At 46.5% G+C, this 63,515-nt stretch overlaps 1 protein-coding gene and 1 long non-coding RNA gene across 3 annotated transcripts; one reads left to right on the plus strand and one right to left on the minus strand.

Annotated features, from left to right (window-relative positions):
• The first annotated feature begins 2,516 nt into the window (after positions 1 to 2,516).
• LOC105996269 lies at positions 2,517 to 3,921 on the plus strand. Its single transcript, XR_001175601.1, has 4 exons — positions 2,517 to 2,543; positions 3,241 to 3,342; positions 3,532 to 3,563; positions 3,758 to 3,921. It is a non-coding gene; the product is annotated as an uncharacterized LOC105996269 (long non-coding RNA).
• Positions 3,922 to 18,042: 14,121 nt separating this feature from the next.
• On the minus strand, positions 18,043 to 58,960 carry Ano10 (anoctamin 10). Of its 2 annotated transcripts, none has more exons than XM_013030202.1 (12): positions 58,813 to 58,960; positions 56,449 to 56,646; positions 54,365 to 54,499; positions 48,552 to 48,671; positions 46,324 to 46,893; positions 45,637 to 45,692; positions 44,748 to 44,822; positions 43,303 to 43,485; positions 39,174 to 39,365; positions 36,801 to 36,929; positions 20,673 to 20,789; positions 18,043 to 18,192 (listed from the first exon to the last, which is right to left on the minus strand). In XM_013030202.1, exons 1-12 carry the CDS (start codon positions 58,949 to 58,951, stop codon positions 18,133 to 18,135), a joined length of 1,974 nt encoding a protein of 657 aa, XP_012885656.1. In that variant the 5' UTR covers positions 58,952 to 58,960; the 3' UTR covers positions 18,043 to 18,132. The 2 variants fall into 2 exon arrangements, with proteins under 2 accessions (XP_012885656.1, XP_012885655.1); XM_013030201.1 differs by having other exon boundaries at positions 18,043 to 18,195.
• Between the last annotated feature and the right edge of the window lie 4,555 nt (positions 58,961 to 63,515).

The raw sequence follows: 63,515 nt of genomic DNA on the forward strand, positions 1-63,515 counted from the left end.
TGTGACTTTGCCTGGGGAGCCTTTCATGCCTGCCTTGAATCCTGGCTCACTCTCCAGAAGCCATGATGGTGCTCCTGGGTGTCTGGGTCATGGAGACTCCGGGTTGGATGTCCCTGGAGAGAGGCAAGGCCTGGCCTCCTCTTCTCCCAAATCCAGATTGGCCTTGTGCTGGGCTGTGGGCGGGAGCAGAGGGGAGGAGGAACTGTGCCGGGCGGGGGGGTTCAGGCCCCACGACCGGACCAAAAAAAAAAAGGGGGGGGGGGGGGGGGTGGGAAGGAGAAAAAAGGCGCTGGCCTTGGGCAATGGGACCTTCGTCCTCCAGGTCACTGGCAGGTGGTGCACGTTGGCCATCGTAGCAAACAGATTGCAGAAGATTCAGGAAGACGGCCCCTTTCAAATCCTTGTCCGCTACATCGAGGCTCCTGAAGATGGAAGATCTATGACCGTCCAATTTTATAACAAGTGAGGAAAGCTTCCCTCTTCCACCCCCTCCTTCCCACCCTCAGAAGAGGGAGCCGAGCTCTGCCCTCACATTCGGGTCCAGAATCTTTCACACAACCATGTACATTTTTAGAAAATGCGGTGGTGACTGGTGTCCAGCCAGGAATGGATAGTGTGCACTCTGTGTCACAATCAGCACCTGAACCCTGGTGGATTCAGGTCTTACATGGGCAGCTCAGAAACAGAATGGACCCACACCCTGGGCTTTAGACCGAGGGGGAAACTTTGTGCCTATGGCCTTATGGAGGGCAGTGTCTGGCTTAATCTGGCACACAGTCCACATGTGTGGCAAATGTGTTCCCTGCTTGTAGATCGACACATGGCTTCCTGGAAAGGTACTCTACACCCATACCCTTACCTTGACAGGATGTGCATATTATTATTCATAATGAATACTATTATATAGTTAACAATAATTTTCCTATATATGACAGAATTATATACTAATTATCAAACACTGTCTATAAGATATCATATAATAATTATATAATAGGAGTATTTAATAATAATAATAATAAATTTGAGGTGGTAAGTTATTCAAAGAATCTCCCAGGTTGGTATCCTCTTCTGCTCAACCATTCTGGAACATGTTCCTGGGATGTATGGATTTTTGTGCTGCTATTTTTCAGGCAAACCGGAGTGTGCAAAAAATACACTGTTGTGGGCACGCGGCAGGACGATGGATCATACATAGCACCGTGTGAGTACCATGCGGTGTAGACAGAAGAGGGGACTAGAAGCATGGCCATGCACAGGATCCAGGGTGTGTGTTGCGGGGGGGGGGGAGCTTTTGATCTTCCATCTATGCCTCTGAAGTCTCCAAACTTCCAAGAGTAGAGTCGGAGATCATCTGGGAGAAATAGCTGAGCTTTCCAGGTGATGGCTTCAACCAAGAAAATTCAGGGATTATACAAGTTTGCCTTAAGGTCTTCAGGGTATTTGATTATTCCTTTTCAAATGATCTCAAAGTGGTTTCCCCCTAGATGTCACCATTTATGAAGGCGGTGGACGAACACATTAGGTCTTGCACAATCTCCTCAATTTAGCGGTTGGACACAACTCCTGATCCTTGGGTTTTATCTTCCTTCCTTTATTTTTCATCACAAGCAGTATGTATTTTATTAAAGAATTCATTTGAACACTGTACCCACAGAGGATACAGATGTGAAGGCAGCAGATGGCTAATCACAATTCCTGGTAATAAGCTTTCAGAACATGAATTATTGTCATAGTTTTTGACTCTCTTGAGTAAAAACTCTCTTGTGCACACAAAATGCCATTTGAAAAGGCCATTGATGGAGACAGCGCAGGTAGTTTATCAATAGCTTCAGGAAATTCCCAGGAATTCAATTGAGGGAAAATCCCATCTACTTTGTCAGGTGTTGCTGGCACCTTAGTCTCACTGGACAAAATGATTTAACAACCATATTCTCAACATTGATCGAGACATGCTGTATTCATAAACTGTTTGTTGAACGTCCACCTCTCTGCACAGTTGCTTAGGATCATTAATATGTATGTCCTAAGAAAGTCTGTTGGAGTTTGAAAGACCAATAATCAATTGGAAAGGGGCCTGATGTACTAAAATCTCTGATATCAAAGTCAAAATACCAATAGAAGAGCCAACCTGAACCTACTGAATTGTATCGGTTTCACTTAGGACAAGTGGGAGCACAGATTCCTGTTCATTCATGCTAGGATGGTTTGGAGAGGGTGGAGGATTCAGGCATTGGTCTCTGGGCTGTGTCTGGAGGAGGTGGAATTCTCCACTCAAGACCAGGGTGATTGAACTTCGAGGCAGCAACCAAGATGGATTAGGCGCCAAGTGACTCCCCGGGGGGAGAGGAGGAGAACAGTGTATTCCACAGAGAGCAGGCAACTTGCAATGCGGGCCTAGAATGTGAGTGAGCTGAGGATGACTGCTTTTGTCCTAGACCATGGCCTAAATAAGTTGGAGATTCTGAAGCAAAGCAGACATCTGATCTTCTACAATAAGAACACAGATGAAGAAGGACAGGTCACGTACATCATCCTGGTGGCAGGTGAGCACCCAGGGACGTCAGCCCACAGAGGGCTGGGGACTGAGCCTGGAGGGGGAAGCGCGGCCACTGCCCACATCCACTGGGGGGAATCATCGCCAAGCCCTGAGCTGCGGAGTGGAGGAGACAGAATGGTCTATTCCAAAAGACCTAGCTCTGTCGCACACTTGTTTATTCTACCGATTCCTAGAGAATCTCCCAGCAGCGGCCTGTCTCATTCCCACACTTCCAAGGGGCTTGTAGTGTAGGAACCCAAGGGGCAAATCCTCATTCAATTTGGTGGTGGAGTGAGCTCCTTTCCTTCCTGACCCCTCCTACCACATTCTCAAAGCATCCAAACAAATGTCACTTGCCTGGTAGAGCAACTCGTGTTGAGCTTCTGAGATGAAATGCTGTCAAACTCGACAATCATGAGCTCCAAAGAACCAGAAACAGCCCCCGAGGAAACATGCTAGCCTTGAACCCCAAAAGCTCAGGGACAGGCCCCAGGCCTCTAGTTCAGTCTCCAGGACTGGCACCAAAATAACCAAAAACAAACCAAACACGTAAATAAGCCCAGACAACACATCACACTAGAGACCCCATCTTCATTGCGGGAGCCTGTCGGCATGGGCATAGCCAATCTCTGGCCCAATGGTTCTCAGAGGAAGCCATTGTCATGTAGGCCGCCTCTTCCTGACTCCCTTTCCATGCCACACAGGGAAAGGAGAAAGGCTGACAGAGGAAGAGAGACAGAGGATGGAGGAGTTTGCCGAGAAGAAGGGTATCCCGATGTCCAGCATTCAGTATGTCCAGGAAACAGGTGAGTCCTGATGCTCTTCCTTCCAGCCGGCCACATACATATCACCACACAAACTCACTCCCCCGACATCCTTGCCCAAGATCGTCTCTGCACACAATCATGTGTTGCTTGCCTGGCAAGGAATCCGCTTGGTGGGATTGCACATCTCCCTTGATCCTGTTTCCTTTTCTTCCTTGCTTTTTTTCACAGATGATTGTCCTGAGAAGTAAAGACCTGCCTGGGTGAGTACACCCACACCCACCACACACACACACACACACACACACACACAATCCTGGGAAGTGAATCTGCCTTTAGCAGTTCATTTCTCATGTCCTACTTCTATGTCTTTCCTCTTTCCCATTTGCGATCTCCGCCATGAGGGCATTCCCAGGGTCTCAGGTTCGGGTCCCTCCTCTCTGCTCCGTCCTCACAGGTGATAACATGTTGATGAGGGCACCTGCCTCCATCTTCCCCATTCCAGCAGAATCGACTCTGGGAAGATGAGCCGTCCTCACGCGTCACCCATGTTTTCCTCTATCCTGCTACATCGGCATCCTGACTCATGCCTTTCCCACTTCTTCTCCCCTTCTCCTGAAATCTGTGCTGCCAATCCATCACTGAGTGGTTCAATAAACGTTTCCCAAGCATGTCCTTCTGACTTGGATGATCCACTCAATGGGGCTTTTCCCAGAAACAGCCACTCCAAAGGAGTGATTGAAAACCAAGTCTCTACTAGAACCATCGATTCTGTTTCTGTTATTCAGAATAACGCCAGCCTCATGCCTGCCCCGCTACCTGCTCAGCATGCTAAGATCTAAGTCTCATGGGTTGAAATCAGCCCAGGGCAGAAAAATCTGGGAGACTTCCTATCTCTAGTTAATCACCCCCAAACCCAGAAGCAGTGGTGTGGCTTGCCAGATTGAGTGCTAGCCTTGAACACAGAACCCAAAGGAGGATGCCCAGGTCCTGAGGACAAGCTCAGGGCCAGAAAACAGCAATGACAGAGTCCCTGAGCATTTAGCATTAGGAAAGGACACATCATCTTCAAGAGTGGGAGGATCCATGAAGAAGTTCTATCATGTTCCCGAAGATCCCACCAGAAATGCAAGGATTCAGCGCTCAAAGTCGGCTTCTCTTGGTTCTGCCTTCCCTGGGACTGGATTCAGGGAATCTGTCAAACACACAAAGAAAACTGTCTTTGGGACTTGAACACATGTCATCTCAGGCTAGGGGTTGGCTTTAGGCAGTGGAAAGTGCATGGACCCCATTGTGGGAAAGAGCATGCCTAAAATGCCAGGCCCGTTCTTGTCGCCATGTGGGGAATCCTGGAGGGGGAGTTGGAGAGGAGAAACCCTGGGTAGTGTGGTTTGCCCACCTGGGCCTGGTACATACATGCCCTGGATGCTGAGAGTCTCACCTTCTGCGGACATGCAGTAGCAGATGGGCACTGTCTCTCCCTGTTCTCAGCTCTAGGATTTCTGGCTGTATCCTGAGTTGCTGAGATTGAGAACCCCATTTCCTCCTGATTTCTACTTATCAAACCCCTCCATGCAATATGCCCTTGGTTTCATATTCTACAATCCCCTTAAGATGACACCAACCCATCAGAACCTATGAAGGCAGAGGTTGGGCTTAGACCTGAACCAGACCCATGGGTTTATTGGTTCTTTAGCCCAAGATGGGATTAGAATATTAATAATTAATTCATGTGGGAGTTGGGACAAATTACAGCCACGCCTTTACACATGCATCATACAGGAATCTCCTGATGTGACCTAGGCCACCCTCTCTTCCTAGGGTCCCCCTTGAATGAGCCGGTATTCAACACACGTCCCCAAGAGCATTGTTGTAGTCGACACAGTGGTAGAGTGTTGAACTCTGATTGCAGGGGTGGCACAAGAAGACCAGAGCCGGTGATGGCAGGGTTGGAGGAAGGAAAGCTCCACCAGGTCCAGGCGGAAGAGAGTTGATTTAGAAGAACCAAGCGAATAGCCTGGCCAGATGGAAGGGTGCGGAGGTGTGGAGAGTGAGCACATGGCAGACAGAGAGGATGTGGGGGATATCAGGCTGGAGGTATGGGTACAGGGGATGCAGAAGTGAGCACTGGAAATGGGGGACTGGTCACTGTAGGAAGCATGATCAGGCAGAGGAGGAAGTGACCTTAGAGGAAGTGGAAATGGTCTCAGGAGAGGAAGTGACCTCAGAGGATGGGAAGTGGCCTTAGAGCAGAAGTGACCTCAGTGTAAGAGGAAGTGGCCTCAGAGGAAGAGGAAGTGACCTTAGAGTCAGAGGGAGTGGCCTCAGAGGTTATTATGGTTCTATAGTAGAGCTTGAAATCTGGTATCACGATCCCTTCCCCATTGTTTCTTTTGCCTAGAATTGCTTTGGCTCTCCTAGGTCTTTTGTTGTTCCATAGGAATTTGTGGATTGTTTTCTCTATTCAATAAATGATGTCATTGGGATTTTGATGGGAATTGCATTGAATTTGTATATCAGCTTTGGCACTATGGCCATTTTCCTGATAGTAATTCTTCCTATCCAAGCACATGGAAGGTCTTTCCATTTCCTGGTGTCCTCTTTGATTCCTTTCTTTGGGCGTGTATAATTTTTACTAAATAGCTCCTTTATCTCTTTGGTTAGGTTAATTTGTAGATTTTTTTGAGGTTATTGTAAATGGCGTAGTTTCCCTAATTTTCCTTGTACATTGTTGGTGAACAGAAAGGCAGCTGATTTTTGTGGGTTAATTTTGTATCCTGCTACTTTGCTGGTTTGTAAGTTCTAGGAGTTTGGAAGTGGAGTTTTGGGGGTCGTTAAGGTATAATATCATGTCATCTGCAAATAAGGATAGTTCAATTTCTTCCTTTCCTGTGTGGATCCCTGTAATGTCCTTTTCTTACCTTATTGCTTTGGCTAAGGATTCTATATTGAAGAGGGTGGGCATCCTTGCCTTGTTCCTGATTTTAGGAGAATTGGTTGTAGTTTTTCCCCGTTAAGCATATTAGCTATTTGTCATCTATGACTTTTATTGTTTTAAGGAATGTTCCTTCTATTCCTATTCTCAGAGCTTTTAACATGAATGGGTGTCGTTATTTTATCAAAAACACTTTTGGCATCAATAGAGATAATCATGTGTTTCTTGACCTTGGATCTGTTGATGTGATGGATTACATTTATTTGTGTATGTTAAACCATCCCTGCATCTTTGGGATGAAGCCTACTTGATCATAATATATGATGTTTTTGATATGTTTCTGGATTCTGTTGGCTAAAATTTTATTGAGGAGCTCTGCATCTGTGTTCACCAAGATTAGTCTGTAGTTCTCTTTTTTCATTGGATCTTTGCCTGGTTTTGGGATGAGTGTGGCTTCATAGAATGAGTTTGGGATTGCTCCATTTCTATTTCTCATAGAGTCTAAGGAGTATGGGTATTGGTTCCTCTTTAAAGGTCTTACAGAATTCCATAGTGAATACATCTGGGCTGGGGATTTTCCTTATTGGAAGGCTTATGATTGTTTTACTCTATCTTATTGTAAGTTACTGGCTTATTTACTTGATTTATTTCTTCTTGGTTCAGTTTGGGCAATTTGTATTTTCTATAAATTCATCCATTTCTGTTAGGTTTTCCTTCCTTAGTGAGTGTAGACTCTGGAAATAGTTCTTTATGATTGTTTGGATGTCTTGGATGTTTGTTGTAATTTTTCCTGTGGAATTGTGATTCCTGGATCTTATTGATTTGGGTCTCTTTTTGGAGTTAGTCTTGCCTAAGGTCCATCTATTTTATTAATTTTTTCTAAAAATCATCTTTTTGTTTCATTAATTTTATAGTTGTTTTAGTTTCTATCTTGTTAATTTCAGCTCTTATTTTGGTTATCTCACTCTGTCTCGTAACTCTGAGTTCAATTTTTCTTGCTCTTCTAGCAGTTTTAGTTGCCACATTAGATTATTTACTTGGTTTGTCTCTATTTTCTTGATGCGTGCACTGAGAGCAATAAATTTGCCTCTTAGGACTACTTTTGCTGTGTCCCATAGATTTCTTTGTGATGTAAATTTATTTTCATTGTGTTGTAGGAAATTTTTAATATCTTCTTTAATTTCTTCTGTGACCCAGGTGTTGCTCAGAAGTGTGCCATTCAATTTCCATCCATGTATTTGAGTATTTTCTACAGTATGCTTGCTTATTTTGAACTAGCTTGATTCCACTATGGTCATATAGAACACAAGGGATCATGCAGATTCTCTTTGCTTAATTTCTTTGTATGAACTAATATATGATCTATTCTGAACGTTCCATGGGCTTCTGAGAATGTGTACTGAGTTGTTGGGTGGAAACCTCTGTAGATGTCAATTAAGCCCGTTTGAGATATGGTATCATTTAATTGAGGCTTCTTTGCTAATCCTCTGGTGGTAGACCTGTCCTTTGGTGAGAGTGGAGTATTAAAGTTTCCTAGTCTTATTGTATTTGGATTAAATTTTTCCCGTAAGTCTGAGAGTATTGGCTTAATGTATGATGTGGGTGCTCCAATGTTTGGAGAGTATAAACTGATAATGATGGTATCCTCTTCTTGGATTGTCCTCTGTATTAGCATGTAGCGACCTTCTTTGTCTTTTTGTATTGATTTTAATGAAATGTTTGTCAGGGATCAGGATGGCAATTCCTGCTTCTTATTGGGAGCATGGTAGATCTTCCTCCATCCCTTCACTTGGAGTTTGTTTTTATCTTTGGCTGTGAGATGGGTTTCTTGAGGGCAATAAATGGATGGATCTTGTTTTCTGATCCAATCTGCAGTTCTTCTTTTCATTGGTGAATTGACTCCATTAATATTTATGGTTATTATAGAGAGGTGCATTGTGTTTCCTGTCACGTTCCTGCTTTCCTAAGTTTTTCTTACTAAGCTGGTTGCCTGGTGATATCTTTCTGATGTGGATCCCTGATCTTGTTTTCTTCTGATTGTATTCCTTCTCTTAATTTTTTTATGGCAGCATTATTATTTTTTAATTGTGAAAATGCCGTACAGAAGGGTTACAATCACATGGGCAAGGTAATGAGTACATTTCTTATCAAGCATTGTTGCCTCCTTTGTTTCCCCTTCCAATCCCTTCCCATCTTCCCCCCCATCCTGGTCCCCTCTCCCCTCACCACCCCTTAATATTTTTTGTATGTTGGTTTATTGTTTATGAATTCGTTTAGTTTTTCTTTATTAAAATTTTTAGTTTCTCTGTCGAATGTGAATGCTAGCTTTGCTGGATATACCAGTCTGGGTTGGCAGTTATTGGCTCTTAGGGCTTCAATGGTACTTTTCCAGGCTCTCCTTGCATTCAGTGTCTGTCGAGAAAACTGCAGTGATTCTGATTTTCCCCCACTGTATCATAGCTCCTTCTTTGCTTTTGGTGCATGCAAGATTGTTGCTTTGTTACTCAGATCTAATGTTTTTACTATGTTGTGCCTAGAAGTGTTCCTCCTGGGATCCATCTTGTTAAGTGTTCTGAAAACCTCTGTTATGTAGGTAAGATTTTCACTTTTAAGATTGGGGAAATTTTCAGTGATAATTTTATTGAATAAACATTGCATTCCTTTATTCTGGTATTCCTCACCTTCGTCCACCCCAATTATACGAAGGTTAAATTTCTTGGCATTGTCTGCTTATTCTTGGACTTCCCTTTGGTGTATTCTGAGTGGTTTTTTTTCCATATCTGTGACTTTTTTTTCTAGTTGCTGCATTTTTCTTCAATACCTGATACCCTACTTTCCATTTCATTCACTTTATTAACCATGGATTCCATTGTGGTTTGCATGGAGGAAATTGAACCAGTTATGATTTCTTCATTGGTTCTCAAAGTGTTAATTTCATCTTTTAATGAGGTGTGTATTGCATCTATTCTTTTTTAATATTTTTAATTGAGATTAAGTGATTAAGTTTCACAACTTTCACAGCATTGTGAGATAGTGATAAAGTCACAAACACATTTTAACCTTCACAAGGCAAATTGTCATTATCATGGTCTATAATGTTTGTGAATTCTATGTACTGCATCTATTCTTGAGTGCATCTCTTTTTTGAAATCTTGGCTCTCTTTTGATTATTTGTTCTGTAAATTGCAGATCCATTTCTCACTTTAATTCTTGGGTCATTGCTTCTATCAATTCTTGCATGTAATGTTTGTCTTCCATTTCTTTTTTGTTTTTATTGGAGTTCTTCCCTGGCTTTTGGGATAGTTTGTTGTCTTGGCTGTTGATGAATCTTGTAATTTTTCACTGTGATTTTTGCATGAGGATTCAGGGGTTATTGGAGTTGAATCCTGAATTCTGACTGTTTTGGTCAATAGGTGGCTGCCTTCACTTGGTTCTGGGTTGGTTCCTGGGTCAATTGTTGAAGCCTGCTTGACCAGAAAAGTTCAATGGTGCACCCCAAAATGTTCACTTCCATAAACACCACCTTTCATTCCCTAAGAAACCCAGCTTGATCCTGAGTCCATGGTGGTAGAGGAGCTCATCAAGGAGAACAACATCCCATTTTTCCAACAATCACACACACACACACACACACACACACACACTCACACACACACACCTGGATCACTCACAGACACAAACCACACAAGAGGAACATGCCAGCAAAGTCCGTTCATGGGACCTCAGCCCACCGGACCTTTGGGCTAGCACAGGCCACACACAGACAGCAGAACGATGGGCAAAGCCTTCATCCTGGGTTTGCTGCTGCTTATCCCTGTGCTGCAGAAGCTCAGAGCAACTGGCTGTCATGAAGAGTATCGGAACCTACGGTCTCCTGTTATCAGATGTCTCGGCAGGCCTGATGCATAACGAACACACTGTTACAGGTCTGAAGGCCTTTTGTCTCCTCGAAGTGTGGTCAGACGTCCTGGGTTGTGGGAGATGAACGCTGTAGCTGATATCTTGTAGGGGTTCATGTGAAGGGGAAAGAAGATTGAGCTGAGTGACCCTCCTGCTGGTGTTGGAAACACAATGAAAGAATCTTGGGCCAAAGCCTGGAGTGGCTTTTCCCCTTCCATCTCCACTCACTGCAGGAGATGGGCTCCCGAGCCATATTTCCAGAGTTCCACCTCAATCTGTGTGGCAACTTATACTGAAGTCAAAGATGGCGGCCTGTGGCTAAAACGAATTACAAGTTGGTCCCAATGGAACAAATCGTTGGATTCAGGACTTCTGTCAGATTGCATTTCTGTTTAAGAAATAAGTTTTGGAGAAGACATCATAGCACCTCTTACCTTATACATATATATGTAGATAATATATATGTAATATAATATATATAAAAATACAGAAAGAAATGACCAGACTCAATACTGAGAAAACAATCCAATGCTTACGAACACCTAAGAGATACTTTTAAAAAGGTATATAATGGTAATAAAAATACATACCAATTGAATCATCAAACTCAATATTGACCAAACAAGCAACCAATACCTACAAGAAAACAAAACTTGAGTTACTTTAAAAAGATAATAAACACACCCACCCAACATATTCATGCTTCTATTTATTCAGAATTATAAATTAACATACGAATGCACTCCTAATATCTTTATTTTTACGGTGGGTAGAGAATATGACAAATCCTAGGGGCCAACAAATTTTAGAGGAAGGAAAACTCACATTGTGGTTTGGAATTGCCAGTTACGTAACAACTGGATGGGAAAGGAGTGAAAACAGCACATTTCCTCACAGGAGATGATGTATCCTTGTTCAAATTTCTTTACACCACTGAAGATGCACATACACTGTCCATCAACTTTAGGATGGATGAAAACATGAGATTCCCAGGAAATTCTGCAAATCAGACACTGGAGAAGAGCTCAGTAATAGTTTAGGTAATCTGGAGAACAAACCAACTGTATAAAAGGAGAGAGAAGAATGAAATCACAAGTATCATCATATGCAACTTTTACCCTCAAGATAAAAAGAACCATTTTCCTTTCAGAGACATGGGGCTTTTGATCTTGAAGCCACCATCTAAATTTGTAGAAAATAATAGTTTCCATGTATTATTAGCTATCTTGAGACTGCAGTGTCAGCAACAGCGTGTGAATGATCCTGTGTTCATTCCTCAACTAAGTAGCTCATAAGAGAATGGACCAAGACCACAGACACTCAATCAATGGGGACCCTGTGTGCCTATGGTGTTACTAATGCCGGCGTCTACTTCAATTCTTCACAAGCTTCATATGTGTGCTATATGAATTTGATGAAATTAGATTGCCAGAGCTTGCATGGAATGAGCTCCAGATGAATACTCTCGTCTTTATATGAGCATAAGAATATTCAGCCCACAGCTGGGCATCAGTAGCTCATGCCTGTCATCCTAGCTACTCAGGAGGCTGAGATCTGAGGATCACAGTTCAAAGCCAGCCTGGGCAGGAAAGTCCGTGAGACCCTTTTCTCTAATAAACTACTAGAAGACCGGAAGTGTTGCTGTGGCTCAAGTGGTAGAGTGCTAGTCTTGAGCTGAAGAGCTCAGGGACAGCACATAGGCCCAGAATTCAAGCCCCATGACCAATGGATGAATGGATGGACAGACAGACAGGTAGATAGACAGACCACAAATGTGTAGGGATTTTTGCAGTACTAAGTACTGATCTCAGGGCCTCACACTTGCTAGGCAGATGCTCCATCACTTGAACCACACACTCCTCTGCCTTCTGCCTTCTTTTTGGAGGTAAAGTTTCTTGGTCCTTGCCTGGGATTATTCTACCTTTGGTTCCTCATGTAGTTGGAAGCGAAAGGCTTATAACTCTGCACCTCCAAGAGCCAGGATAACAGGCAGGCATGGCTGTGCCATTCATTGACATGGAGTCCTCCATGAGTCAACATGGAGTCGACCTGGATTCAGCCATTAGTTGACATGGGGTTTGCCATTAGTTGACATGGAGTTTGCCATTAGTTGACATGGAGTTTGCCATTACTTGACATGGAGTTTGGCATTAGCCAACATGGAGTCTCAGAAACATGCATTCCTGGGCTGGCTTTGAACCATAATCCTCACAGCTCTGCCTTCCAAGAAGCTGGGATGATAATAGGCTTGATCCACTGTGCTTCATGGTGGAGATTTCAGGTGTTATTTTCACATTTTGCCTCACAGGCCTTAGTTGTGCTGTTACACGGTAATTCTATCCTGAGATACAGAGAAGCCGCACTTGCAGGGGTGCAGTTGGGAGTCTTTATGAACCTGCCCGGTGTCTGCGAGCAAACCCATGGCCCCAAAGATCTGTAGGCTTGAATGGTGGTAGTACAAAGCTCATGTAGGCCCAAACTACTAATGGTGTGAGGAATTGAACCTAACAGAAGTGTAAGGCCAGCCAGGTGAGGGACAATTAGGGGCTTACGTTGTAAGGTGAATTCCCCCCCCCCAACCACATTTAAGTAGATAGAATATTGGAGTCTTTATTACACAGTTAGCAGTCTTTAGGATGCCCACTATAATTCCTGCAGCCTCAAAATACACTTAACATGGTTAGGAACCAGGCCAGAGGAGGGAAGAAAGAACAAAAACAATCCCAACAAGCCAATAGAGAGCTGAATTGGGACACCCCAACAACCAGAGATAAGCCAGGAGATGAACACAGAAAAAGAATGATAGAAGCCGAGCACTGGTAGCTCACGCCTGTCATCCTAGCTACTCAGGAGGCTGAGATCTGAGGATCATGGTTCAAAATCAGCCTGTGAGACTTATCTCCAATAAACCAACAGAAAACCAGAAGAGGCGCTGTGGCTCAAGTGGTAGAGCGCTCGCCTTGAGCTGAAGAGCCCAGGGACGGCACCCAGGCCCAGAGTTCAAGCTCCACGACCAACAATAACAAAAAATGACAACCTATTTTGGAGATTGTAAGTGAAATTAGAAAATGTAGGACTTGTATAATATTAGCTTCCTAAAAGGAAGAGGCAGGAGATTTGGAGTTTAATGGTATCTGGAGCAAACATACCCACAGCTCACTTCCAATATATTTAATAAATAGGTAGCAAGTAATTAAGCCAATAAATAGTCAATAAATACTAAACAGTATATGTTGAGGGCTTGAATTCACAATTAGCTGGTCAGGGCTTCAATGATCAGCATGTCAAATAATTGAAGTCAGTGTTAAAAGCTTCCGGGCTGGGAAGGTGGCTCAGTGGTAGAGTGCTTGCCTTGCATGCATGAGGCCCTGGGTTTGATTCCTCAGCACCACATAAGCATAAAAAGCCAGAAGTGGTGCTGTGGCTCAAGTGGTAGAGCACTTGCCTTGAGCTGAAGAGCTGAGGGACAGTGCCCAGGCCCAGAGTTCAGGCCTCATGACCAAAAAAAAAAAAAAAAGCTTCAACTCTATATTTAATGTCCCTTATTTCAAGATAACATTCCTTTTGATACAAGTGGTTTTCTCTCACTCTTTTGCAATCAGAGCTGTTGGGTTTGTGTGTTATGTAAGACATGTTCTCCAAACCAAGATAAGTAGATTCCAAGTACCTTATGTGAAATCCTACATTTCACAAAGTAACTTATACTAATGAACAATGTAGATTTGCACATAAACCCCTACCTGCCATCCTGTGTTGACATCGTTTAATACTGTTTCATAATTGTATCTTCTCATTTTTGTTTCTATGGATGTGATTGCTTTTTGATATAGCTTAGGTTCAAAGGACAGCTTATAATTTGAAGGGTTTTTTTTCTGTTTTCATTGTGGACATCTATGCATCTAGAAAGTTTATCGAGAAGTGGTTGGATTTACATTGGACTTGTTACAAATCCTTCCTGTTCTCTTGTTATGAAGCCAAGAAGGTTTAACAAACTGAAAAGACTAATCATGAGTAATAATCCTCTACAATTCATACTCTTTGATTTATCCTTCAGGGGACAATTTCCTGGAATTACCACAGTGACTCGGGCAAACACGTTTGACTTTAGAGTTGGTGCTGACACCCTGGCTGATTTCCTGGTGGATGGAGGTGAAACCAGTTTCCTTCTTCCTTCGCCGTGGTCTTCCCTCTTGAAGAACCGCAAAGGAGAAACTCAAAGCTTCAGGACAAGATCGCTCTCCACGCTGCCTCCATCTCATTCCACTGCCATCTGCCCCCCAGGACTTCACTTTTTCTTCCGAGCAGATGAAGGAATCCAAGCTCTAAAGAAGCTGCGCCATTTCCCTTCAGCCAGAGTGGAGGAGACTTGGTTTCCCTTCCCAGGATTTCTGTCCCGTGAAAACCTGTCGGTCGGTTGAATTTCACCTTTGTTCCCTTTTTCCTTTCTTCCAGCCATGATGGGAGAGAGAATCCTGGTGAGGATGAAATAATCTTCACCACAGAGGCACAGTTAACGGTGGCAAAGGAGATGGGGTGGGAGAGGGGTCTTGAGCGGAGAGTTTTCCATGGCCTGTGTGTCTGCCGGTCATGGCCTTGATGTCAGGCTCTCTTCCAAGACCTCTGGGTGTGTTTTGCTGAGGATAAGTGGAGGGGAGATGTTGAGCCCCCGTGAGCCACACAAAAGCCATCCTGAGGGTCAAGGTTCAAAACTGACATCAGCCTCTTTATGACATAGATCATGACATCATACCAGCCCCCCAGTGGATGTCAAGTCTACACGCCGATTGTTCTGGAACTGTCCAACCTGTCCCCTTGGATCTCAGCAGGCCACATGGGCAAACACTGCGTTGGAAGCAGGCAGGGTGGCCCTTGTGTAACTCGTCTACACACACAGGTAACAGTTCATTTGGGAAAATGGACACCCACCCACCCCCAAAAAAGGGGGAACACATTTTCTTAGGAGTGCGGGGCTGTGGAGGATAAGGAGGTGGACGGATGTGCGTGCCTTGTCGCTGTGAGTTCTCCGGTGTATTGAGTGAATGCTGTGTGCGCATGCCTGGTTAAGCTCCGCTGGGAATTCATCAGCGTCCTGTCGCCCTTCTTACTGTCCTGACTTCTTCCGTGTCCCCAGCTTGGCACTTGGCAGGAGATTCTCGTTACTCAAGACAAGCGGAAACCAAGGGCATGCCTGGAATTGCAGCTATCTGGGGGAGTGAACATGTGGGAATCACAGTTCGAAGCCAGCCCAGGTAGGAAAGTCCTTGGGACCCCTTCAAACAGCTCACCACCCAAAGGCCAGATGTGGAGATGCGGCTCAAGCAGTAAGGTGTTAGAAGTGAGAAACATAATATCTAAGAGACAGCACCCAAGCCCTGAGTTCGAATCCCAGGGCACATACTCAATAAAAGGAACAGATTAAGTCAGTGTTTTTCTCTGTCCTTTGGAGGAAGGGTGACATTAGACATTCTGAAGGATCTGCCACATTCTCCAGTAACAATTTAAGGGAAATGCACCTGGGACATTAAAGTTGCAGCCATGGGGTGAAGATCACAGTCCACCCCAGGTAGCACAGGCTGTAGTCCATACCTACGGCCTTTATTGGCAGAAGTGGAGGCGCTGGTGGAGTGGACAGGAAGGGCATCATGCACACAATAGGATGGGAGCAATACAGGGTGCATTCTTCAGATCTAAGTCAGAGAAGAACAACGCCTCCTCTGTAGATGGATTCCAATCAACTACTCAGAAAAAAAGCCAGAAGTGGGGCGGTAGAGTGCTAGCACAAAGAGACTCAGGGACAAAGTCCAGACCCTGAGTTCAAGGCCCAAGACTGGCCACAAAAATAGTGTGAGGGAGAAGGGAATCTAGATGTTGATCATGGGACTGCTGGATTGATTCAGAGAAACAAGTCGAGGGGCCAAACTCTGGCTGTTATAAAAGATTAGAGCAGCAGACTGGATCAAAAAACAAGATCCACTCATTTGTTGTCTCTAATAAACTCATAGTCAAAGATCAATGCAAATCTGAGTGGAGGGGTGGAAAAGAATCTTCCATGCAATTATATCCTGTAAGAAAGGCAGGAGTCTCCACACTGTTATCTGATAAAAAGAGAGTTCATATGAGAATCAGAAGAGACAAGAAGGACATTACATCTAAATTAAGGGAATTATCTATGAAGAAGACATTACAGTCGTGAATATATATTCACCAAACACACAGCATTTAAATATAGTAAACACTCACAGATTTATAGAAGATGTTAGGCCCTAACACTCTCGTTCAGATTTCCCAAGCCTATTTGAAGCTCTACACCTCGACCTACAATTGTTACCTTAGTTTTATTTGTTGGAAAAGTAAAGGCCATTTTTTTTTCTTTTTTGGTCAGTCGTGGGGCTTGAACTCTGGGCCTGGGCGCTGTCCCTCAGCTCTTCAGCTCAAGGCGAGCTCTCTACCACTTGAGCTACAGCGCCACTTTCAATTTTCTGAGTGGCTTATTGGAGATGAGAGTCCCATAGACTTTCCTGCCTGGGCTGGCTTTGAACCCTGGTTCTCAGATCTCAGCTTCCTGAGTAGCTAGGATGACAGGTGTGAGCCACCAGCGCCCGGCTGGAGAGGTGATTTTCTCCAGGGCTAATTCAAAAATGTGACAGTCAGTCCTCAGCCTCCTGAGTCAGTAACTAGGAGCCACCAGTACCTAGTTTCATGACTGCAATGTTAAGCAACTTGAGAACTGTCACCCAAAGCGTAGAGGAGATTGAAATCTCCAGTCAGTCTTGGTCTCAACTCCTGCTGTGTGGAAAAATAGGGTTGTTGTTTGAACTGGTACCAAATAGAAATCCATTCCACACACCACCAGCCCTTTCCCTCCCCGAATTCCCTGGGCAAGAGGAAGGGCAAACCACCTTACATCAACTGGACAAAATTCCAAATACCATGACATCATGACACCATAAGAAAGGCTCCTGACATCTCTTCTGGTGAGTAAACCCCAAGTCCAGAAATGTCATTAACTACTGGTCCCCTAAGTGATGTGAAGAACTTCTTTAATCATTCTTCAATTAACAGTGATTTCCCCCCCCCCCGCCCCCAATTTCAGTCTTAGCCTCCAGGAGTATAGAGTAATGTGATTTTTTCAGGAGTAGTTAGGAAAATACAGACTTTTTCTGGAAGGAATCCGTCTAAGGAACTTCAGTGGGTACATATGCCTGCAATCTTCCATCTTCCAGAACCGGGGCGTGTGTGCCCTGATCCCCCCTTCTGATCCCCCCCATCCTTGCTGCTCAAGGCTGCAGGCCCTTAGCTCAGCACCCCAGCCAAGGGCAGGTAAGGGGTGCGGGCCTCTCATGCTGTGGGCTGACACTCCCCTCTTCTCCTTCCCCCCGAGAAGCTACGAGGGGGTGGGGGGAGATGGGAGCTGCTGGTGGGGGGTGAGCTTGGGCCAGGGAGGAGCTGGGGTTCCGTGTGCCCCCCACACTGAGGCTGACTGGGGTGGTGGTCCTGTGGGGTGTGGGGTGCAGGTAGAGCCCCATGTTCCTGGGACCTGTTCCCTGGAGACTTTGGGGTCACCGCCCTCCACCCATGTCTTAGCCACCCGAGCTCCCAGGGCTTGGTACCTGGTGATCATCGTGGCCACCCATGGATCCCTGGGGCCTGGAGCACTGACACCCTGCTCACAAATGTCCCCTGCCCTTCCCCCCCTCCACCCCACCCCCCACCCCGGTCTGAGCCCAGGTTCAAGTCCATGCCACCCCCTGCGACGGGCAGCCCACCTGAAGAGATCTGGGCCCAGTGGCCATGTGGGAAGGGCGGCGCGGTGGGGAGAGGAGGACAGGAAGACAAGGATGGGGGTCTTTAATTGCGGTCCAAAGGCTGGGTGCGTGGACGGGCAGAAGGCTGCAGACCTCCCCCCCCCCACCTCCCCGTGGTGCCAACTTGAGGCCGCCGAACTCAGGGCCAGGGCCGCTGTTTCCTCCTCCTCCTCGGCTGCTGCCGACCTCCCCTCAGCAGGCCGCCTCCCCGCCGGCCTGCGCCTCCTTCAGGTCGTCTGCTACCTGCTGTGCCTGCTGCGGAGAAACGCAGGGTGAGTGGGTACCCCAAATGCCCCCCCCGCCGTCATGTCTCTCCCCCCACGTCCCCCCAGATGGGCCCCTCCATCTCCTTTTTCTGCCTCTTTCCTGGGGCCCCAAACCAGCCGCCCCAGATGATCCCTGTCACCCTGAGGAGCCCCTGTGTATCATCTGAACGGAGTGGCCATGACTTTGGAAGAAGGAGGGCAGCTCCAAGGGCCTGGGGGCACTGCGGGTGGCCATGGGAAAGCCTGCCTGGCTCCCCCAAACCTTGTCAGCCAGGCCTGACCTAGCCTAGGGCTCCCCACCTCATGTCAGATATCTATGTCTAGTTGAGTGGCTTTCATGCAAGCCATACTATCTCCTTTGAACAACACCTGAAATATGGCCTGGGAAGGTGGCTCAGGGGTAGAGTGCTCGCCTAGCATGCATGAGGCCCTGGGTTCCATTCCTCAGCACCACAGACACAGAAAAAGCCAGAAGTCACGCTCTGGTTCAAGTGGTACAGCGCTAGCCTTGAACAAAAAGCAGCTCAGGGACAGCGCCCTAGGCCCTGAGTTCAAGCCCCACAACCAACAGAAAAAGAAGATTCTCTCTGGTAAACAAACTCATTTGCTCCCAAACACACTCTGAGATAACGGAGCTGAACCACACTGCCCAGATCTCAAAGGGAAAAAGGCGGGAAGTTAGCCACGAGGATCTGAATTCACTAGGATGGAGGCATCCAACCGTCCTGGCTTTCTGCTGTTTGCTCAGCCAGCATTCTTCCCAGCCTCCTCACAGACTCCCTGTCATCTTTGTTTGTCAGTCGTGGGGCCTGAACTCTGGGCCAGGGCGCTGTCCCTCAGCTCTTCAGCTCAAGGCTAGCGCTCTACCACTTGAGCCACAGCACCATTTCCGGCTTTTTCTGCTTATGTGGTGCTGAGGAATCGAACCCAGGGCCTCGTGCATGCAAGGCAAGTACTCTACCACTGAGCCACCTTCCCGGCTCTCTCCTGTCATTTGTAAATGCCAGCACCAAAGACACCTGGTTAAAGGTGCAGAGAAGCAGCTGAAATCCTAGACTAAAGCTCAGTCCTCAGCATCCTGGGAAACACAAGACAATAAGCTATACCCGAAAGCCAGCAGCTCAGAGAGATGTAAAGAAAGTCACTCTTCAGCCAAAAAAAAAAAGCTGGAAGTGGCGCTGTGTGGCTCAAGCAGTAGAGCACCAGCCTTGAGCAAAAGCAGTGCCCAGCCTCTGAGTTCAAGCCCCAGGACTGGCACACAAAACAGGATCATAGAATTGTATAATGGGGATGTGCCATCGTTTATTTAACCTGTCTCCTACAGAGAAAGTTCACTGCCTCCAGATGTTTGCTAAGTAAATGTTCCAGAGACTATGTTTTGGTATGATGCAAATGCAAGCGTCATCTTTGCAAAAGTAGTCTGGGGCTGCGGGGTGATTTCAACAGCACTTCAGAAAGATGGCAATTAATTTACACCTCTGCCCAATCCTTGATGATAAAGAAGGCCATTTCCCACACCCAGTCACAGCTAGCTAGTGCCACTTTCCACACATGAGTAAAACGTGGGTGGTTCTGGGTGCTTGAATTCACGTTTTCTTTTTTTTGTTTTTTTTGGTCGGTCGTGGGGCTTGAACTCTGGGCCTGGACGCTGTCCTTCAGCTCTTCAGCTCAAGGCCAGCGCTCTACCACTTGAGCTACAGCGCCACTTCTGGTTTTCTGGTGGTTTATTGGAGATAGGAGTCTCACAGTCTTTCCTGCCCGGGCTGGCTTTGAACTGTGATCCTCAGATCTCAGCCTCCTGAGTAGCTAGGATTACAGGCGTGAGCCACCAGCGCCCGGCAGAATTTACGCTTTCTTAAGTGCGAGTCATCGTGTGTTACTTTCAATTGTTGGGTTGTCACTTTCCTGCCACAGTCTTCAGATCTTAAGCCTCCCGAGTCGCTGGGATCATAGGCCTGAGCCACTGGTGCCTGGCCCTCTAATCTTCAAAGTAAGAACACACCGGCCTCGGCGGTGACTTGGATTTCTTAGTTCTTCCGTCACAGGGGGGCTGCGTGGTTAAGGTAACCAGCAGAGCTTCCCACTCTGGCTGCCTGGCTTCTGGTATCTTGTCGATCGTGGGGCTTGAACTCAGGGCCTGGGCGCTGTCCCTCAGCTCTTCAGCTCAAGGCAAGCACTCTACCACTTGAGTCACAGCGCCACTTCTGCTTTTCTGGTGGTTCATTGGAGATTAAGAGTCTCACTGACTTTCCTGCCTGGGCTGGCTTTGAACCACAATCCTCAGCTCTCAGCCTCCTGAGTAGCTGGGACTGCTTGGATGTTTTTGATTACTTTATTCCTTGAAGCCGGGTTGCTCGTTATCGTTCAGGCTTGGGTGTGTGCGCACGCGCATGTGCAGGTGTGCCAGGTGGTGGGGAAGGGAATGGAGGGGCCGGGCTGGCCATCCTCAGGCCCGTTGGCTCTTACCTGCTGCTTGAGGGCCTCCAGAGACTCGAACTCCAGTCTGGCCAGCTTCATCTGGATGTGGCGGGGTTTGTCAGGGATGGCAAAGGCCAGGATGAACTTTAAGGCCAGGAGTGCATGCTGAAAACAAGAAAGGCCACACGTCACTAAGAAACTCTGGGGCCTCTCCCTCCAAACCTTCCTTCTTCATGGCCTCTGTGGACATCCAGCGCCACCCACGCGGGTGAGCTACAGGAATCCACGTCACTGTGGCCCGTTCCGCCCCTGGTGGCTGTCTCTGCTTTCCTCTTTTGAGTTATAACCACAAACGGACACCCTGTACACTAGGCTACTGCCAGTCCATTATGGACAAATCCAGCTCCTTCCACATTGTTCCCCAAGTTTTCGTCTTCTACCAGTGCCTCAATGAACAAGTTGACTGCAATCTGTGTGTGTGTGAGAGAGAGCGAGAGAGAGCGAGAGAGAGCGAGAGAGAGAGAGAGAGAAACCTGAGGCTTGAACTCAGGGCCTGGGTGCTGTCCCTGAGTATCGAGTGTTCTACCACCGTGTCACCTCGTTTTCTGGTGGTTCACTGGAGTTAAGAGTCTCACAGGGCCTTTTCTGTCCAGGCTGGCTTTGAACCATGATCCTCAGATCTCAGCCTTCTGAGTAGATAGGATGACAGGTGTAAGCCACCGGCGCCCCGCTCAGTTATGAGCTTTTTAAATATGACTGCATAAAAGCATAGCACTAAATAACATGGCATTTGTAATTTAAAATACAAATGGACAGGCACCAGTGGCTCACGCCTGTCATCCTAGCTTCTCACGAGGCTGAGATCTGAGGATCTCGGTTCAAAGCCAGCTCGGGCAGGAAAGTCTGTGAGACTCTTATCTCCAAGGAACCACTCAGAAAACCGGAAGTGGCGCTGTAGCTCAAATGGTAGAGCGCTCGCCTCAAGCTGAAGAGCTGAGGGACAGCACCCAGGCCCAGAGTTCAAGCCCCACGACTGACAAAAAAGAAAAAGAAAAAAAATTTGTTCCACTCAATAATCAAGTCGAGGCCAGCCAGGGCAAAAAAAGATGAGACTCCATGTCTAAGGAACCCGCAAAATGCCAGACTTGGAAGCATGGCTCAAGTGTTAACGCACTAGTTGAGCAAGCTGAGCAAGATTAAGACCCTGGGTACAAACCCTAGTACTGAGAAAAATAGGTTTATTAATTCATGAAGATCTTACATTGGCCTAGTACATATACAATATCCCTGGAACCTAAATGAGTTGTGTACAAAAATACTATGCGTAAGGGAGTAAAATAAAAAGGTTTTGATGTAACTGAGACTTATTTAAAACCCGTTAAATTTACATAAAAACTCCCAGCAATAGTCTTATTAAGTTGGTAATTATTGTGCATAATATATGTATAATATAGAGCTGAAAAAGTATCTTTAGAGATATTAGGACATAATCAAATTCCATTTCAGTATAATTATACTGTTCTCAAGGTGCCAAAAAAAACTTCGTGTTTATCCCACTCCATACTTTTAATAACATGAAGAAGGTAGTATAACTTTAATTAATTTGACACATTAGTAAACCCTTCACAGGCAACACTTAAAGTGCCAGGAAAGAAACTTCGTGAAAGTGTAGCTTTAAGGCATACAAGAGAAAGTCAATGCTGAGAGTCAATCCGATACAATAATGGAGTGGAGTACACACAAAATAAAAAGTACCATAGTTCCAATGTAATTTATTTGTTCCTTGCAGCTGTTTAGTTTTTACTACTGTTGCAGCAACAAATATTGGCTTAATATTTATTCTAATATATAGTTATATATAGTATATATACTAAATATTAGTGTGTGTATATATTTATATAGAGAGAGATCTCTCTTTATAACTATATCTATAGATAGATATAGATATACATATAAATATAGATATATATATATAGAGAGAGAAAAAACATCAGGAAAATGTTTGGTGACCTGGCTCTAGACTGACATTTCCAATTCCATTTAGCTCTGAGTCTGCACATCCTCTTCCATATTAAATTAATGTCTAACATCCAAATGCCTAGCTCTGTCTGAAAAGCATCATTATGAATGAGAGAGTCTTTCTTGACAAGTACGTCGGGAGTGAGGATGGACAGAGTTGGCTGGAGGAAGGGGGTGTTCATTTGTTTTCTGTTCGTGTCTGATTTTTTTTTTTTTTTTGGTCAGTCATGGGGCCTGAACTCTGGGCCTGGGCGCTGGTCCCTCAGCTCTTCAGCTCAAGGTGAATGCTCTACCACTTGAGCCACAGAACTACTTCTGGTTTTCTGGTGGTTCCTTGGAGATAAGACTTTCCTGCCTGGGCTGGCTTTGAACCATGATCCTTAGATCTCAGCCTCCTGAGTAGCTAGGATGACAGGTGTGAGCCACAGGCGCCCAGCTCCTGTCTGCTTCTTAAAGGAGCTGGAGAGAGGTGCTATTATTCTCTTCAGGGTCAGAGTTTTCTGTGCCCTTCTTCCACAAATAGGCCACAGCCTCTACTAGCAATACCCCATCTGTGCACCTCATCATGAGCTCAGAGTCCTGGGCACTGGGACAATATGACTCCTGTTCTCAAATACCGGAGGCCTAAGTATTGGGGCAGAAGATACAATGGCGGGAAGGAGCCCAGAGCAGGACCCCAAAGACGAACTGGGGGGGGAAGTGCCACTGCCAGCTGTGCCATGCCTCCAGCCTTGTTTTTTGCTGGTTACTGTTGAGACAGGGTCTTGCTTTCTGCCAAGCTATGCATAAGCCTGGTAGGCTTGAAAGTTTTTTCTGCCAAGACTGGAACAGAACTACGGTCCACCCGATTACAGTCTTGCCAGGAGCTAGGATTACAGGTGTGAGCCACCGGTGCCCAGCACAAAACAGATTACATATAAAAGCTGATGAATATTTGAAATTTGTTAACTTAGCAGAGCACCAGTAGCTCACGCCCATAATCCTAGCTACTGTGGAGGCTAAGATCTGAGTTTCCCAGTTCGAAGCCAAGCCTGGCCTGGAAAAGTCTATGAGACTTATATCTCCAATGAACCACCAGAAAACCGGAAGTGGTGCTGTGGCTCAATGTGGGTAGAGCGCTTGCCTTGAGCTGAAGAGCTCAGGGACAGCACCCAGGTCCTGAGTTCAAGCCCCACTGACACACACACACACACACACACACACACACACACACAAATGTGATATATAAACATAAACATAGCACCAAACAGAGGTATGAGCTGTAAGTGAACTGTCAGGCACAGGCAGTTGAGGGAGAGGAAAGCGGAGTTCAGGATCTTCTTGTCTGCCATTTGGGGCAAGATCTCCCAAGATGCAGCGTGAAGGAGTTGTTGCAGGATGCCCAGCAGTAGTTCTTGTCGGCCACAGGGCTTATGCTCTGTTTCTCTTTAAGCTCTTCCAGTAAAAGTCTCTGTAATCACATCCGCAGAGCACTTCGCAATTAGATTGCGAAGTCGTATCTGCGTAGCTTCTTGCTCCACTGGGACTATCAATCACACATAACCAAACAGATGCTCTCAAGAGATGGCACGGACAGATGATCCAATTTACTCCTGGTATCCTGCCGTGAGACAGGACCCGGTCCTGACCGGAAGCCGGCCAGCTTTCTACTAGCCACGCCAGACCTTTGCTGACCGATCTAACGGGGCCAGGAGTAGAATGGGTTGGTCCTTCAAAAGCTTCACCTAACTAGCATTTGGGATGGTTAACCTTGGGTGTCAACCTGATCGGACCTGGGGGTATACACCTGCGGTATCACAGGGGAGGCGGAGCCAGGAGGACAAGTCCATGGATCACATAGAGATTCCGGGTCAGATGGAGCTATAGGACGACCCTGTCTCAAGAATAATAATCATACAAACAAGGGCCAGGCACTGGTGGCTCACGCCTGTCATCCCAGCTACTCAGGAGGCTGAGATCTGAGGACCACAGTTCAAAACCAGCCTGGGCAGAGAAGTCTGTGACTTTTATCTCCAATTAACTACTCTGAAAAAAAGCCAGAAGTGGTGCTGTGGCTCAAGCGGTAGTATGCTAGCTTTAAGAAAGCAAAAGCAGCTGGGCACCGGTGGCTCACGCCTGTCATCCTAGCTACTCAGGCTGAGATCTGAGGATTGTAGTTCAAAGCCAGCCTGGGCAGGAAAATCTGTGAGACTCTTTTCTCCCATTAGCCACCAGAAAACAAGACGTAGGGCTGTGGCTCAAGCAGTAGAGCGCTAGCTTTGAGCTGAAGAGCTGAGGGACAGCGCCCAGGCCCAGAGTTCAAATCCCACAACTGACCAAAAAGAAAAAAAAAGAAGAGCAGTTCAGCAACAGCACCCAGGCCCTGTTGAGTTCCCAGAATTGGCCCAAAATAATAACAACAACAATAATAATAATAGTAGCAGTAGTCGTAACACTAAATCCCAAGAAAATTTTAGGAAGTATTTCTGTCGTCCTCTTAAGTCCTTTGACACCCCTCTCCCCCCACCCCATTTCCAAGTGGTTCTGTGACCTCCAGCAGGCCCGGCCAGAGACCCCAGGGCCTCACCACCTTCTCCCCCGGGACCCTGTGCAGTGTCGATGTGTGATGGGGGAAGAGGGGGGAAGAGAGGACAGGCAAAAGGGAACGTGGACTTCTAGCAATTTCCCGCAGGAAGTCACAGATGGGTTTTTTCCACTCACCCAACATCCCCCTCGGGAGCTCCATCCTTCCCAGTTTTTTCCCATGTTCCTTTGGCCTGGGTGTGATCAGAGCAACTTGGGGATCTTTTACGCAGACAGACAGGGCCCACTCCCTGGCCCCTCTTTCAGTGACTAGAAATCGACAGTCACTCAGATCTCCCTAGCCTCCTTCCTTCGAATGCAGGTTGAAGGAGGAGTCCCTGCTCTTTGTACTAAAACCTGCACACGTAGTGTTAGTAATTCAACTCTGGGAAAAAAAAGTGCATCTACAACTCACTAGTATAGGTGAGTAGATTCATTCAGCACAGGTGCTACTCAACTATGACTCTGTCTTGAAGACAAAGCGAAATGACAGATTTCCCAGAACAACCAAGGTCTGACCTTCCCAGGGTGTCACCAGATCCAGTTTAAACGTTCTTTAAAGGACAGGTTCTGGCTACTTTCTATTCCCAGACTTCAGCAAGACCGATGTCATTTGATTATTAGCTTGTTAAGTTATTCCAGCCTTTTATAAACACGCTAGACATACATGCTAGAGGGGTTTGTTTTTCCTTGTTATTTTAAAACATGGAATGAGAAGTCAGTCCTGTGTGTCTACTTTTTTTCTTTTTTGTCAGTTGTAGGACTTGAACTCAGGGCCTGGGCACTGTCCCTGAACTTTTCTGCTCAAGGCTAGTGCTCTACCACTTTGAGCCACAGTGCCACTTCTGGTTTCTGAGTGGTTTACTGAAGATAAGAGTCTCACGGACTTTCCTGCCTGGGCTGGCTTTGAACTACAATCCTCAGATCTCAGCTTCCTGAGTAGCTAGGATGACAGGCAAGAGCCACGGGTGCCTGGCTCTGTTATGTCTGCTTTTTAATTGGTATGCGAATACACAGAGCAGGTCTGAAAAGTGAAAATATAATGTAAGGTCTTCATAATTCTGCTGTTTCCATGGTAATTAGAAACGTCCAAGGCGCTGACAGCATCGTCAAAGCCCCGTGGTGTCTTACCCAATAAACAAGAAGTTGATCAAGGGTCACCGCAGACATGACCCCCGGTCGGCCCCCTGTCCACTCATCTGACAACCACCTGAGATCTGTCGCCGGGGCCTTGCCACCAGGGCAGAAGGAGAATCACAAGCGGTGAGTATGCCTATGTGGACATTCACAGGGAAGAGGCCTCTTGACATAGAAGCCACATGAGCGGATAGGCGAACGTGGAGAGCAAATGCTGGCTTTGCCTTAAACTCCTCTGATTTAATGGGCTTTGAAAACCCTTTCCTAAGGATTTAGAAATCCCCGCTAACAGCAGTCAGGGTCTTTGTCTGGTCATTCTGGCCAGGCTTGGAACTGATCTCACATGAAATAGGAAAATTCAGGCAGCCACTGACGTAATAGCACGGTGATCGGGGCCACGGGTTTCATCACCCCGAAGATCTCCCTCATCCTACACCCCCCAAAATGAATTCCAGTGCACTTTATTTTCTGTGTTTTCGCAGGAAAGGATAAATAAAGCAAAACAGCTAAGGGCCCCTGTATATTAGTCACACCTGCCTTACCCCTAACCCTCAGCCACGCCCTCCTCCTCTTAGCCACACCCACTGAGCTCAGCCCCAGCCACCTGGCTAATGGGAAGTTGAAAGCAGTTGGCCACTCCCCTCTTATTAGCCATACCCACCCAATCCTCAACCCTCGGCCACGCCCTCATCCTTAGCCACACCTACCGCCACATCCCCAGAGCTCAGCCCCAGCCACTCCCCCCAATAATCTGCCCTCCCCAGTTCTAAAGAAAGTCACTTCCCCCCCCCTTTTAATCTGTAACAAACCTACCAACAAGGCTGCTCTGTGCTTTGTGTGGCAGGTGGTTGAAAGACTTGCTGGGACAGACACCAGACATTTCTCTCAACCTGCTATTCGTTCCTAAATCAAGACTCTCTCTTCTCTTGAAAAGGACGTGACTGGCACCATCTTACATATGCATTCCTTTACATAACTCTAAATGGACCACCATCCTTCTCGTTGATACTTAAAAAAAAAGCCCACCAACCTAGCAAATTCACTCAGTTGTGCTTGTGAATCGTGACTGTTGAATAGGCTTATTTATTCCCACACCCCCACAGGCGTGTACAAGAAACCCAAATCACTGGACTTTGGAACCAAGGGAACAGCAGTGGGATTTGATTGACAAGGTGCCTTTTGAATCTGGAATCACGCAAATGAATTCCAAATTCAAAGAACACATACATAACATTTAAATCGCGAAGATAATTTATTCCTGTAAGGGAAAGCCTTTCTAGTTGCCACATGCTGTCAGGAAACAAGAAGGCAACATGGTCAGGAGACAGCGTCATACACAGACAAGCAAGGAGAATGAGGCCAATGACTGCTACCCGCTTACAAGGTGTAGAGAGAACCGTGTCTCTAATAAAACCAAGTTACAGTGGACACCCTGCTGGTTCCGGCCTGTCATCCTAGCGACTCAGGAGGCTCAGATCTGAGGATCACAATTCAAAGCCAGCCCTGGCTTTGAGTCTGTGAGACTCTTACCTCCAATGAACCACCAGAAACTTGGAAGTGGCGTTGTGGCTCAAGCGGTAGAGCGCTAGCCTTGAGCAGAAGAGCTGAGGGACAGTGCCCAGGCCATGAATTCAAGCCCCGTAACTGACAAAAACAAAAAACAACAACAACCCCAAAACCTCCCACTAAGTTATGTGTATGAGACAAAGGAGCTGAAAAGAAATGCTTTTGTATAATTTTCAGGACTCTGTGCATGTTTGATGACAAGGAGTTTACCAACCCCGACAACACATCTACCAATGAGGACATGAGCTGGGCAGACGGGCAGGGGACCAAGTCAGAATCGGAGACAGCACACAGGCCCTGCTCCAAACACCAGAGGAGAGCTCCGATCTGAGGCCGAGAACAGGTACATCTTACAAACACAAACACACACTTGTGAAAACGTGGAATTGGTCTTCGGTTGGAAGATGAGTTTTTAACTAATAACAGGTAAACTAAAATTTTCTTCGAACGTATTTAGCCCTCAGAAGCTTTCCTTTCTCTTCTTCCTACTTAGCAACGTTTAGAAGGGCAAACTTCATTCTATTAACACTAGAACATTCTAGTAACATTCTAGTTGGGACGGACAACCCATGTTATTGTTCTTAATCGCGAAGGATGGAGATTGGTGACATTCACCTTTTTACTTTAGCGGGGGCCTTGGAATCCAAGTTTCCAATTTAATCCATTTTTGCATTATGGTACCTGTCTTGGGGTATGAATTCTGGGGCTGGGCACTGTCCCTGAGCTTTTCTTTGCTCAAGGCAAGCGCTCTACCACTTGAGCCATAGTGCCACTTCCAGCTTTTTGAGGGTGCTTAACTGCAGATCAGAGTCTCGAGGACTTTCCTGCCTGGCCTGGCTTCAAATCTGATCCTCAGACCTCAGCCTTCTAAGTAGCCAGGATTACAGGCGTGAGCCACTGGTACCCAATTCTGTTCAAGCTTTTCAGTAATAATGGGTGGGAAGAAAATTACCAACAAAACAGAACAATTACAACTAGAAAGATGATGCACTGGTCCACCTGGTGCCATTTCACCTAATTAGGACATGTATGTGTTACTTAGCGAAGAAATCAAAGGCAATTGGGCTTCTGGACAGGCTGTGTCAATGCAGCAACAGCTAAGTGTCTCCAGAAGATGGCGCTGGCTGACAAGGAGTCTGGGATCTTGTCAGTCAGTGTGAGAAAAACCTTCCTGAAGCAAAGGGTTAACCTGCAGGGGAAGGGGGAGAGTGGAGGAGGAGATCAGGCTAAAAAGCCAGCAGAAACATCTGCCTGCAGGCTCAGCTCTCTCTAAAAGGGGAAGTGTGAGCTATCTCCTGGTTTCTCTAGAAACCCAGAGGGAGGGCTTTCAATGAAACGAATTTAAATTCTCTGGGTCACCACAATAGCCCACAAGTAGCAATTACATTAGGCAAGGAAAATGGAGGCTGCCCACTTTGGAAAGCAGTATGGAGGCTCCTCAAAAGACTCCACATAGAGCTCCCCTAGGACCCAGCAACTCCACTTTTGGGCATTTACCCCCAAAGATCACAAACCAGGCCATACCAAAGCTACCAGCACAACCATGTTTATCACAGCATTAGTCACCATAGCTAAGATATGAAACCAACCCAGATGCCCCTCAGTAGATGAATGGATCTAGAAAATGTGGTACATGGGCTGGGAAGGTGGCTCAGTGGCAGAGCACTTGCCTTGCATGCATGAGGCCCTGGGTTTGATTCCTCAGCACCACATAAGCAAAAAGAAAAAAGCTGGAAGTGGCGCTGTGGCTCATGTGGTAGAGTGCTAGCCTTGAGCTGAAGAGCTGAGGGACAGCGCCCAGGCTCAGAGTTCAGGCCCCACGACTGGACCCTCCCCCCCAAAAAAAAGAATGTGGTACACATATATATATATGTAATATATAAAATATATATTATATATATATATAATATACATATATATCACACAATGGAATTCCATCAGAAAGAATGACTGCCCCATTTGCTAGGAAATGGAAAGACTTGGAAAAAATTTTATTTATGAAGTAAGCCAGGCCCAAAGAAAGATAGGTCTCATATTTGCAATAACTAGTATTTGTTTAGGACAAGCAGAAAAGGTCAAAAGTTACGTATATATGACCATGTAAGATGATGCCAAGAGAAATGAACCCCAAGATAGGGACATAAGAGGTTTTAACTTTGTTGCTGTTGTTTTTAATGTACTTACAATGTACTATGTGATTTTTTTTTTGGTTTCTTTTGTACGTTCTTCTCCCATGGAACAACCTATTTTCACTGTAGTTTATTCCAGTGCCCTGCATCTTGTATATACATTTTTCTAATTTGGGGAGGGGAAGGGAAATAACAAAATGCTGAAACAAGGATACAGGCTGACCCATTGTAACAATGAGATGTACAAGACATCATGTTGAAAACTAACTTTACAACTTGGGGGGGAGGAGGAGGAGTTGGGGAGGTGGGGAGGGAAGGGATGGTAGGGGAAAAACAAAGGAGGGGGTAACAATGCTCGATAGGAAATGGACTCATTACCTTACTCATGTAACTGTAACCCCTCTGTACAGTTTCTTTACAATAATATATATATATATATATATATATATATATATATATTAAAAAGAAAATGAAGGTTGAGGCTGTTAAGAGGACGAAATGGAAACGGATGTGGTAGTTTTACTGGGGACACAGAGCCCTCTATTGTTTTACCACCTTACCATTTTTCATCTCTCTCAACACCCATCCCCTCAACATGACTGCCATTCTCCCCAAGAAAACCCCACCTCTGCTTCTGGCCTCTTTTAATTATGTCTGTCCCCTGCCACATAAAGCCCCTGGATTTCGCACTGTTCAACACACCACTCACTATTCTAAGGGGTGGAAAATCTTGGGGACTTCAAAGCTGCTTCCGATTTTCTCGAAGAAAACTGGCTTTCTACCCTGAGATAGAGGGAAGAAAAAGGAAGGAACCAAAAATGCTTTCTCACCTCCTAACTCCTGAAAGAAAGAAAGCAAGACAAGGTGGAGTCTGACTTGCACTTGATTTTCTGTATGTGAAAGGCTAGTTCAGCCCCGTGCTGTGGGCTCACACCCATCATCCTAGCTGAGTCCTCAGAAGGCTGAGAGCTGGGGATCGCAGTTCAAAGCCAGCCGGGGCAAGAAAATCGGTGAGACTCTCAATTGCCCAGGAACCGCCAGAAAACCAGAAGTGGAACTGTGGCTCAAGTGGTAGAGCGCTAGCCTTGAGTAGATGAGGACAGTGGTGCAGACCCTTGAGTTCAAGTCCCATGATCAACAAAAAATATAAATAACTAGGGAGGGGGGAAAGGTGGGAGGGAGGAAGGGAGGGAGGGAAGGAAAAGAAAAGACAGACAGAATGAGCTTAGGGGCAAGTTCAAGAGGAGGCAATGGATAATACCTAACTCGTGTAGGAGTGAGCAGGGGTACATGTGCTATAAGATCTGCAGAGAGCAGACACCTGACGGAGGCCTTGAAAATAGACTGGAGGAACAGGGTATTTGTCTGTGGCTAGCTGGAGGTTTTACGACACTGCAGCTTCAAGAAAACAATGCGGCCAGAACTTGAAGCTGATGGGTTTTCTCTTGAACTGTTCCCCTGGGCAAGTCTTTTCTACAAACAGCCCTGTTGAAGACCAGTGCAAAAGAATCTTTTGGAAGCGTTGAGACTGGTCTTTTCCTGAGCTTTCTAGGACAAAAGGACAGGTCAGGTTAACCGCTGTCAGGACCTAAAAAGTGTCAAATAGCCAGGTGTTGGTGATCACGCCTGTGATCCTAGCTACTCAGAAGGCTGAGATCTGAAGATCATGGCTCAAAGTCAGCCCAGGCAGGAAAGTCATAAGACTCAAACCTGCAATGAATCGATCAAGCTGTGGCTCAAGTGGTAGAGAGCTAACCTTAGCACAAAAGCTCAGAGACAGCCCCCAGGCCCTAATTCAAGCCCCAGGATGGGCATGCGCTCACATGCACACACATGCATGTGCACGCGTGCATACACACACACACAGTTCCAAGTTATTTGCAAAAAACTAGATAGCCTCAAAATTGAATTTAAAAAGAACATGTGCTAGCCACAATTTTCAAAGGCAAAAGAAAAATTTCCTGCCAAGAAAAGCAAAGGCAAGTTTTCTTTCAGCAAAGAAAAAAAATTTCTCCCAGTAGTTCAAACAAAACAAACAAATACAAACCAAAAGAACCAGGCCTCTGGCTCAGAGGTCCCCAAGGACAGAAGCCCCCCCCCCCACCTCTGATTGACACCATCAGGACCAATCACATTTCAAGCCAAATTTTTGCTCAAGTCAAGAATCACAGAAATTGTGCTTTCTTGCCACACTACATCGTTCCACGAAGAACACCCCCAAAAGAGGCCCAGGTTTATTTTCTTTCAAGAAGAGTGAAAACTTAAAAAGACACTTCAGGAAGCGATGTGGAAACAGAAGCTGGAGGCTGTCCAGATTTTTTTTTTTATAATTGTCTCATCCTTTTCCAATCTGATAGCAATTTGTCTTCGTGGAGGCTTTCCAAAGGTTCTCACAGAAATGGTGGCTCTCTTATTTTAGCATACACACACACACACACACACACATACGATTTAAAAAAAAATCAGTTTTCATTCTGTTTAAATTATGGTAATTTACAGGAACAAGAATGCCACCCATTTATAAACAAATTTGGAGCTAAAACATCTCTTGGTTAGCGTGGTCTCCTCTGGACCCTCCACCTGACAGGCTGTGGGGAGGGAGGAAGGGGGGCCTGAGCTGGTCCCCTCCAGGTCCCCTCCAGGTCTCCTGGGACCGGAGATGACAAAGGAGCCCTCTAGGGAAGTTCTGCCTGTTAAAGCATTCCAACACCGGGGCTGTGCTTGAGCAACGCCTGCTTGCTTTCAACCTGTAATAAATACCTCGCCAATGAAAGAATTGGTTGTTACTGTCATTCATTGTTCCTACACCATTAGGATGAGACAGCCTAAATCTGGAGGGGAAAAAAAAAAATCAAAGAGGAGGATAGCCCCTAGCAAGACTAGAAAAACCATCAAGACTAGAAGAAAATGAAAATAGGAAACTAGGCCTGGTATGGTAGCACACACCCGAAATCCCAGAATCAGAGGCTGAGGCAGGAAGATTGGGAGTTCAAGGCTAGCCAGAGGTAAAAAAGGAGACCACTTTGAGAAAGTTAAATATATATATTTAGATAGATAGTCTATCTACCTATATCTATCTATCTATCTATCTTTAATGCAAGAGACCCTGTATTTAAAAAGAAGATAGCCAGGAGCTAGTGGCTCACACCTGTCATCCTAGCTATTCAGGAGGCTGAGAGCTGAGGATAGCCATTTGAAACCAGCCTGCCTAGAAAAGTCCCCGAGACACTTACCTCCAATAAACCACTCAAAATCCAAAATCCAGAAGTAGTGCTGTGGCTCAAAGTGGTAGAGCACTAACTAGCCTTGAGCACAGAGAGGCTCAGGGACAGAACTCAAGTCCTGAGGTAAACCCCCACAACCGGGGGTGGGGGGGATGGGGGGGGAATGTGTGTGGGGGAATCAATCAATCAATCAAGATAATGATGTCATTTCATAATTCCATTCAAATATTCCCCCAATTCACAAGCCAACCCCTCATTTAACCCTTCCAGAAACCCAGCACATACAAATCCCCGAGAAGCAGAGCTTGGCTAGGGGTCCCTTCCTAGGTCAAGTTGTAAACTCCCACTAATTTTAACAAAACCTTTTAATTAGGTAAGTTAGACCTAACTGGGGGGGGGGAATACAATAACAAAGACTTACATAACCTTGCTGTATAGTATTTACTAACCTAATCCTCATAATAAGTAGAAGAAGTAGGTTCTGAAAAAGCCACAGAGCTGGTCAATGTTGGAGGCAGGCTTCGAACACGGAACCCATGTTCTTCTCCTCTGTGCCGTACCAAAGACTACAGCTCACCTTCCCTTTGGATTTTCAGTGCTTTTGTCTAAGTGTTTTCATCATAGATGTTCATTATAGACCTGAAATTAGTGGAACTGTAACTGCCACAAAGGGCAAGATATTTGCACAAGGGGGAGGAAAAAAAGCCTGTCAGGAAGCTCAGCACCTAGGAGAGGAGACACAGGTGCTGGCCAGTGCCAACAGTACCCCGCCAGGCAGGGCCGGGGATGGTCCAGCACCCAGGAGGTGGGAAGCAGGGGAGGGAGAGGAAGTGTGTGTGATAGCCAATGGGGTGGAGGAGAAGCTGAGTTCCATGTAGGAGCAAACACTCGAGAGGCGGAGCAAATACTCAAGAGGCAGAGCAAACACTCGAGAGGCGGAGCAAACACTCGAGAGGCGGAGCAAATACTCGAGAGGCGGGACACCTGGGGGGGGAAGGGTCAAGGAGCTCCAGAAGAGGGCCAGATTAATGAAGGATGATTCCATCCACAGGACAAGAAGAGGAGTCAGTAGTGCCCTGGGATAGAGCTGGATCTTGAGCTGCACAGTGAAAACTACACGAATAGCACAAGAGCAAGTCAACGAGAGGTGAGTGAGTGCGGGCAGGATGGAAGGGGGAAGAGGCTGGAGCAAGATCAGGAAGGAGGGGGACGGCCCAGGAGCCAAGAAGAGAGGAGGACTATCATCAGCAATAGTGTGCACCCCCAAAACCGATCAGGTGATGCTGTGGGAGACCAAGCTGCGTGAGCAATGGCCCCTGAGCCAGTGGAGATACATGAGCTGACCCCTGGAAGATCACCATTCACCATGCTGGTGCGATCAATGGGATTGATTGTTCTCCACTTCCTCTTCCGGGCCAAACATGGTAGCTGTCACCTCTTGGGGCGGGCTACCAACGTTCCCCATTTCACATCGGAGGAAAGTGGTTTCCAGGAGGATAGCCTTAAAGAGACCCTTACGTCAGCCCCAGCCTGGCCTGTCACATGCACGCGCGCGCACGCACACACACACACACACACACACACACACTTATCTAACATTTTATATTTGGAATTTTGTAGGCCATTTGTATTTTTTAATTAGTGTTTTTTTTTCTTCTGTTGGTTATGGGGCTTGATCTTGGGGCCTAGGTGCTGTCCCTAAGTTCTTTTTGCTCACGGACTTTCCTGCCCAGGCTGGCTTTGAACCATGACCCTCAGATCTCAGCCTCCTGAGTGGCTAGGATTCCAGGCGTGGGCCACCAGTGCCCGGCTTAATTAAAGTTTTGGTGCTTGTTGTTGTTTTTTTGTTTTTGTTTTTTGTCAGTCATGGGGCTTGAACTCAGAGCCTGGGTACTGTCCCTCAGCTCATCTGGTTAAGGCTAGCACTCTACCACTTCGAGCCACAACTCCACTTCCTTAATTAGGATTGTTAATGTAATCCTGCATTTACTACAGTGATCCTGTGCTTGAAAATAAGTGAACTCTGTCTCAAAAGAGGAGGATTTCTTAATCTAAGTATTTGAACACCAATTCGATCTTGGCGACTGAACTTATGGCATTGTCAACGTTTGATTATGTTTCACAAACAAAAAAAGCATTTTCAATGTTGTCCTCTCCCACATGGATAGACTGCTCTTTTGTTCCTATCCATAATAAACTTATTTTACAAATAAAAGCAGTGTTCACATGCCAGCAGTTTTTAAAGGCAACACTAGAGGGCAGGAAAGACACAAAATTTATGACGACCAGTTCTCAACCTACAGTGAAGATCATCTTATTTTAACCTTTGATTAAACATTAAAAAAACAAAAAGACCACCTCAGTAATAAATTGAAGTTAGGGACCAGGAAGGTGGCTCAGTGGTAGAGCGCTTGCCTTGCATGCCTGAGGCCCTGGGTTCGATTCCTCAGCACCACATAAGCAAAAAGAAAAGCCGGAAGTGGCGCTGTGGCTCAAGTGGTAGAGCGCTAGCCTTGAGCTGAAGAGCTGAGGGACAGCGCCCAGGCCCAGAGTTCAGGCCCCACGACTGGACCCCCCCTCCAAAAAAAATAAATAAATTGAAGTTAGCTGGCTTGGGAAATATGACCCAAATGCTGCTTTAGCTGTGAACGTGTGTGTGTGTGTGTGTGTGTGTGTGTGTGTGCGTGTGTGCGCGTGCACGCGTGCACATGTGCACATGTGCTGGTGGTCCTGGTGCTTGAACACAGGACTGGGTACTGTTCCTGAGATTTTTTGTTCAAGGCTAGCACTCCACCACTTGGGCTACAGCACCACTTCTGCCGGGTTTGTTTTGTTTGGTACTTAATTGGAGATAAGGGTCTCAGACTTTCCTGCCCCCAGTTGGCTTTGAACTTCAATCCTCAGATCTCATCCTCCTGAGTAACTAGAATTATAGGTGTGAGCCACCAGCACCTAGCAATTGATCCACTTCTAAGTTACTACAACACTAATACATTAACATCCACGTTATACAATTCTCTACTTCCTATCATCTCTTTTCTTGGTAAGTTCTAAAACGTATGTGTTAATTTGGAGGAAAATTCTGACATTTTTCTATCAAGATGTTAAGATTCAACTCATTTATGATGGTTTTTCTGGTGTTTTGTTTTGTTTTGTTGGTGGTCGTAGGGCTTGAACTCAGGGCCTGGGTGCTGTCCCTGAGCTCTTCAGCTCCAGGCTAGCGCTCTACCGCTGGAGCCATAGCGCCACTTCCGGTTTTCTAGTAGTTGATTAGAGATAAGAGTCTCATGGCCTTTCCTGCCTGGGCTGGCTTTGAACCGTGATCCTCAGATCTCAGCCTCCTGAGTGGCTGGGATTAGGTGGACCAGCCAGAATGCCTGATTGGAAGAAAAAAAAATCATAGCTGCATCCCAGTGACCTGGGAGGTAAATGGGAAGCAGGACTTGCTTGGGCTGGATCCTCACGTCTCTGCTGGCTTACCTGTACCTGGGTGTTAGGAAATGGCCGGTCACGGACCGTAGGGAAGAGCAAGCGCTCACCTCCACTGCCACCACAATCAGAATGAGGTCTGTCTTGGAGTCTGGAAAGGCTGCGTTCACTTGCGGTGACATTCCAATCAGGGCGCAGTTGGTGACCACAGAGATGACACTCATCGTTTCAAAGGCCAACTAAAGGGGGGAGGAAAAGGTGTCATTAAAAACTGCTCTGGCCACTGCCATGGCCCCTCATCTTTTTATTTTTCCAGATTATCCAAACCCCGGAATGTGTGTATGGGAGGGGGGGGTCGGGCATTTCTTAGTATATTTTAAACTTGGGTCTGTTGGGTGATGGTTTTCTTTAGCCTCAAAACACTCAACTGAGGGGTCTGGGAAGGTGGCTACAGTGGTAGAGTGCTTGCCTAGCATGCATGAAGCCCTGGGTTCGATTCCTCAGCACCACATACACAGAAAAAGCCAGAAGTGGCGCTGTGGCTCAAGTGGTAGAGTACTAGTCTTGGGAATGAAGCGGTTCAGGGACAGAGCCCAAGCCTGGAGCTCAAGGCCCAGGACCCACAAAACAAAAACAAAACACGGAACTGAGCCAGGCGCTGGTGATCAACACCTGTCATCCTAGCTACTCAGGAGGCTGAGATATGAAGATCACGGGTCAAAGCCGGCTCGGGAAAGTCCCTGAGACTCTTGTCTCCAATGAGCCACCAAAAAACCAGAAGTGGAGCTGTGGCTCAAGTGGTAGAGCACTCGCCTTGAGCAGGAAAAGCTCAGGGACAGCGCCCAGGCCTTTCGTTCAAGCTCAAGGACCAGCACCAAAAAATAAATAAATAAATAAAAAACCAAAAAACACTGAACTGTTAGAGGAAGGTATTTCAGATCCTTGTGTCTTTGTGGGTCTTGGGCCTGAACTCGGGGCCTGGGCGCTGTCCCTCAGCTCTTCAGCTCAAGGCTAGCGCTCTACCACTTGAGCCATAGCGCCACTTCTGGCCTTTTCTGCTTATGTGGTGCTGAGGAATCGAACCCAGGGCCTCATGCATGTGAGGCAAGCGCTCTACCACTGAGCCACCTTCCCAGCCCAGATAAATATTATTTTATATGATCAGAGGCACTGCGTCTTCGTTTCCTCCCCTAGGAGGATCCTCCTTTGGTCTCACTGTGTGGGAATGGCTAGATATCTTCTTTGAAGTCTGCAGAACTGGTATGTGAACTCAGGCTTTATGTTCTACCACCTACCACCTACTACCAACCACCAGAGCCGCACCCCTCACCTTTGCTCCTGCAATTGTTTTTCAGATAAGAATTGTTTCCTGCTCTTCTGTGATAACAAGTGATAGAAAGTGGACCTGAGGTGGTTCCTTTGGACTTAGGTTCGGCTTGATTGGGGAGACCTTGTGGAATCCAGGCTCCCTGTAGAACACTGACTGGGCTAGCACTGGAGGAGAGGTGATTGCTGGGCTGACTGATTGATACTGCCTTCCCTGGGAGAGATCTGAGTTGTCCCACAGCCTCTCGGTTCATGGCGAGAGGAAGGTCTCCGCCCTACAGCAGTTCCTGTAGTCTCTGCCCACTCTGGGCAGGGACTGGAAAGCCAGCCTCAGTTAGCTCTGTCTTCCTTCCCTGGAACCCCAAGTCCCAGCCCTGTATTCTCTGGTGACTGGAACAGGAAGGCCTCCTTATTTCCTGTGAGGAGGGAGTCTCTCACTGGCTTCTTTCCAGAGAATTCTCAGGGTTGCTAGAGACTAGACCTGGCCTCCTGAACACACACCGATTTTAAAATTCAAAAATGTTAATTTGCCAGGCGCCAGTGGCTCCCACCTGTCATCCTAGCTATGCAAGAGGCTGAGATCTGAGGATCGCCGGTCAAAGCCAGCCTGGGCAGGAAAGTCCATGAGACTCTTCTCTTCAATGAATCACCAGCAAACCAGAAGTGGTGCTGTGGCTCAAGGGGTAGAGTGCTCGCCTTGAGCTGAAGAGCTGAGGGACAGCACCCAGGCCCATGACCAACAAAAAAAGTTACTTTCTAAAGTCACACATGCTTAAGGCAAGAACTAAAATCTAGTTTTCCTAGATCTCTTCCTGGAACTGTTTCCTTTCTTTCTTTCTTTCTTTTTTTTTTTTTGCCAGGCCTGGCTTGAACCCAGGGCCTGGGTGCTGTCCCTGAGCCTCTTTTTTCAAGGCTAACACTCTACCACTTGAGCACCATTTCCCAGTTTTCTGGTGGTTCACTGGAAAAAAGTATCTCATGGCCTTTCCTGCCCAGGCTGACTTTGAACAGTGATCCTTAGATCTCAGCCTCCTGAGCTCTAGCTTAAGATGACAGGTGTGAGCCACCCGCGCCCGGCTTTTGTGATTGTTTCGGTTTGGGGGTTTTTCTTTGGTCACAGATTTGGAGGCTTTTTTCCCACCCCTTCACACAGTTACCTGCCACACACCAATGCTGGCTGAAGGCTCTGCGAACGGCCGTTTGAAGACCCTGCACATTTTCAAAGCATCGGAGTTGACTTCCGTGAAGTTATTCAGCACAGCGAAGGTGGCGGCCAGGGGGTACACGCAGGAGAACAGACTCACATAGCCGAACTGCAGGAAGAGCTCCAAGTAATCATCAAAGGTGCCCTGGGAGGGAAGCCACAGAAGGTAGGCCTGGTTTTAATGTCACAGGCCAGGAAAACATTGGCTTCTACACATTAGGACAAACAAGCAAACTAATGAAAAACCCAGCTCTTTGTATTTGTTTTCAGTCAGTGCTTTCTTTGCAACCAGGAATTTAATCACTGAGTTTCTGAAATAAAGAATGAAGGATGGACTTAGCTGCTAAGTTTCCTTGGGCCAAGCCTTACCTTGTTCCTGAGGCAAAGAGGAGCAAAACGATACTAAATTGCTCTTAATCAATGAAGAAGCAAAGATCCAGTCCCGCCTTTAGGGTTGGGGGTCCTGCCACCACGGGTACCCGAGAATGTCAGGCCCTGACCTTTCCTTAAAAGCTAGAAGTGAAGACCTGCTCATCATGGTGGTAATGAGCAGGTCTGTTGCTATAGCAACAGTAAACACTGTCTACAAAACACGCACTAGCTGGGCACTGGTGGCTCATGCCAGTTATCTCAGCTTCTCAGGAGGCTGACATCTGAGGGTCACGGTTCAAAGCCAGCCTGGGCAGGAAAGTCTGTGAGATTCTTAGCTCCAAGGGAACTGCCAGAAAACCAGAACTGGTGCCGTGGTTCAAAGTGGAACACTAGCCTTGAGGAAAAGAGCCCAGAGGTAATGCCCAGGCCCCAAGTTCAAGACCCACAACTGACACAAAAACAAAAACAAAAACCCTGCTGTCAAACACTATGTTGATAGTTAAGATACTGGAAACTTCCCAACCAAGATCAGGAGCTAGACAGCTCTTCTATCTGACACAACCCCTAAAGGCTGTAAGGCAGTAAAATTAGGCGAGACAAAGAAATCAGAGAAAATACCCAGAAAAACTTTCAAGCTATCTATAGTTACAGAAGGTGTAACCTTGTATTTTTCAAATCCTGAAAAATAACCACCAAAAAAAAAAAAAAGATTTTGCTTAACAAATGACTTCGGTAAAGTTGCAGGATATGAGAACAATACACAAAAATAATAGTATTTCTCTCTACTAATAATGAAAACTGAAAATGACATTAAGACTATAAGTACATTCAAATAACACTGAGCAGAACAGGTTATCGATTATTCCAAAGGAGTGATGAGACTTATAAAACCACACAACTACTGCTGAACCATATAACCCACATGCGAAGATGAATCTGGATTCCTTCCTCAAACACCAATGTTGACTTGAAACAAAGCAAAGATTTCTATTATGAAAGTTAAAAATATGAAACTCTGTGGCTTCCTGAGGAGAGTGGACAGTTCACACTCTCCGCTGTGATTTCATGAGAAGTCACAGACACCAGAGTCATCAAACCTCTCTACATGTTGTCATGAGGAGACCTGAACACTAGAGTCATTGAACTTCTGTTCTGCCATCTCATGATGAGATCAGACACTGGGCATTATAAAACCCAGCCTCTGTGATCTCTTCAGGAGATCTAGACACTGGAGTCATCAAACCTCTCTACTGTGATCTCCTGAGAACAGCCAGACACTGTGGTCACAACACACTTTTACTGTGATCTCCTGAGAACAGCCAGACATTGTGATCACAACACCCCTTCACTGTGATCTGCTGAGAACAGTTAGACACTGGAGTCTCACCACCCCTTTACGGTGATCTGCTGAGAACAGTTAAGACACTGGAGTCTCAACACCTCTTTATTGTGATCTCATGAGAACAGTCTGACCCTGGAGTCACACCTCCCCATCACTGTGATCTCCTGAGGGCAGTCAGACATGGAAGTCATAACACCTCTTTACTTTGATCTCCTGAGGACAGTCAGACAATGGAGTCATAACACCCCTTCCTTCACTGTGACCTCCTGAGCAGTTTCGAGCAGTCCGATCCCCAATCTCTCCACTGCGGTCTAACCCACTGGAGTCACAAGGCCGTATCACTAGAAGAGCTGTTCCCGGAGGAGATCTCTGGGGGAGAGTCCACGCTGGCCTCCCAAATCCTCTCCACTGTGAGCCAGGCCCATGGGAGTCCTGGTCGACCTCCACGCTGTGAGGTACCAGGCACAAACCTTCCCCAAGCGAGCGATCTCTTGGAGGGAACAAGGCACCAGAGCCACAAAAGCTGTCCACTGTGACGCATGATTAGCTGCAGACACGGAAGCCACAAAGCCTTCCCACTCTGATCTCTCCCATGAGCAGTCTCAGATGCCTCCATCACCAATTATCCCCACTTGCAATCACCAAACCACCCCCACACCCCGCTCTAATCTCACGAGGACAGCCAGCCCCTGGCTTTTGGAGAAACAAAAATCATTTGAATACGAGGAATGCCGCTCATCTTCTGAGTGCTGGGGTTACTGGGGTGTGCGAGTGTGCTAGTGGTTTGCATTTCTAGTCAGTGAGCTTGTGCTAAGGGAAGGAACGAAGTGCGGAAGCCAAGTTGGGAAGCTCCTCCCTGGTTTTGTCACCCAAGGCGTGTCAACACGGGTTTCCTCAACACAGGAGTTGGGGTCCGCTGTTTTCAGTCTCAGAGGAATTCTCGAGCTGAAGTGTGATGACACCTAATATCACGAAGAGAAGTCCGGGATCATGAGAGGCTGGAATTAAGGCCTCGGGTGGTGGCCATGTCCCCTTGCTGGCGCTGGGCGCGTGGCTGAGTGTGCGCTGCACAGAAGATGTGTGTATGGTAGGAAGGACTGCACAGCGCTCACTGGGTCTGACAAAGGAGGGATGGATGATTTCGTTTCCAGTGGAGTGAAGGAAGAGAAAACAAATCTGGCCAAAAATAACCTTTGCCGGCACAAGCAAGGAGAAGATGGATGCTCAAACCGTGACTTAAGACTGAGCTTTTAACTCACGGCAGCTCGGCCGGTGCAGGAAGAATGGCTTCCCTGAACGCACATGCTCCCCCCTTGCATGCAGGTGTTTGCTCTATGTCTCCTTGGGAAACACAGCTCTGCTGTCCTAGCTGGGTTGTGAGTTTAGAAAATGCTAGCTTAGGTGTGGAGATCTGAATCCAAACACCTGTCATCAACAAACACAAGACACCCTTCACAGAGGAGAAATGGACAAGAGAGCCAGGCACCGATGGCTCACGCCTGTCATCGTAGCTGCTCAGGAGGCTGAGAGCTGAGGATCAAGGTTCGAAGCCAGCCCGGCCAGCAAAGTCTGTGAGAATCTCCAACGAACCACCAAAGGAAAAACAAAAACACGGCTCGGTAGTAGAGTGCTAGCTTTGAGTGAGAGTTCAGGGACAGTGCCTAGGCCTTGAGTTGAATCATAAAAAGAGAAAAAGAGACAGACAGACAGACAGACAGATCCTGGAAGTATAATAAAGTAGAGCTCACTGCATGAACCACTGAAGGCTATTATTTTCCAGTAAGAACGCCCACAGCAAGAAGAAAGGCTCAGAAAGCAAGCAACAAGCAACAGCCGTGAACCAAGCAGGATCCTTGTGCGGGCGGGTATGTGACATTGTATTTGCAGAGACAATACATGCAGTCGCACCACCTGACACTTTGTGAAGACGCAGCTTGGCTTGCGTGAGCTAGAATTTGCTTCAAATACTATATGCCACCAAAGGGAGCATCTGAAGGTGCCAAAAATAACCTAGCCACTGTGTCTTCAAGGAAAGCGTTTGGATGTTGACAATCGTGGTCAAGTAAAGACTAATCCTCAGATCGGCCTTTCAAGTTTTTTAGCCTTGGGCCTCCCTCTTCTGCTTGAGCAATCATCTCCGGTGACTTGAATTAAGATTGGCGGGCGCTTCTCGGCGGGGACCCTGTCTCTCTTTGAATTCCCACAACAGTCTCTGGGCATGTGCCCTTTGGTGGCACTGGGCACGATTTCAGATTCCCAGACCACAGCAACTTAGGCCCAGTTCCATCTTGTGAAATAATCTCATCGGAGAGCACAATGTGTGATCAACTCGGTGCATACTGCTCACTCTCTAACCCAGCCCACTTACCAAGTAAGTTCCCATCTCCTTCTCTAGGATGACTTGCTCATATAGGGGGGCATCGATGTCTGCCTTCAGGGCCTGGACCTTCCTCTTCACCCGCACGCCATGCTTCCTTTGGAGCCAATAAGGGAGAAGAGACTCCACAATTTGGTTAAGGATCTGTGAGGTAATCAGGAGCGTGGCCAAGCTCTAAAGAGAAGTAGTTGCATCATGTTGGGCGAGGTTACTTAATCAAACCGGCAAAGGATGACAATTATGCAATAAATAAAGAAGATCTTCAAAAACAGAGAGAGCTGTTATGTTACAAAAACCGGTATTAGAGCCAGGCACTGTGTGGCTCATACCTGTTAACCTATTCAGGAGGCTGAGATCTAAGGGTGGAGGTTCAAAGCCATCCAGGGCAGGAAAAGTCCATGAGACTCTCATCTCCAATTAACTGCAAAATATCAGAAGTGGAGCTGGGGCTCAAGTGGTATGGCTCTAACCTTTGAGGAAAAGAGCTCAGGGACAGTGCCCAGGCCCCAAGTTCATGCCCCAGTACCCAACACACACACACACACACACACACACACACACACACACACACAAGCTGGGGCTCAAGTGGTATGGCGCTAACCTTTGAGGAAAAGAGCTCAGGGACAGTGCCCAGGCCCCAAGTTCATGCCCCAGTACCCAACACACACACACACACACACACACACACGGCATTATTTTAGCCAGGCACCAATGGCTCACACCTATAATCCCAGCTACTCAGGAGGATCTGGGATCATGGTTCAAAGCCAGCCTGGATAGGAAAGTCTGTGAGACTCTTTATCTCCAATGAAACACAATGAGCTGGAAGTGGAGATGTGGCTCAAATGGTAGAGCACACAAAAGCTCAGGGACAGTCCACAGACCCTGAGGTCAAGCTCTAGAACTGGCATTCAAAAGAAAAAGAAAGCCGGGCGCTGGTGGCTCACGCCTGTAATCCTAGCTACTCAGGAGGCTGAGATCTGAGGATCGCGGTTCAAAGCCAGCCTGGGCAGGAAGACTCCTATCTCCAATAAACCACCAGAAAACCGGAAGTGGCGCTGTAGCTCAAGTGGTAGAGCGCTCGCCTTGAGCTGAAGAGCTGAGGGACAGCGCCCAGGCCCAGAGTTCAAGCCCCACGACCGACAAAAAAAAAAAAAAAGAAAAAGAAAAAGAGAGCACTTTTGCTATTAGAATTGTTTTAATATAATTTGGGGTGATTCATAAACTTGATACTGCTGCCTTCTATGATCAAGTTTGGAAGAGGATTAGATTGAATTATCTTTTCGGTATACAATACAGTTGCTAATTTTTTAAATTGAGAATTGGGCTTCAAAATATGTAAGACATAAAACATTTGCAGAAATTGCCATGTGGCGTCAGTTACATTACTGAACCCAGAAAACCACAACTGGTGCGTTGCTGTCATTTGCACTTACCTGCCGCAAAAGCTTCATATCCTTCAGGACAAAGGCAATGTAGAAGAGGGAGGCAAAGCAGTTTAGAAAGTTGAACTGCCAAAGGAAGAAGACAATGTTAGGGGCTGGACAGGTGGCTTAGTGGTAGAGTGCTTGCCTAGCATGCATGAAGCCCTGGGTTCCATTCCTCAGTACCACATATACAGAAAAAGCCAGAAGTGGCGCTGTGGCTCAAGTGGTAGAGAGCTAGCCTCAAGCAAAATGAAGCTCAGGGACAGCGCCCAGGCCCTGAATTCAAGCCTCAGGACTGGTAAAAAATAGTCATAATAACTCAAGCAAAAAGGGCTGGAGGTATGGCTCAAGTGGTAGAGCCCCATCTAACCCAAGTACTGCCTCCCCCCACAAATTTTTAAATAGTATTTTTTAATGTCTCTAATCACTAAATAGATTGTAGAAACCTAGAAAGATTTTTAATTAGATATTTTTATTCTTACTGTAAAGGTAATATACAGAGGGGTAACTATTTTAAGTCCTGTAATAAGTAACATTTCTTTTTGGGACAATATCACCCCTTCCTTCACTCTCTTTCAGTTTCCTGGAAGGATTTTTGAACAGCAAAACATTCAAAAAAAAAAAAAAAGGTCACTACAAGGAAAATAATGCAAAATGTGTCTAGAAAATGGTTTGTTTTGGCAAATATAGGCCTGCAATACTGATTTTCCTATATTTTGAATTCTCTCTCCAACTACACGCTAAGCCTACAGAACACAAAGACACCGCGCTATTTCACCGGCCCTGGCCTCCGTGAGAAATCAGAAAGCAATTCTTCCTATTATTTCTAAAAACAGCAAGAACAAGCACGCACGAGTTTCATAACCCAAGTGTAGATGAAAAAAAACTCTTAACTTACCACCAACACTTTCAGAACGAGGTGATTCTGGTAGGCAGATTCCAATCTGTGATTCTCTAAAATATCAAAAGAGAGAGAGAGGCTGGGGAGGGTAATTTCTCACAGATAAGAAAACAATACGGCACTAGGGATGTAGCTAATGGTTGATCACAGGTATGAATGGCCTATGAAGGCCACAGTACAACTCTAGCCATGTTCCCTTTCCCCACACACGTGTACACGCCGGCCCCGCCCCTGCTGAAGTTCTCAGTGCCAAACCCATTAGGCTTTTGGGTTTAGGAGACTGACTAGAGTTCATGTGGCCCTCATCAGGAAGGTAATGTCAACTGATTTCTAAGAGGATCGGGGACATGAGTTTTGAACTGATAGATCTAGATCAGTCTGGCTCTATGCTTTGTAGATACTGCCAAGTCATTATCAAATGGTTAAATCGTTTCTATCACACTGTTTCTCGGCGCCCTAAGGAGATAAAATTGCTTAGGTCACTCAGAACGAAGTGTGAGCAGTGTCTGATAACCAAGATCTCTGATAAACCAGGACACAGAGATCTTGGGCTGGGGAGGGCAAGGGATTTCTCTTATGCCTCTCGGACAAGCCCAGAGGACAGCAAGGCGCTCTGTGAGAACAGGAGTTGCAGGAGTCCCAAGACCTGGGCGAGGAAGACAGAAGCACTGCCTGTTGGCTTACCCCACGAGGTTAAAAACTCAGCAGCGTATCGATAAAGGCGGTTCATGATCTCGATCACAATGGCGTAGATGATACTAGGCACGTACAGCAAGGCGCTGGTCCACTCGGATCCGCTGTCCTCATGGATGCTCAGAGCCCAGTCCTCCATGTCGAAGTAGATCATCATGATGTACAGACTGAAGTACAGACAGAGGCACACGAAGGGCAGGGAGACCAGGTAGATGCGCAGCTGTCTCTTGAAGCTGGAGTAGATGGGTTCCTCTCGGCCGGTGACGGCGTTGATACCCAGGACTCCGTGGAAGCCAGGCCGGGGCTCCTCAAACTGCCTCTTCATGACCAGCGTGCCCCACCTGTACGTCATGTTGGCACAGCCTCGCTTCCACACCTCCAGGATCACCGTGGACCAGATGAGGTTGAACGAGGCGAAGATCACATACTTGTCATAGTCTTCCCACACGAACAGATAGTAAGGCAGACCTATGATGGCCATGGGAAGCAAAGCAAAGGTGAAATATTCCAGGAATCCAAAATACAGTGCGATGGTCTCCCCGAAGTAGGCACGGATACTGTCTATGGCAGAAGGAAAAAGAAAAGGGGGAAGAGGGTTTAGTCATCTCAAGAAAATGGCTTCCCCCCCCCACCCTCCCCATTTAATACCTTTGCTTTCTAATAGGTCTGTTGTGCATGCATTTGTGAACACTCCACCTGTCAGCAAGCCCTGGCACAGGGCAGCCCCTGAATCAGCTACTGAGGTTTCTGAGCCTGAAGTGCCCCCGCTCACCAAATCAATACCTTCTTCTCAAAGACTCACCTTATAGTGCTCTCTAATCCCTGACTAGGAGTCCTAGTTGTTCTCTTGTTTTCTGGTGCCCGTATGGAGCTTGAACTTGGGGGCCTGGGTGCTATCCTTGAGCTATTTTGCTCAAGGCTAGTCGCTCTACCACTTGAGCCACTGCTCTGTTTGCAGCTTTTTTGGTGGTTCATTGAAGAGTCTCAAAAAGACTTCTGCCACAATCCTCAGATCTCAGCCTCCTGAGTAGCTAGGATGACAGGTGTGAGCCACTGGCTCCCAGCTTGAACTCTTCCTTCCCTTTCGAATCAGTCTTAGGACATGCTTGCTTTCTTTGCCAGGCCTGAGGCCTGAACTCAGGGCCTGGGTACTGTCTCTGAGCTTCTCTGGATCAAGGCTAGTGCTCTACTCCTTGAGCCACAGCACCACTTCCAGCTTAGTTCATTGGAGATAAAGAATCTCATGGACTTTCCTGCCTAGGCTGGACCTAGGAAAGGTGAATTGTCTGTTTTAGACCCAAAGCCCTTTCTTCCCGCTAAACTCAGCTTCTTTCCGATTTCAGAGGACTCATCATGCTCTCTGCTCCTGGATGAGCTAGAAGGATCGATCGCTTATCTCAGTTCATTCCCTCACGGATCACGTGATGTTCAAACAATCAATTTAACTGCATGAAGTTAACAAATAGGTAATAACTCTAGCTGCTACCCCCACCTTCAAGCCCTCACACCCCAGCCTGGTCCCATGCAGGCCGCTTGGAGACCAGGCACTCTGCATGTGGGAATGGTTGGCAAAGGTTAGGTGCTTATGATGTCTCTTGGGGTAGTTGGCGTGTGCCAGGTTCACAGGCCAGTGGCAAGTTACTTGGAAAACCTTCTGCCCAGGGCTTAGATGAAACTATAGGCTAACATTATCTGACTGTGGAGAATCTCGTGCTTTTGAATCGTTTTCCACTCCATTCACTGCATATTGAAGAACGCTGGTTGGTTGGTTGGGAGCTCAGGATAATGTGGATAAGGAACCTTCTTTCAAAAGGGCATGTTGGGCCGGGCACCAGTGGCTCACGCCTGGCATCCTAGCTACTCAGGATCTGAGGATCGCAGTTCAAAGCCACCCAGGCAGGAAAAGTCTGTAAGACTCTTCTCGCCAATGAACTACTTAGAAAACTACAAGCAAAGCTGTGGCTCAGAGTGAGAGGGTGAAAACGCGGTCTAGCATGGCCTTATAAAGCACCAGTGATGTCACTAGCCTAGCATGACATCACAAAGGAAAAAAGAGGTCATCTAACCCTCTCCCAGGCAGCTCGTGAGCACTGCCGAGCCGGGCACTGAGTGAACATCTGCCCTGGGAGAGGAAGCCACTGCTGGACGGCGACTTCCCACAGCCGGCCCTTCTCCCCTGGGAGACACAGCTGTGCAGGCACGCACGCACGCACGCGTACCTATGGGCTGATACTTGAACGGGAGCCGCGTGTACCAGGTGTCCTCCAGCTTCTTGAGGGCCTCGTTGTCGTGCAGCGGGAACACCCGGACCACGATGCCGGAGGTAAGCAGTCTTCTTACTGGGGAGGGAACATCGGGCCAGACCCACACCTGAGCCGGGCGTCACGCGCCCACCGGCCACAGCCAAGTGCCACACCGGAGCGACCTCACACACGTGGATGTGGATGCTCCTTAGCTCTTCAGGGTGAAAATGTCCTTACTCAGCGTGTAAGTATCTTATTATTTTCTCTTTTCTCTGTGTGTGTGTGTGTGTATGTGTGTACCAGAACTTGAACTCAGGACCTAACACAATTGCTTAGCTTTTTTTTGCTCAAGGCTCTTACCGCTTGAGCCATACCTCCACTGCTGGCTTTGTGCTGCTTAACGGGGGGAGGAGAAAGGAACTAACCTAAGCAAAATAGAGGCTGGCGGTGTGGCTCAAGGGATAGAGCACCTGCCTAGCAAGTGTAAGGTCCCCCAGCCCTGCCAAACTAAAAATAAAAAAGGAGTAATTTTACATGTTACATTGCTCTGGAAATCTTTTTTTTTTTTACATAATATTATCTGATACTTTTCAGGGTTCATAGAGAGGCTGGCTTGTATAGCTCGGTACAAGCTCAAGTTTGGAGCTGGCCTAGCAAACACCAGGCCCTGGGTTCAATTCCCAGCACTGTAGGTAAATATAAGTAGACCAAGCACCCGGTAGGGAGAAATTGTTCCCAATCATTGACTATGATGACTAATGCTAAAATTCTTATCTTCTGCTTACTCTTTCTTTATTAAATATGCTCAGAAGGCAGAATTGCTAAGGCCAAAGACATACTACTACAGCAAGAGTAGGAAAATGTGCCTTTGATTCTTTTGGATTCCGAATACTTTCCATCATGTTTTCTATCTTCTATAAGCTAATGACAAAGACAAATCCACAACCAGGATATATTAAAAAAAAATCAAAGAAAGAAGCTAGACATCTGTAATCTCAGCTACTCGGCAGGCTGAGGTCTGGAAGAGAGAGGCTGAAATCCAACCTTAGTAGGGAAGTCCATGAGACTCCTTTCTCCCGATTAAACAACAAAAATGCTGGACTGAGGTCAGGCAACTGAGCCAAGCAAGCTGAAAGCCCTGAGTTCAAGTCCTGGTACCAGCCCCCAAATGAAAATAAAATAACACATAATATATAATACATAAATGATAAATAAACCTCTAAAATAGTAAATAAAGAATATATGACATCTATAGGACATACATTTATATTAGATGTATTTTACATATAAATATATATATATGTATATATAAAATTAAGATTTCCCATTTCAGCAGTCATTTGACTAGTATGGTTTGAACATTCATGCACTTATTGGGAAAAATCAAAGGAACTTGATCAGAGGCTGAATCTCCAGGCAATATTAAAGGGAAAGATGGGGCATCTCTCATTCTTCCTAATGACTTAAAGTAACTCGCTGGGTGGAACGGGATGGTAGGAGGGCTCCGCAGACATGGAGGGTCAAACTTCAATGCCTTGGGCCCAATTAGCAGCGTGGGGTGGGTAAGAAGATGAAATCTACATCAGGGAAGAAGAATGCTTTAACTGTTCTCATCCACCTGTCAGGTTTGGGCTGACATTCGCAAGAGGAGGAAATAATCATCTGAAATAAATACCCAGACTACAGGCTGCTTCTCCCAAGTCAGCTACATGGAAAAGAAGGAAGATTGGGCTGGGAAGGGTGGCTCAGTAGTACAGTGCTTGCCTTGCATGCATGAGGCCCTGGGTCAGCACCACAGAAGCAGAAAAAAGCAGGAAGTGGTGCTGTGGCTCAAGTGGTAGAGTGCTCGCCTTGAGCTGAAGAGCTGGGGGACAGCGCCCAGGCCCAGAGTTCAAGCCCCACAACCAACAACAACAACAAAAAAGGAAAACTTTAATAGGTAGGGTTTGTGGTGATATCGTACCCTCTTTAATGACTGAAAAAAAATTCTAAAAAAAAAAAAAAAACCCTCAGAGAGTGTACCCAAGGCCCTGAGTTCAAGCCTCAGTACTGGCACACAAAAAAAAAAATCAGCAGAGAGGGGAGAGAGAAGACATATAACCTAAGTTGGATAGTCTCTGAGCCTGTGAGATCCACTTTCTGCTTTTTGAGTCCTTTTGCTATAAAAGGTCGCCCTGGATTCTTCTGCAGCTCATACCCATGATTCACTCTGCTTCCTAGCCTTCATCTGGGGTGCTTTGGGGTGCATCAGGCTGGCGCGGGGCCTGATGATCTTTTTCAGGGCCCACGCCAAGTTTTTCACCACACAGCTGATGTGCACTATCCGAATGGTTCTTTTACTGTTCCCAAGATGTGTTTCAGAGGCCATTCCCTCTCTTACTCCGGAAGACTTTTCCAAGCAGACATGAAAAAAAAAAAATCAGCTTTACAGCTCTAAAAATAGGACCACGATCGGAGCCCTTGGACAAGAATCTAAGGCGGCAAGTCCTAAACTACAGGGCTGCTTGTCTCCGGCATCAACAAAGCCCGGCTCTGCATTCAGCTTCTAAAAATAGAGGCTTTTTTTTTCCCTTTCTTTTCTAAAATCCATCAACCTTCTTGTGTCCGCTAAGTATGTAATTATCTGGGAAGGAGCCTTTCCCTGGAGAGGAAGAGTCGGTGCCCAATGGGCCTATTTAAAGAAAGCCACAAACTGAAGCTGCGTTCCTCCCCAGGGCAGTGGTGAACCATCTGAGCAACTGGCCAAAGTAATCAAGATCTAATTTAAGGGAGACTTTCACTAACCCTGGTTTATGTGGGGACCACCCGAAGAATCAGATAGGGTAGCCCCAGTACTAACACGGTGCTGCTTTCTGCGACCGTCCACTAGAAGGGCCAGGGAAATCTCTCTTGGGGGACATCGTGTGTGTGTGTGTGTGTGTTTTGTGTGTGTGTGTGTATGTGTGTGTGTGTGTGTGTGTGGTGTGTGCACGCACTCACACTGAGGCTAAAGAGTCCATACACAATCCTGATGCATGATATGTAATTGAACTATAAGTCATTTTTCTTGTTGATGACAAGATCGAATGTTTGAATGAAAGATTGAATGATTGACTCTATTGACTCTAACCCATTCCTTCTTGTGTACAAGAGACATTCAAAAGAAACCACTCTACTGTTGTAAAATAAGAACTACATGATATCAAGGATATAATACTGAGGCATCTCAGATCCTCTATTAGTCCATCATGCTATGATGATAACACAATACCTGAGGCAGGTTAACTTTATAAGGACACAGGTCTGTTTAGCTCACAGTCCTGGAGATTCCAATGTGTGGTACCAGTGTCAGCTCAGCTCTGGTGAGATCCTCAGGATGAATGGAAGGAACACAGGTAGCAAAGCAGGAAGCCAGAGGAGTCAGGCCCCACTGGAAGTGGCACTGTGGCTCAAGTGGTAGAGCACTCGCCTTAAGCTGAAGAGCCTAGGGACAGCGCCCAGGCCCAGAGCCTGGAGCAGATGGCTCAAGCCTATAATCCTAGCTACTCAGGAGGCTGAGATCTGAGGGTTGTGGTTCAAAGCCAGCCCAGGAAGGAAAATCTGTTAAGATTCATATCTCCAATAAACCACCAGAAAACCACTGTGGCTCAAAGAGGCAGAGTGCTAGTCTTGAGTGGAAAAAAGCTCAGGGATACTGCCCAGGCCTTGAGTTCAAGCCCTGCCACCAACAAAAAGAATAAAAAATAATAAAAATTTAAAAATCACAGTAAACTTACCCAAACAAACGAAAAAAAGGTATGACTAAAGTCAGACAGGAAAATGGTACACAAGGTATGACTAAAGTCAGACAGGAAAATGGTACACAGCCTAAGAAAATTCTGTAAGAGCAAAAATGAAAAACCAGGTAAAACATGAACAGTGCCAATATGACTTAATAAATTATAAAGGTAACTGAAGAAAAATCTCCCTGGAATGATGGTAATCTGGGACCAATCGAGTAAGAGAGCTATGTCTAAGCAAAGACATGAAACCAGATTAAGTGTCATTAAGACAAGTAGATACCTGCAATGTAGACGGACAAGAATGATGAGCACTGACCTCTACCCGTCATTTCCATCAACAAGAACAGTAGCTTCGACCTGTACACTGTCCCTGAGCTGCTTTTGCTCAAGGCTAGTACTCTACCACCTGAACCACACCATCACTTCCGGGCTTTTTCTGTTTAGGTGGTACCGAGGAATTAAACCCAGGTCTTCATGCATGCTAGGCAAGCACTCTACCATGAAGCCACCTTCCCAGCCCTCAATGATTGTTTTTAATTGACACAACACATAACAGGAAAATATCCCTTTGTTTTACTATTCTCCAAATACATTTCCTGGGCTCTTCTTTATTATATAAGATACCCTTAGAGAAACATCATGCAGGTGATCAAAGAAATGGAGAGCCTATGTACCATTCTGGACCTTAACTTGTTAAATTGACAATATACTTGGATCATTCTAGATTCTACATTAAGTTTAACTTATTCCTGTTCCAGGCCACACGGTGTTCTGTTGTATGGACGTTGTCATAGTGATGAGCACGTAAGGTTCTGTAATGTGTCTGAGCAAAGCAAGCTGAGATGACAGGAAATACAGGATGGAGGAACAAAACAGAAAAACTGACAAACTGAACCAATGTTACTGGTAAGACAAATGGCCTGTTTTCATGGGCAAGTCAATTTCGGGAGAGGAAAAAGGGGAGGGGGGGAGAAACTGTTCTATGCCAAGGAGACTTCATAGATGTAACAACCGAAAGAGATGGACCTTCTTTGATTGGATCTTACTTTGCGTAAATAACATCTAGAGTGTAGTTGCTGACAGGTCCTGAAAGGTAAATGTGTACAGGCTCTGAGAAATCTGTCCCATGTCCTCTGGGGTGAGAACTGGTAGTAGTATACTGGCTACTTACAGGAAACTAGATTAGGGACAGGACACAGAAGTTGCTGTGTTTATGATGTATTTTAAGCAGCAAAAAAAAAAAAAAAAATGCTCTGAGGTCATGCCACTATCTGAGTTTGGAGCAAACTTGAATTATACGTTGTAGTAAACGCTCAGTCTAGAAACTAGTATTCTCCTTGAAAGGGAATTACCAACCTAGCTATTCATTCACCTTCATGTGCTACATCAGGTGTCTTCAGCTTTTCTGTTTCATGTGTTCACCTCCAGTGAGATCGGAGGAAAAGAAAGCATTCTGGAAAACAGGGGTCACAGAGCAAACTTTGCCTATTTTTTTTTTTCAAGCTCTGGCTTGAACTCAGGGCCTCTCGCTCACACTGTACTGTTTCACTCAGGGCTGGCATTCTACCATTTGACCTGCATCTCCACTTCCAAATTTTTGCTGGCTAATTAAGAGGTTGAGACTCTCAGAGATTTTTCCTGCCTACACTGGCTTCAAACTGCCATCTTCCAGCTCTCAGTCTTCTGAGTAGCCGGGATTACAGGCCTGTAATCCTGTTAACGTTCCTCACTTTAACGAAGTCATCCATATATGTGTTCACACTAAGTTGTTAAGGGAGCTGTATTCTGTTAATAAATTAATAATGAGAATAAATGAATGAATAAATGAGAAGTGGTAAACCATATACAACAAAATCAAGATTTAAGGAGTTCATATAATGAGGTACAAGGGCTAAAAAAAAAATGTGTTCATGAGAAGAAGAAATGATTGTAAAGTAGTGTACAGTTTTCAGTAAGACTGACCATCTGTTCTCATTAAGGCAAGAACAGTTGGAATGTGCATTCAACAAACTTGATGAAGTGACTTACATAACGATTTTCCGGGATACAACTTTGCCTGTGGATAACCAGGGATCATTCTTTCATCCCGAGCTCTGAGGTTTTCAAGTTCATGTTTGATAATGAACTGACATTCTGCCATCGTAAGGAAATCATCATTGTTATCTACAAATGAAACAAAATGTTCTAGTTATTTCCTCAGCACCTGTCAAGTAAAGCAGTAATAGCCCCCTGAAGATTATAGAAATAATGATATAATTAACCATTGGTATAAGAGGAGTAACCAAAGTATAAAACTGGGAACTTAGGCCAGATGCTCATGGCTCATGCCTGTAATCCTACCTACTCAAAGAAGGCTGAGATCTAAGGATCACAGTTTAAAGCCAGCCTGGGCAGGAAAGTCTGTGAGACTCTTATTTCCAGTTAACCACTAGAAGGCCAGAAGTGGATCTGTGGCTCAAAGTGACAGAAAGCTAGCCTTGAGCAGAAAAGGTCAGGAGAGTGTCCAGGCCCTGAGTTCAAGGCCCATGACCAACCAAACAACAAATAAACAAAAATCAACCAATTAGATAAGGGTCTAAATAATTAAATATCACATAATATAGTCAAACATTCCAACAACACACACTTGCTTGATCTCACTTAGTACTGACAAGCACCAGGCACTGGGTCTCTGATGCTTTTGCTCATCAGCTGGTGCTCTACCACTTGAGCCATGCCTCCAACCCCTCAAGTCTATTTCTCATTGCTCTCTACTGCATTTTCTAGATCTTACATTTAAAAACATGATTTTAAAAAACTGCTCACCTCTATCATTTAAATTTTTATTAACTTGGAGGTGATGAATTCAAATTAATAATTTTTACCTAAAGCATAAACATTTAAGTTGACTTTGGTAGGAAAATCTCCTTCCAGCCCTCATGTTGATTTTATTCCCTTCCTGAGTTGAACATAAGAGAACTAGCTAGGCACTGGTGGCTCACGCCTATAATCCTAGCTACTAAGAAGGCTGAGATCTGAGGATCCCAGTTCAAAGCCAGCCCAGGCAGAAAAGTCTGTGAGACTCTTATCTCCAATAAGCCACCAGAAAACTGGAAGTGGCGCTGTGGCTCAAGTGGTAGAGTGCTAGCCTTGAGCTGAAGAGCTCAGGGACAGCGCCCAGACCCAATGACCAACCAGAAAAAAGGAAGTAGTAGTAGCTGTGAAAAGTCACTTTGGGACAGGTGAACTTGCCCCTGTTCGGTTCATTAGGTCACTGAGGTATACAAGTCCAGAGTGAAGTAGTCTGATCAAGACCAATCATGCCTACGAATTCTGAAAGCCCTGAAGGACAGCTAGGATGGAAGCAAGCATCCACCATGACACAGCTACCCCAGCTTTCCCGGTGCCTTCTAGAAAACATTCCCTTCTTGAACGGAACCCACTACCCTCACACATCCAGTTAGAGCCAGGAAATGAACTACTATTGTGTTTCTTACTATTATCAAATCAGTGAATATTCATCATTATACAAATTAGAATAGAGTAATACAAATCGAGCTGGGTGTACCAGGGACTCATGCCTCTCGTCCTAGCTACTCAGGAGGCTGAGATCTGAGAATTGCGATTCAAAGCTAGTCTAGTCAGAAAAAGCACATGAGACTCTTAATTCCAATTAACAACCGAAGAGCTGGAAATGGAGCTGTGGCTCAAGTGGTAGAGTGCCAGCCTTGAACAAAATGCTAAATATGAGTGCCCAGGCCCTGAGTTCAAGTCCCAGTATTAGCACACGTGCATGCGTGGACACACGCATACAAAATATAAACAGTTAACACGTGTCTTGCCTAATTTGTGTTCTTCTATTCCAGAAGTGGCAAAGTATGGCTAATGGGCCCAAATCTGGCCTGCCATGTGGTTTAATAAAGTTTTATTGGAACAGAATCTTGTCCGCTTACTTAGCTGACATATAGGTTTCCTTTTTGCTTTAAATAGCAGTGGTATCACCCAGAAGCCGTATGATACCAAAAGCCCAAAATGATTACTAGTTGCCTCTTTTCCTGAAAATGCTGAACCCTGATCAAAAGCTTTGTTATAGCAAATGGGATCCTGAGGGGGGAGAGCCATGTGGCGGTTACCGTGGAAGCCTTTGAAGTTGTGCCGGGTTCCATATGTGAAGGCCCGCATGGCGTTGTCATTACATTCCTTCACCAGGCCCACGGCCTCGGCCCCCAGCAGCAACCTGATGGTGGAGGCGCCAACGAGATACAAATTCTGGTTTTCCAGGGTTTCTTTCTCATATTTGTTTAACAGTGGTCGAAACAACAGCTGGGCACCTGCCAAAACGAAAGAGGGAGTGTCAATTTAGAAAGACATGCAAAACCTGAGGAAAGTCACGGTTTTCTAAGCAAAATGCAACGTTTCTGCTTTCATCAGCATGGGCTGGGAAGGTGGCTCAGTGGTAGAGCGCTTGCCTTGCATGCATGAGGCCCTGGGTTCGATTCCTCAGCACCACATAAGCAAAAAGAAAAAAAGCCGGAAGTGGCGCTGTAGCTCAAGTGGTAGAGTGCTAGCCTTGAGCTGAAGAGCTGAGGGACAGCGCCCAGGCCCAGAGTTCAGGCCCACGACCTACAAAAAAAATTACAGTGGCTGGGAATGTGGCTTAGTGGTGGTAGAGTGCTTGCCTAGCATGCATGAAGCCCTAGGTTTGATTCCTCATTACCACATACATGGAAAAAGCCTGAAGTGGCACTGTGGCTCAGAGTGGTAGCCTTGAGCAAAAGAAGCTATGATGCCCAGGCCTTGAGTTCCAGCCTGGCAACAGTGGCTGACACCTGTAATCCTAGCTACTCAGAAAACAGATCTGAGGATCACAGTTCAAAGCCAACCTGGGCAGGAAAGTTGATAAGACTCTTATCTCCAATTAACCACCAGAAAACCAGAAAAGCGATGTGGCTCAAGCAGTAGAACACTCACTTTAAGCTGAAGAGCTCAGGGACAGCGCCCAGGCCCAGAGTTCAAGCCCATGACTCCCCTCCCCCCAAAAAAATTGTATATTATAATTATAGCAATTTGAACTTATCACCCCCAACTTATTAAACATGCAATGGGAAGAGGGAACAGTTCTTTAGCATAACTGTAAGATCTAGAAAATGCATTAGTGAGTGACAGGTCATACATGTAATCCAACCCTACTCAGGAGGCTGAGATCTGAGGATCACTGTTCCAGGCCAGCCCAGGCAGAAAAGTCCCCATGAGACTCTTATCTCCAATTAACCACTCAGAAACCAGAAGTGGCCACTATGGCTCAAGTGGTAGAGCACTAGCCTTGAGCACAAAGAAGCTGAGGGACAGCACTCAGGCCCTGAGTTCAAGCCCCACAACTGACCAAAAAAAAAAAAAATGTATGGAAATGTCACAACACTCCTGTACAATTTTTTGTAAAAGAAAAAAAAATTGAAAAAGCCAAAGTGTAGTTCAAGGTGCTGTTTTGTGTAATTTTACAAAACACTCACGGCTGTAAAACACCCTCTAGCTGCTCGACCTGTCCTAGGTTCTTCTGAGATTCAGGAGTGTACCAACCAAGCCAGGGACCAGCGGCTCATGGTCCTAGTTACTGGGCAATCTGAGACTGAGATCTGAGGATTGCAGTTCAAAGCCAGCCCAGGTAGGAAAGTCTGTTGAGAGACTTACCTCCAATGAACCACCAGAAAACCGCAAGTGGAGTTGTGGCTCATGTGGTTGAGCGATTGCTTTGAGCAAAAAAAAAAAAAAAAGGCACAGCTCCCAGATCCTGAGTTCAAGTCCAATACTGGCTTTAAAAAAAGGGGCGTGGGGTGGGCTGGGAAGGTGGCTCAGTGTTAGAGCACTTTCTTTGCATGCATGAGGCCCTGGGTTCCATTCCTCAGCACCACATAAGCAAAAAAGCCAGAAGTGGCGCTGTGGCTCAAGTGGTAGAGCGCTCGCCTTGAGCTGAAGAGCTGAGGGACAGCGTCCAGGCCCAGAGTTCAGGCCCCACGACCAACATAAAAATAAAATAAAAAAGGGGGGGTCAGGGACACCAAGCCTAGTTGTCCTGAGTCATTCCTGCCATTCCAGAGAGCAGGGTAAAGCGTCCACCCACCCTGTTTTCCTCATGGACAGTAGCAGGTCTCTGATTCACAGTGGTCCCTTGTCGACACATGCAGAGCGGGGGTTGGCTCCTGAGCAATGCTGTCACCCGAATTTCTCCCTACCCAGCTGCCATGTTTATAAGCAGAGGCCTATTCCTCCCTCGGCTCTGGGACTGACTCGGAGACCACTGGGGGGCACACACCTGGGCCCCGACAGTACCCCAAGTCCCGTACCAGGCACAGGGTTCTGAGCTGACAGGTGAGTGAGGATTTTCCCCGTGATGATGTCCTCAATAGATAATAGAGAGTCAGGCAGTACACGTGTGGACATACAAAGGCCTGTGTAAATGCACGGTGGGTCCGAGTGTGAATCATCATCTGCTCACTCACCTCCGTCTTTCTTTTTAGTGATGATTCTGTTTTTCAACCACTCTTTAGTCTCTTCTTTGACATCCTGAGCAAGTTCGATGACCACCAGAGGTGTGAAGGAACTCTCAGAAGTATCCAGAGCTGATAAAGTGACTCTCATCTTTGGTAAGCTTGCTGTGTGTGTGGTAAAACAAAAGATAAAAAGTGGGTTCGTCTTAAAGAAATACACTGTGGCCGGGCGCCGGTGGCTCATGCCTGTAATCCTTAGCTTCTCAGAAGGCTGAGATCTTAGGACTGTAGCTTGAAAGCCAGTCTGGTTAGCAAAATTCATGAGACTCTTTATCTCCACTAAACGACTCAGTGGAGCGGTGGATAGAGTGGTAGAATGCTAGCCTTGAGCACAAAGAGGCTCAGGGACAGTGCCCAAGGTCCTGAGTTCAAGCCCCAGGGACCAGCAGTAAAAAGAATTAAAAGATACACCGTGGAATGACTTGTGTTTTCTCTTGGTAACATCTCATTGGAGAAATTGAGGGAAGGTGAGAGAGAAGGAGAAGTGGGAAGGAGAAACAGAAGGAAGGGAGAAAGAGAGGGAGGGAGTCAGGAAAGGAGGGAGGGAGTCATCAACTGGTAATAAGAGGAGATCTACTATAGAGCACAAAGCGCAGCCTAGAGGTTCAGGAGACCCATTAGGAAGTCCTTACAGTAATCTGGCCAGAGTGGAAGGAGCCAGATGCTAGGTACGGAACTAACTTCTAGGCTCAGATCACTGCAGGAAGGTAAGTTAACATGCATGAAAACGAGTAACAGAAACAGGCACATACTAAATCCCAATAAATGAAGTTCGCTGAACAAAAATTTAAAAAGGAATTATAATTATTATTCCCAAGAACTGGAGACTGGGGCAAGCCTAGAAATCCCACTCAAGGGGTAGAAAAGAGGACAGTTCAAGGTCAGCCTGGGCAAACGCTGAGCAAGACACCCAGGTGGGACGGAGCATACATAAGGACGAGGTAAAAGTGCAAGGCTCTCTCTGAAAAATAACCCAAGAGGAAAACCAAAACAGAAAAATCTTAAACCAGGCTTTGCTCATTCACACCTGCCATCCTAGCTAGTCGGGGAGACAGATCAGGAAGATCAAAGTTCCAAGTCAGCTGGGCAGAACAAGATCTGTGAGACTCTCGTCTCCAAATCATAACCAGCCAAAAGCCATCCTGGAAGCATGGTTCAAGTGGTAGAGTGCCCACTGGGGGCAAGAAGGCTGAGCAAAAGCCTAAGGCTTTGAGCTGAAGCCATAGTACTGTCCCCTCTCCCCACACTGTCCTAAGGAGAAAAAAAAAAAAGCCAGCGCAAAAAGGCTCAAGGTGTAGCACACAAACAGTACAGTACCTTCCTAGTAAAGTGCAAAGCCCTGAATTCAAAACCCAGTACAACCGAGAAAACAGAAAATCTTAAAAGAGCACTCCAAACATCAAAGACAAGAATGCAGCAGCAGTTAGACTGCAAGAAGAGGCCTTTGCAGGGAAAAACCAAGGGGAGTTCTTGTGTCCTTAAATGAGATATTTCTTCCGGGTTCCAAGAGGAACCAAAGATGCCACAATAGGTCTGGGAAGACATCCACCTGCTTTGCTCTGCCACACAATGGTGCAGCAAAGTTCCTCTTCACCCTTCCCATTCTCCTATGCCCACCGCAGCTACGCCTGGGATTCCTCCCCGTGGATCCTCCCACCCGTGGATCCTCCCACCTGATCCCATGCTCCTCCATCTCTCTCTGGAGCTGGGGATGTGGCGCCCACCGCAGGCAGGTGGGGTCCCAGCTCTACACGATCGGGGCCAGGGCCAGGCAACCTTACCCAACCAAGCGCGAGAGCGAATGAAGAAGCCACTGTCCTAAGGCTCACATTACGAAATAAGACTCTTCTTCTAAGACGCAGAGGCTTAAATCTCCTGGAGATAGTCCAATTCGCTGCAGTTTTCCCCACCGAGTAAAAAAGTCTTGAGTTACCACAAAGCGCTCTCTGAAGATGCGCAGTGTCGAGCGTTCCAAATACAATGACAGAATGAAAACTGTATGACGGAACTGGTTGGCCTCAGCCAACATCACACGTTTAAAAAAAAAAAAAAAAAGCAACTAAAATAGAGCCGGGGTGCTGGTGGCTCGGGAGGCTGAGATTTAGAGGATCAAGGTTCAAAGCCAGCCTAGGTAGGAAAAGTCCATGAGACTCTTTTATCTTTGAGACACGACCAAAAGAGCCTTTTGAAGTGGAGCTCTGACTCAAGTGGTAGAGCGCCAGCTTGGAGCCAAAGCAGCTTAGAGACAGGTCCTGAGGTGGGGGATGGGGGGGAATAACAAGAGCATTCAAACAAATTGTAAAAACAAAACAAAACAAAACCACTCAGCCGCCAAAAGAGGAAGTGTCAAGCCACAATCACAGCAACTGAATACAGCAGATATGGGGACTCACAAGAGACCCACCCAGACCATCTGTAATCTGTAGATTGAGTTTGGCAACATAGTTGGGGACTGAGCAAAGGGCACTGTCAGGAGAGGTCACTGAATTGGGGGCTTCTAGAAACACACACTGCTGTAATGTGGGGCCCCACTGTACCACCCCCAAAGGTGTATGTGTTAAAGGCTTGGTCCCAGGTGGTGGAGGTGAGAGGCGGGGCTGAGCAGCAGGTGTGGCAGGTGATGGGGGGAGGGGAGGGGGTCCACTGGAGGTAAAGTTGTGGACTTGCCTAACCAGGTTCGCCTCAAACCTCGATCCTCAGATCTCAGCCTCTTGAGTAGCTAGGATGACAGGTGTGAGCCACCAGCGCCCGGCTCGACTCTCCATTTTTAAGATTATTTCGGGGGGGGGGGGAAGGAGGGAGGGAGGAAGAGAAAGAATGGGGGCAGAGAGAAGAATGGTATCTGGAGAGACTCATGGCCTGTTTGTGGTTTGTGATTTCTCCATCTGATCCTTTCCCCTTGACGCCCCCTACCCTGGCAAAAATTCCAGCTGTCCTCAGAAATCCTTCCTCACCCTCTTCTCTGGGGCACAAGTTTATGCATTGTATTTTTGGGGGGGGGTTCAGTCGTGGGGCCTGAACTCTGGGCCTGGGTGCTGTCCCGCAGCTCTTCAGCTCAAGGCGAGCACTCTACCACCTGAGCCACAGCACCACTTCCGGCTTTCTGGTGGTTCACTGGAGATCAGAGTCTAATGGACTTTCCTTGCCCAGGCTGGCTTTGAACTGCGATCCTCAGATCTCCTCCTGAGTAGCTAGGATTACAGTCGGTGGCGCCCGACTTGGACTGTATTCTTGCTTGCTGGTGTGGAACCAAGTAGTTCGTGAGCGCTTCTCCAGGCCGTGTTTTCCTCCCTCCCCAGGGGGCCCTGGCAGGAAGGGAACAGAAAAGCCTGGCTTCCTAATTCACATCTGAATATTATAAACTGAATATCAGAACTCTAGAAGAGGTGTACCTAGTGATCCATGACACACAGAAAAGAGGCTTGTTGTATTAGCTCACTGTGACAGAATAACCAGGGGCAGTTAACTTGTAAAGAAGAAAGGTTTCAGCCCAGCCCATACTTACTATTTGAAAAATAGGAAATCGCACCACAGAAAAATGAACCACCCAATCTGAAGTCCAAGCAATCCCAGGCTCTCCGCGTGGCCTCTCTCCTGGAGCTCGGGAAACTCTTTCAGGTCTCTCCAACACTCATGCCCAATCGCTACACTTCTGCCTTCTCCCTACGCAGTCTCCCGCTCCAAATGCTTGCTTTTTCTCATCCCTTCAGGGATGCGCTTGCTGGTCGGGAGTATTTGCATTCTAACCCAGCGATTCTCAGTGAGCACAGGTAATCTGCAGACTTTGGACTTACTTATTCTTCCTGGCTTCATACTTCCTGTTTTCAAGACTCCACAAAGTACAATGGTGAGCCGATTCACGCACGCCATCGCTGAGGAAGTGGCCGCCACTGCCCATGTGTGTGTCACGTGTGCATGCCAACCTTCCCATGGTGAAAATCTTAGTCAGGCAGCCAGCCACATCCTTAGTCTACTAGAACGTAGTCTCAAAAGGAATACCAAGCGCAGTAAACATTTACCATGTTTTTAAGATAAAAGCAGGATATTCAACAAAATAAACGAGCCAGGTGACTGTGGCTCACACCTGTAATCCCAGCTACTTAGGAGGCTGGGATCTGAGGATTGCAGTAGGGCGCTAGCCTGGGCAGGAAAGTCCCTGTGCGACTCCTACCTCCAATGAATCACCAAAAAGCCACAAATGGAGCTGTGGCTCACATGGTAGAGCACCAGCCTTGAGTGAAATCCGTGAAGGACAGTATTGGGGCCCTGAGTTCAAGTATCAGCACAAAAAACAAAAATACTATATATATATATATATATATATATATGTGCATATATATATATGCAAATAAATTGTCTACCCCAGGGGATTGCCTGCATGCAAACCTGAGAATGGAAAAATGACTACAGGGGCCAGCCCAGCAGCCCTACCCGCCTCTTCCCTGCTGAGCTCCAACAAGCTAACCCAGCGTCTCTGGTCTCAAGACTTAGCTCCTTCTGGCTGAAATAGTGGTTGCTGAGTAGAAACGTTCCAGGTGTGGACAGGTGGCCCGGATTGAGGGAGTTCCTCAGAAACAGACCTTTTCCGTTTAAAAACTTGCACAGGTTGGTCACACATCCAACAATATCACCGCTCTTCCCCCCCCCCCCCCCCC

Source organism: Dipodomys ordii, unplaced genomic scaffold (genome assembly GCF_000151885.1).
Source record: "Dipodomys ordii isolate 6190 unplaced genomic scaffold, Dord_2.0 Scaffold128, whole genome shotgun sequence".
In the NCBI taxonomy this organism is placed as follows: domain Eukaryota; kingdom Metazoa; phylum Chordata; class Mammalia; order Rodentia; family Heteromyidae; genus Dipodomys; species Dipodomys ordii.

Bases quoted from the DNA above. Each gene is read 5' to 3' on its own strand.
- Ano10 (XM_013030201.1), bottom strand. From the start codon at position 58,951: ATGAGAGTCACTTTATCAGCTCTGGATACTTCTGAGAGTTCCTTCACA. The intron at 48,672-54,364 runs GTAAGTCACTTC...TTCCCTCCCCAG, and splicing joins GTATCCCGGAAAATCGTTAT to TAAGAAGACTGCTTACCTCC. The intron at 46,894-48,551 runs GTACGCGTGCGT...CTTCTGCCATAG, and splicing joins GTTCAAGTATCAGCCCATAG to ACAGTATCCGTGCCTACTTC.